General features: G+C 34.3%; 1 long non-coding RNA gene and 1 pseudogene across 1 annotated transcript; both read right to left on the bottom strand.

Annotated features, from left to right (window-relative positions):
* Nucleotides 1-16,178: 16,178 nt before the first annotated feature.
* On the bottom strand, nucleotides 16,179-16,588 carry LOC150056875 (mitochondrial import receptor subunit TOM22 homolog pseudogene; annotated as a pseudogene).
* A 23,319-nt stretch (nucleotides 16,589-39,907) lies between these two features.
* On the bottom strand, nucleotides 39,908-59,554 carry LOC150056874 (uncharacterized). The gene is made up of 3 exons (XR_016537000.1): nucleotides 59,451-59,554; nucleotides 40,227-40,343; nucleotides 39,908-40,057 (listed from the first exon to the last, which is right to left on the bottom strand). It is a non-coding gene; the product is annotated as an uncharacterized LOC150056874 (long non-coding RNA).
* Between the last annotated feature and the right edge of the window lie 12,535 nt (nucleotides 59,555-72,089).

Raw genomic sequence — 72,089 nt, 5'->3', positions numbered from 1 at the left:
GATCCATACTTAGAAATGGTACCAATTTTAAAGACAAAACTGGACAAGAAAAAATATGTAACACGAACAAGACAGAGAAACGGAGACTTTTAAATAATCAGACATTGACATATAACAAGAAAATTGGACTCAATCAGATACACTTAACACAAAAAACATGAGCTCAAATGAATGTTTTCACCAAACAGTTATTTTTAGATTTAGACATGTCTTGCTGGTGGGACTCTCAGGTATGCCTTGTTATCGACAAGAAACTCAGAAGGGGAGGGGGGGGGTCAAGGCGTCCCTTGACCACCCAGGCCTCTGTTTTAGGCCCACAGTGCACTTTTTCAAACAAACAAACAAAAATAAAATAAAATAAAACGCAGACATACAAGGGGGTCGGCCGACTTCTACTTACCTCTGGAGGCCTTTGCTTTTCACCTGGGCATCTTTTACAAAAAAGGTTATTAAGAAGAGGGCTGATAAAGACAAAATAATGTCACATATTAAATTGTGTAGAGTCAATGAATATGTTAAAAGATCCCTACATAATAGTAAAAGGAGGAGAAACACAGCTCATATGAATGTGTGGAACAAGTGGATCAGTAGCAGTCCCGATTGACATGCACAAATAACTCAGGTCCTTCCCACGTCGCAGGATGCACCACTGGAGGGTTGGGGGTGTAGGCCCAGTGAGTCGCTGCTTGGATGGCCACTGTCACTCTCCACGATCCAAACGCAGCGTTCAGGCAGCCAGCGGGCGTCATTTTCTCCTTGTGAAAAAACACATACATGCCCTCGACCCCAGATTAGAACAGGATCGGGTCCATGCCAAGCACCAGTTAGGGGATCCTTCCACTTTACTAAGGCAAAAGGATGCTGCGCTCTTTTTTCCCAGAATCGCTGAGCAGCAGGTAAATTATTTGAATCCAAATTCAAAAAATTTAGAACAAATAAGGCATGATTAAGTATATTCACAGGGGTAGCAGGATATGACTCTCCTTTCTGTATTTTAACAATTTGATGTTTTAATAATCCATTAGCTCTCTCCACGATGCCTTGACCTTGAGGATTGTAAGGAATGCCTGTAATATGAGTGATATTATAGGAATGGCAGAAGGATTGAAATGCTCGGCTTGCATAGCCAGGGCCATTATCTGTTTTTATTTGCGAGGGAATCCCCATCTCAGCAAAGCATCGAATGCAGTGAGAAATACAATGTTTAGTGGCTTCCCCAGCAAGGGGGGTAGCCAAGATAAAATTAGAATAAGTATCTACAGTAACATGAACATATTTTAATCGGCCAAATGATGGAACATGTGTGACATCCATCTGCCAAATGTGATTAGAAAGCAGTCCTCGTGGATTTATACCTAAATGGGGGGCTGGTGAAAAAGGGACACAGTTGGAGCAAGTCTTAACTATTTGTCGTGCTGCTTCTCTAGATAATTTAAACTGTCAGCGCAAGGCTCGACTGTTTTGATGGTGGATGGCATGTGAATGCTTAGCAAGTTCAACCTGAGTTAAGTAAACTCTGGTAGCGGAGTCAATAACCGCATTGCCCTCACTTAAAGGGCCAGGAAGATTAGTGTGAGCTCGAACAAAGCCAAAAAAACAGGGGTGGTTGCGAGAACAAAGCAAAGTTTGTACTTGGCGAAATTGGGTCTGAATATTGGAGTTAGTAGTTCCAATAAAGGGAACAGTTTCTATGACTTGAAGAGCACGAATTACATATTGACTGTCTGAGTATAAGTTAAAGGGCTCGTCTTGTAACAGGACGAGTGCTTGTAAAACAGCCTCTAATTCCACCTCTTGGGCGGAGGAAAAACCCGTAACCCAAGATTGAGTTTTCCCATTAATGGTCAAAGCAGCCGTTCCATTAGAGGATCCATCTGTAAATACCAAAGCAGCAGAAGATAAAGGCGAGGCCTGTACTATGGAAGGAAATAGAAACGTATGACACGCAGCAAATTGGAGAAGTTTGTTAGACGGGTAGTGATGCAAAATTTTCCCCGTATAATTGGCCCACGCAATGGCCCAAGAATCGCAATGGGCGAATAGCCAATCTTGTTGTTGTAGATTATATGGGACACAGATAAAATGAGGTTCCTGACCTAAATATTTACGGGAATCCACTCGGCACATATGTATCAGATTAGCTACCAATTCGTAGTAGGGGGTCAGCACTTTGCCGGGTGTTGATGGTAGATAAAGCCATAAAAGTGGGCCATCCTGCCACAATACAGCAGTTGGGGAGTGAGAAGTAGCTAAAATGTAAACTCCCCATGGTTTAGAATAGTCACAATAGGTCACTTGTTGCTGGGAAATTGCCTTTTCTACAATTTGGATGGCCCTCCTGGCGTCAGGATTTAATTCACGCAAGGATGTAGGGTTGGTATCTCCTTTTAAGAGATCAAAGAGGGGTTTTAACTCTCCTGTGGAGAGCTTTAGATAAGGCCGAAGCCAATTTATATCTCCTAAGAATTGCTGAAAATCATGAAGAGTTCTTAAGTGTGAAGTTTTTAATTGTATTTTTTGGCTTTTAAAATAGTGTGGGCCTAATATATGGCCTAGATATGTAAAAAGGGGGTGTTCCTGAACCTTTTCAGCTGCTATTATAAGGCCAAAAAGGCTCAGATCTTGCTTTAGTTGTCCAAAGGCTTGTCGTACGACGATAGGGTCAGAACAAGCCAACAAGATGTCATCCATATAATGAACAATATAAACAGAAGAAAATTTTTCACGAGTGGAAGAAATGGCTCTAGCTACAAAACTTTGACATAAAGTTGGGCTATTTGCCATGCCCTGTGGAAGCACAAGCCAGTGATATCGCTTCATGGGTTCTTTAAAATTAACAGAGGGGACGCTGAAGGCAAAGCGCTTACAGTCTTGAGGCGCCAGGGGTATAGTATAGAAACAATCCTTCAAATCTATAATAATCTTATAAGTATCCTTTGGGATTGCCATGGGTGAAGGCAAGCCAGGCTGTAGGGCCCCCATCAGTTCCATTGTCGCGTTAACCTTTCTCAAATCCTGTAACAGCCTCCATTTACCTGACTTTTTCTTTATAACAAAAATTGGAGAATTCCATGGAGAGTTAGAAGGGGCCACATGTCCCAAGTCCAGCTGTTCCTGTACCAGCTGCTGAACTGCAATGATCTTTTCTAGAGAAAGAGGCCACTGTTCAACCCATACCGGTTCTTCAGAGAGCCAATTTATGGGATCAGCATGAGGGGCAGGACAAACTACAGCCCCCGTTAAAGAATACCCTAATCCTTGTCTCGTAGGGTGAGACTGGGGTTGGAGTGGCTCTATCTCCCCCTGTGCTGCTCGGCCTAGTCCCCTAAAGGGGAAGAGGCCTTGATCAAGTAACTGCTTAGTGACCGCAGCACTAGGACTAAACATATACACTCCCATTTTTTCCATGATATCACGACCCCATAAATTAATTGGCAGATGATCCAAGACAAATGGCTGAAAATGACCAGAGTGCCCCTCCTCATCTCTCCAAACATTCAACAACTGCACAAACCATCCTTGGCCACAACAGCGCAGCCTACCTAGCACCCATTTGCAAAGGCTTTTTCTTGATTGTCTGGGGAACTAAATTTCTGCAACCTTAACAATGCTTCAGTTGTCAGATCTAAACAGATTAATAGAGACACAAGCCTCAGATCCACAAACTTTTCCTGAATTTGTGGCTGGTGTCAAAAATAAAAAATAAAAATTTTACTCAATTAGGACTTTAAACTACCCGCTATCACAGAAGATTGACAAGTTCCTGCCCAGTTATGAAAGGCACGGGCATTAGTAAGGCATGCTTACAAACTATTCTATGACCTCCCGGCTCTGATTAATTTGATTGGCCAAGCACAAGTGACTAAGATCTGACACCATCTCTGCCATCCAAGCAGAGGCTTTCGTGTCCCAGTAGTGTCTCTCCACACAGGGATAAACATGCCATTGGCATTTCACTTTGTTGGTTGCTGTACTTGAACTCGGGGCCTGGGTACTGTCTCTCAGCTCTCCAAACAAGGATCGCACTGCTCTGCTGTGGGTCAGTTGCTTGCCCAACCCCCTGTAGGGAAGTCATAGAGGTTGTCAGGGGCCATTGGGCTGGCCAATGTTTTTTAGATATAACAGACACATCTGCTCCAGTGTCTAATATTCCTTTAAAGGGCTTTTCTTGTATAAATATAGTCATCTCAGGCCTCTCTTGTTTTATGCTTTGTACCCAATATATATCAGAAGATCTAAATCCTCTCTGTCCACATGGGGAATTAGCAGTCTCCCCGGGAGGTAAAGGCACAAGTATTAATTGTGCTAATTTTTGACCGGCTGGGATCGATACCACGTGTTTCGGGGCAGAGGCCATAACTTTGATTTCTCCAGTAAAATCCTGGTCAGTTTTGCCAGGTGTAATCTGTATCCCTTTAAGGGCTGAGCTACTTCGCCCTAACAGCAATCCAGCCACTCCCGGGGGAAGGGGGCCGAAGACCCCCGTGGGGAGAGCTTGTGTCCCCATCTCTGGGGTCAATACTGAGCAGGTGGAGGAACAGAGGTCCAATCCTGCACTGCCTGGGGTGGCATGGAGGAGGCCGGAGACTGATCTTGGGGGGTTGTTAGAAGATGCACTTGTGGCCGAGAAGAGGGAGGGACTGCCCCATGGTTTTGCGGGGCCAGGGGCTGGCCCCTTCTCCAGTTTCCCAAATACGGGCGGCCATTGCGATTTGTTGCTGACTTGCAATCTTTAGCCCAGTGCTTCCCTTTACCACAGCGTGGACATGTGCCAGGTGATTTTTCTCTCTTTTGCCTGGCCTGGAGTGGGCATTGCGTCATCCAATGTCCTATTTGTCCACAAGAAAAGCAACGCCCTGGGGGTCTAGCATCCCGAGAATGCCGCTGACCTCTATATTTTAGAAACTCACTAACAGTCTTTCCTTGAGGAGCGGTGGCTAAAGTAAGGCCTTGTACATGGGAGGGTCCAATATCAGCACACAGTGAAATAAAGTCCGTGATTCCTCCCTTATTCCTATGGGGTCTGATAGCCGCCTGACAGGCGGCGTTGGCATTTTCATAGGTTATGTGTCTAACTATAATCTTCCTTGCACTCTCATCTTGTACTAGGCGGTCTGCAGTCTCCATTAATCGAGACAAAAATTCTAGATAAGGTTCATTCGGTCCCTGTTTAACTTCTACTAGATTTTTTGTACGATTGGAATTGCGTAACCTTTTCCAAGCCTCTCTCGCCGCAGCATTTATTTGTAAATAGGCCTCCTTTGCATAACCCAATTGATCTTTGGTATTTTTATAGGTTCCCTCTCCTAACAACTGATCAACAGTGTAAGGCAGGTTCTTAGACCTATTTGTTTCAATTTTAGCCCGACACTGTGCAGTGAACTCTGTCTCCCATAATAAGTACTCTCCTGCACTAAGGCATGCTCTGGCAAGCCGGTTCCAGTCATTTGGGCATGCAATACCAGCACACGCGGCCTCCAATATTACTTGAGTAAAAGGGGCAGTTGGCCCATATTGGGAGCAGGCACTCTTTAAATCCTGTAATAGTTTAACAGGAACAGGTTGATGGTATACTTGTTCATCATGATCAACTAAACTAGGGAAGCATCGAGGCCCTGAAATATCTTCCCTCTCTCTAGCAGCCTGAGTCAGGTTTAATTGCGATGCACTGTGCCTGGTTGTAGTGCCTGTTAAAAGGGACTTGTTGCTAGGGCCTTTAGGCTTGCCTAAAGGTTGAAAAAGGGATTGAGGCCGTAAGGCTGCAGCCGGAGGCAGTGGGTGTGAGGGGTAAGGTTTAGAATCAGACACCATAGTGGCCTGAGGGTCATATTTCTTTCCTACTTCTGGGGGGGCTCTCTGCTCCATCCCCATTTTCGATAGAAAATGTAGCATTTCTTCTAACTTCTTCTCTATCGTAGCCACCCGGCCCTCCACTGACTCATCATAACTTTCCTCCTTGATATTCAAACCTGAAATCTGATACTCAATATCTACTGGTTGTTGTTCCCTTTTCAAGATCTCACTTAGACTCTCTTGGGCTGCGGCGTATGGCTCAGCCTCAGGTTTTTCAGAAGGGTCCTTTAACTCATAAAGTTCCCTTAATTCAAGATTAAGTTCAGCATTTTCATGTAGAGGATCTATGCATTCACTTACTATATTCCATACATCAATAGCCTCTACTGGGGTCTTTTCGGGGCCATATACATTATAATATGCTTGAATCCTTTTTCCCATCCGCTGCCAGGTTTTTTGGAATTCCTCCTCTATAAACCTCGGGCATGCCTCCTCGACAAACTATAGGAAGCTCTGAAGCACCCCTTTTTCCACCCACGTTCCGTGGGCTTCAAGTAGGCCTGTTAAGATCGGTACATATGACCTATGGCTATTAACTTGACCCATAATTTTTACTCCTGACTATACACTCTCTTAATAGTCCTACGATGTATTACTCACCACAGGGAGGGGTCCTTCACCTTCGTCCCAGATTTTCAGGGTCCCTGTTCGGGCGCCAGATGCCGGGGCCAACCGGCAGCAAACCAGGGTTCGCAGATTGGGGTTCCTGAAATCGGGGGCAAGGACTAGCAAGAAATAGAAGAGAGACAGACACACCGGGTCCGGGATGTCCGCAGTCCAGGCAAAGACTGCCAAGACTGCCGCGTTTATTTTCCACTCCCCCTTCTTCCCTCCTCCAGACCCAGGGACCCTCCAGGTGTTACATTCATATGGTAATTCTCAGGTCATTTACATAGAATAGGGCCAGAAAGCAATAAGACAATAAAGCCATCGTCTGATGCAAGTCAAGGTACAGTTTGATTCCACTCTGGCTCCCAACACTATCAGTCAGGAATTCTGTATTAGGAACAAGGAATGGAATGAGCTCAATTTATAGATACCATCAGTTACTTGGTATTGAAATGAATGCTGTTTCAAATACTTGTTAGTTCCTGAATTGTCATTGTTTAGATTTGCATGCTTCTTTTCAGTTGAAGGCACTGTTGATAATCCACTCTAATAAAAAAAAAAACATTTTTAACTCTACTGGTATTTTATAGACATATATACAATTGTAAGGTTTTTTTGTCATTTTTGTGATTTAACATTTTGTACTTGTTGGCTGGGATAATATTCATAGCTTGGAGATAGACTGTGTTGTTTCAAATCTATAACTGATATTACTTTCTAAATGTAATACCATAGTCTCCTGTTCGGGCATCAGATTTCAATATTTTAAAATAAGATAATATTTTGTTTATAGCTGGACTGATGCAAAATCCAATAAACCTCCAACAACAAATATTTTATTAATAAGTGCTCAATCTTCCCACTTTACTTTTCCTTGTTTTCAACTTTCTTATTACAAATTTATTCTATTACTGGTTACTTGTTATTTAGTTTTATATTAATATGTAAAGTTAGATAATAGAAGACATTTTAAAGTGGAGTCCCATTGAATAGACTAATAAATAATGCTAACAGCAAATGAAGTATAGCTAATAGGGTATGATCATTAGCTTATAATTTAATATTAAAAATCACTTGTTTCACAGTTACTACCAGCTACTATTTTAAACATAATAGTTAATTCAATGTATCATAAAGACTAAAACAATAAGTGTTGATAAGGTGATCTTCGTTCATATAACTGAACTTTTAAAATATATTCTACTTGAGTCCATATTATTATTTATTAATATCTCATTTGATACCTTCTTTGGAATATCAAGTACGTTTCTGTGTATATGCAAATATACAGGGACTCAGCCCCATTTGGGAATAGTTCAGATTTAAATTTTAAAATGTAGCTTTTATATATTTCATATAAATATACTCTAAATTCCACTAATGAACCCAGATAAAGGTGAGAGACGGTTTTCTAATTCTATGTTGGTACTGCATTAAATTTAATATAATTAAATTCAAAACAACATGTTTGCAATTATAACACAATGATGAACAGAGAAATGTCAAACTACATGTTGACAAGCACTTTTTACACTAATGATAAGAAATCTCAGAATTTTATTTTAACATAACATCATTGTAATTGCACTTTAGTTTGTAAGAAATAATTATCTGGTAATTGCTTAACAAATGTTTAGATTTCATAGTGTTGCAATGAGTATTTCATCACAGGATGTTAATGGAGAACTAGAGGAGCAATTATCAATTGAATCTAGCATAGTAAATGTGACCAACATTTTGATAACTTCAGTTTACTATTACAAATACTAGGAAAACTCACACAAATCTGGTACCTTTCTAAGTGTCCTACTTTCAGTTTATTTGAAAACAAATGTAAATAATAATAAGGAATGAATATACACTACTTGGATACTACTCTAGTATATAATAGAAAAATGTAATTGCTAGGGTAATTGCTAGCTAGTGTATTGTGAAAAATATAGGCTTTACATTATTTTATTTTCATTTTATTTTTTATTATCAAGGTACTGTATAGAGGGGTTACAATTAAATCCTCCAGATAGTAAGTGAATTACTTCTCACACATTGATACCCCTTCTTATGTACTCCATCTCACCCCATCTCAATCATCTTGTTTTCCTCCCTTCTCTTCCCTATTTCAAATAATCAAATAGAAGTCCATACAATATACCAGATAACAAAGTCAGATACATTAACAAATGGGGACCAAGACATGAGAAAGGGAATCAATATTTATGAAGGAATGTACCTTTCTCTGGTGAATGTAATATACCCTTCTATTAATTATAACAAAAATATATGAAAAAAATTATGTGAGATTAGCCAAAGGTCAACAAAGCAGAAGAGAAATAACATAGTACATTAAGAACAACTGTCACGAGATAAAGCTCATGATTCCAAATCATGATTCCAATGTGTACTAATTATTTTCCATATATTTATATTGTAATTAATAGAAGGGTTACATTATGTAACCAGATAGAAGGTGCATTAATTCACCATTCATACATTGATACCCTTTTTCATGTCTTGGTCCCCATTTTCCTCTCCTCCTCCCCCCCCTGCTCATCTTGATTTCCCCCCTTCCCTATTGTCTTTCAAATAACCAATTGAGCCTATATAAAATATATCAGACAACAAGGTGAAATATTGTAACAATACGAGATAACCAAGGGATAGCAAAAGGGATGAGAGATAACAGTACATTAAGAACAACAGTCATTCATTATATGGCTTGTTTCCTTATCCTGGAGGTCCTTACATTTAGTGTCATACTATATATATGGCCTTATGTTTCTAGGTTTTGTTCTATTGTAAATCTCTGCTAGGAGAGCCCAAGGTTTCTACTGATTATGACAAATGAGGGAGACCATTGAGCCTATGTTCCTTTGAGTCTGGCTTATTTCATTTAATATTATTTTTTTTCTAAGCCATTGCATTTCCTTACAAATGGGGCAATGTCATTCTTTCTGACTGCAGCATAGAATTCCATTGAGGGGCAGGGGTGGGACAGGAAGTGGGGACCAAGACATAAGAAAGGGGATCAATGTTTGTGAAGTAATGCAACTTCTATCTTGTGAATATAATGAAACCTTTCTATTAATTACATTAAAAATATATAAAAAGAATTCCATTGTGGATAAATACCACATCTTGTTGATCCACTCATCAACTGAGGGGCTTCTGGGTTGGTTCCAATTCTTTCCTATGGTAAATAGTGCTGCAATGAACATCACTGTGCTAGTGGATTTAGTATGTCCTTGTTTCTGGACTTTTGTGTAAATGCCAAGGAGTGAGATTGCTGGGTCATAGTGGAGCTCTATGTTTAGTCCTTTGAGAAACCGCCATACTACTTTCCATAGTGGTTGAACAAGTTTGCACTCCCACCAAGAATGTAGTAGTGATCCTTCCTGGCCACATCCTCGCCAGCATCCATTGTTATTAGATTGCTTGATCATGGCCATTCTAAATGGAGTGACATGGAATCTTAGAGTTGTTTTTATTTGCATTTCCTTTATGGACAGAGATGTCGAGCGTTTCTTCATATGTCTATAGGCCATTCTTATTTCTTCTTCAGAGAAGTCACTCTTTAAGTCATTGGCCTATCTTTTAATGAGATGGTTCTTTCTTTGGAGATTTGTTTTGGAGAGATTCATTTTTTTAAGTTGTAGACTTACTTTAGATATGAGGCCTTTGTTTGTTTTATGGCTAGTGAAAATCTTCTCCTATTCTGTGGGCATTTTTTTTTTTTTTTGCCAGTCCTGGGCTTCAGCTCAGGGCCTGAGCACTGTCCTTGGACTTTCTCAAGGCTAGAGCTCTACCACTTGAGCCTCAGCACCACTTCTGGCTTTTTTCTATGTATGTGGTACCGAGGAATCGAACCCGGGTCTTCATGCATGCTAGGCAAGCACTTTAACCACTAGGCCAAACTCCCGGCTTCTGTGGGCTTTTTGTTTAACTTATGAACTATGTCCTTTGCCATACAGAAGCTCTGCAGTTTAATGCAATCCCTTTTGTCCAAACATTCTTTAATATTCCTGGATTTTATTAAGAATTTTTCAACCTGTGCCAAGGAGACCTGGAGTATTTACTATTCCTTTTTTTTTAAGTTTTCATTGTATCTGCTTTTACCTTGAGATTTCTGATCCATTTTGAATTAATCCTGGTGTTGGGTTACAAAGAAGGATCCAACTTTAGTTTTCTGCAGGTTCTTAAACAGTATTGCCAACACCACTTGTTGAAGAGGCTTTCTTCCATTCTATTTTTTGGGGGCTCCATTATCAAATATTAGGCATCTTCAGTTCTTGGTCCTTGGGACTGTTCTTGTGCCAGTAGCAAGCTGTTTTAGTTACTATAGCTCTGTAATAGAGTGTAAACTTTGGTATTGGTAATCCTTCTGCGCTGTTCTTTCTGCTAAGAATTGTTTTTGGTATATGGTATCTTTTCTTATTCCATATGAAATTTTGGATAACTTCTATTTTCTTAAAGAATAACATTGGGACATTCATGGTGATTGCATTAAATTTGTAGATAGTTCTTGGCAGGATTGCCATTTTCACGATATTAATTATTCCATTCATTCCTCAGTTCTGCTTTAATTTCCTTTTTTAGGTTATTAAATTTTTTATCATAAAGGTCCTTTACATTCTTAGTTAATTCCTAAGTAATTTATTTTTTGAGACTATTGCAAAAGGAGTTGCTTTCTAAATTTTTACCTCACTCCTGTAGTTATTGGCATATAGGAAAGAATTGATTTTTGAGAGTTATTTTTATACCCTGATACCTTGCCAAAATTCTGATTCACCTCAAGCAACTTGGGAGTGGGGTATACAAGGTTTATAAAATACAGAATCATGTCATCTGCAAAGAGGGAAAGTTACACTTCTTCTTTCCCTATTTGGATCCCCTTTATGTTTGCTTCTTGCCTCATTTAATACTATATTAAAGAGGAGTGTAGAGAGTGGGCATCTTTGTGTCATTCCTGATTTTAGCAGAAATAGCTTTAGCATTTTGCCATTAGTTGTAATGCTAGGTGCAGGTTTTTCATACACTGCCTTTATTATACTGAGGATTTTCCATGGATTCCTAATTTCTCCAGAGCTTTTACCATAAGGGTTGTTGGATCTTGTCAAATGCTTTTTCTTCATCTATTGAGAGAATCATGTGATTCTTGTCCTTGCTCCTGTTATGTGATGAATTACATTTATTGCCTTGCATATATTGGATCAGCTTTACATCCCTGTGGTGAATCCTGCTTGATATTTGAAATGTGAGAACTGAAGTGACATTTTCTGTACATTGAGAATGAAGACACATACCTTTTATAACCATATGACAATAATAAATGGCATTTAAAAAAATAAAGTGAAAGGAGTTAAAAGAGTGTTTGGTAAACAAACCACTGGCATCATGAGACCTTTTCTTCTCCAGCTGCTCTGCTGGTCTGTTGGCCCTTTCTGGGCAGTGAGAAGCCATTAGAACAGGTGGCTGCTCATTTTATTTTGATATGGAAGATTAACCTCAGAGCTATTTCTGCATTTAGTAGAAAACACTGAGTCATGACAATTGTAAAAACTATCTCTACCAATGTGCAATGAACTTCTTTTATACCAGTGCTTACTGTCACAAGAGACACATGGTAGTGAAGAATGTAAATTATTTAAGATGTCTAAATTATTTTTTTCCATCTAGTATTCTCAGATGTGTCTGCCACTTGTGTATGAAAACAAAAGTGGAAGGCTTGTCATTAACTATACAAAAATGATATCAGTTTCATTTTCTAAATTGTGAAGACAGAGCTGTAACTAGTGAAAATGTGTTGAAGTGAAATAATAATTTGTCTATAATTCAGGAGAGGGAATATTTATCTGTGTTTCCTTTTATTAAAATTAATCTAAAATAAGTCTGTCCATATGTACTTACTCCTTTCTGCTTTGAGTTGCAGCTCTTTTCTATTCCCCTAGGTTTCTTTTGTTAATTAAGTCCCAACACATTTTAGATTAATATTAGGACTGGGGCTATTTTGACCTTGTAGTTGAAATAGCCTCCTATTCCAAAGATGAGACAAGCAAGATAAATTTAAAGGAAGAAAATAATTGACATTTAGTGTGCATTATTTGGTAGGTTCAAAGAATTAGCTTTGGAGAATTTTGCTAGAACACTGATAACATCACTCTACAATCAACAATTGTCAATTCCCATAAAAAATATCATTTACTTCATTGGAATATCTTTGTGTTTTCAGAGCTTATAATGAAAACGAATTGACAATGGTGAAAGAAAAATTGCAATTAAAAATTGTACAGCATTTGGGAAGTTTGCAATAGATATTTGAGATCAGAATAAATTTAATGTGTGCTAAAATATATTCAATTGATCCTTCAAGGCCACAAGTTTATAATTTAGGCTGCACTAACAATTACCTTATTGTTAAAAGTAATCTAAACCATGTACTTTAGAATATGAAATAGTGACAATTTAACGTTTCCTAATTGACAAAATAATCTGTTAAACTTTTTATTACAATGACTTAGCAAGGCACTACAATTTAATGTTGTAGCTTATGGGTAATGATGGGAGGAGGAAGAAAGTTAAGTAGAATGGTGGAAGGGCTGAAATTAAGTTTCATTGAGATCAAACCTGACTTATGTAATTGAAACATGTTTTTACTACTTAATAATATTATAATAAATTAAACAAAATTAATACTATGGTAATTAATACTCAACTCTTTGAGTAAATATTTAATTTCAAATATTTATCTATGTTTTTGTTCTTTTGGTATTATCAGGGTTTCATTTCTGGGCCTCACTCTTGCATGGCTTATAGCTCATGATTGACACTCTGCCACTTGAATCACACCTCCAGTGTGACATTTTATAGCTGCTGAAGATGAAGTCCCAATCTTTCTGAAAATAAAATTAGCCTAAATTTTTAATTCAGCTATTTCAGGTGGCAACATTTTAAATGTATATGGACTTTGAAGACATTTCTGGATATATTACTAGAAATTTCTTAGTACAGGTTAATAATATTAGGCAAGTTGTTATCTAAGTGATACCCCAACTGATTTGAAAAAAATGTATAAGCAGATGGTGATGACAGATCTAGAATTAGCCTGAGCATGTGATAGTCCCTATGGGTCAGACCTGGTTTCAGTTTTCAAAAATACCTTCTTGATTTTATCTTTTTGAAGTAGTTTGAAGCATAATTTTGTTTTAAAATGCAATATTTAATTAAACTCATTGTGTGTATTTGCTTATCAAATGAATATCATTTAGAAAACAGAATTTGTATACACTGAATATTTTATAAAAATTATGTACCAGAAGTAAAACCCTCAGAAATGACTGAATACTATAGTAAGAACAAATTAGTGAGACATTCATAAATATATACTTTTATAATTAAGTTTAAAAATTATTTCATAAAGGACTCTCACTTTTATGTTGCTTGTCCAAAAATTAGGGGAAGCCTTAGGCAATGCAGTGAATATTTGAATCGGATTGCTCAACATCACCACATGCTGGAGACTGCTCAGTTGTAACGAGGTTGCAAAATCATAAAAGATGTTCTTACCTTAAATGATTAAACTCTGTACCTTACCTTACAATTACTTCTATGACAAAATTTGATGACTATTTCCAAAGTAAGCCTGGTGATTCAAATCTAACTTTAAATGAAAAGCTTCAAAACATTCACATATTTTAAAAACAACTTCTCAATGAGTAATGATCTAAATTTGGCTAAACAGAGTTTTGCAAAATAATTTTAAGTGTAATTTTTATAATACCTAAGGAAAGTACTATTTTCATAATACTTGAGGAAGATAACTTTAAGGTATAATTTGAGCTTCCTGCCTGAATGAAAATAAGAAAGTTTGAGAAAACTGGTCATTCACATCTATACTTAAAACTACTAAATATATCAATAAAATTGCTATCCTAAAAGAATGAAGATGATTAAATATAAGTCACACAGAAGCAGATAAGGTTATTGTGCACAAAAGCATTCTAACTATTTTAATAAGAAAAACTAATCATGGGGTGATAATGTATGAAAAATAACTAGCTAGTTTGCATTGTATTCTATATATTTATGCACATGAACCAAACAGAAAATTCTTACTCAATATACTCAAAAAGAAAAAATATCCTCCAATCTAGTGATTTGTTGTGGGAAATAATTGTTCCTGGAATCAAAAAGAATGAAAGAAAATAAATAGAAATCATTAGTGCAGTTTGGAATGAATAGAATTGACCAATGCAGTCAAAAGAATGTTATGTTTTAACTTTTGATTTCAAAATACTATAATTTGTTGTAAAAATCTAATAAGTTTTCTGTCATCAATAATAGATTCATATTGCCTTGATAAAACACTTGACTTTTGTGGATAAAATATAAAGTTTAATAGATTCTTAAAATGAAAGTATTGTATTGAAGCTGTACTTGATACTATAGCTGAGTTTTATGAAATATGTTTTGCTTTGTAAGACTTTAATATTTTTTCAAAAACGTGAATGTGTCCATTGTGGCTAAGTGTAGGAAAATGCCAATATTTTCATTATTTAAGGTATGTTCACTAGACTTATTAAAGTTCTGATGCCAATTTATTTTTTACTAGAAATCATTGAACAGCTAAAGATTACTCTCCTATGGCCAATAAAAAAGTGAGGTGTATTATATGTAAAAGGATTTGTTCAGTAACTGTGATCATTTCACAATTAAATACTATATTTTCAAATGTTCTAATGGTAGCATTAAAGGTAGCTAACTTGAAGGAACATATAGGAAATTTACATATCTTTCATCCTTTTCGACTCCAGAAACAAATGGTAACCAAGTTAAGTTTTATATGTTCTAATTAAAACTTCGTGTATATAATAATTCCTGTTATCAGTAATGTGTATAACTGGTATAGATGATTGAGTTACATATGTTTAAAGATAGTGTAAGTTTGGGGCTGTAATGACAACTGAATATATGTCATCTTGAAACTATCAAATGCTATGTCCTTATAGTAGGAGAGATCAAGAAACATAAGGTATGAGCAATTAATTTAAATATAAAACCTTTAGCAGGTATTTTAGCTTGAATAATACCTTTTACTTGATTATAAGAGTTTTTTCTCATTTTTTAAAAAATATTTAAATACAAAAAGTGCGCACTGACTTTTTTTTAACATACAGGCACCACACACATACACATAAGTCTAACAGCCAAAAGGTACACAGGAAATGAGCTCCTTCTCTGTCCTCCACAGCCCCTATCATCCCCATCTATGGCTAAGGCTTCAGCAAGCCTTGCTCCTGTGACAAATCCCAGGTGGCCGTTATACACGACTATATACTATATATGCTATATACTACTGCTCCAATGCATTTTGTCAGTTTTGTATTGTGTGAAGCATCATCCCCAACATCTCTATCTTAAAAAAAAAAAAAAAGCCAGGGGTGCTGCTCTTCCACTGGCATTCGTTTCTACCCTAGAATGGGTAAGTGAGAAGAGCAATTTACTGAAAGGGCTGAGAGCCAGTGCTGGAATAACCATCCATATTGCCGCACTGCGGTATCAGAGTGAGGACCACGTTGCAAGTTGGTTCTTTCGTTGAGACAATGAAGTCTGGAGAATTTCCACCCACAGGTTTGGATAGATCATCATGTCAAAATTGAAGAAAGAAAACGAAATCCAAATAATCATCTGTTCACACACAACTAAATCTCAAAGTTCTCCCACCTAGACTTCTCAAACAGAGCAGAGCAATCTAGATCTTTCCAGGAAGGGTAGGGGGGCTCCTGGCATTCCTCCTGACAGGCCTGTGTTGGGCCCTAGATGTATCTGCTGCAGCTGTTGCTCCATTTGCAACGTTTCAGTCTCAAAGACAACAGGAAGAACCAGGATCATGAAGTGGTCCCAATCCACAAGGATACCCTGGAAAATCTGTACATTTTCTGAGCCACGAAGATGGAGAGATCAAAGGTGGCTCAACCGCGCTCCTGAAACATCTCCATCATACTACAGAGTTGCTACGAAAGGGTCTTCTCCAGCTCGTTGTCCTCCTTCTCCAGCTCCTCCTCGGTCTTCTGCTGCCTTTTGGGAGCAGTTCTTTGGAAGACACAGGCTCCCTAGCGCTGGCAGCAGCCATGGCTGGAAGGGACATATAAGAGATTTTTTATTGTAAAAAAAAAAATCTTAGCTCCCTCTTCATTTGTAACGTTTACTAATTTTTTAATTAAAAAAAAAAAGAGAGCTTGCCAAAGTTATTAGTGAGCTCTAGGAACTGAGTAAGAACATCTTGAAGGAAACCTGTTTTAGAGATAAAAAGAAACATATTGTGGGAAAATGAATTCTTTGGACACCAAAAGTGTTTAATATACACGATCTCAGGAAAGACATTTGTCTTGAAGAAAGTGTATGGTAGAACTCATTCTTTGTTTAAGGAATATTCAGACATCAGTGACTTAAGTTTAGTGAGAAGATCACTAAAGTGTAAATCCAAGAATGATGGAATGTTCTGATGTGAGATAAAGGGAAGCACTCATCTTAAGGTCAATGTTTTTCAAGTCCTATTCACGACATTAGAGCATGCATTGCATCCATTACTTGATATGCTCAATCCCATATCTGGATTGTGTTCTTTCTTTCTATCATTCCTATTGTTGTTGCTTGGTTTTGTTTTGTGTTCTTTGGTTTTAATTTGCTTTACTTAAAAACGTCCTCAGATTCTACCTCAATGTGTCCTAAGAGACTTTGTTGCAATAATATCAATCCCAGGAAAAAGGCTTTACTCCTTCTGATAACCTACTTTCTGATGCATCATCATTTACAATAGAATCATTACTTACAATAACTTACAATAGAATCTGTAGGAATATAGTGTGATCCTGATGCTGGTGGCTCCTTCCCGGTATTCAGAGAATGAGATCTGAGGATGTTAGTTCAAAACCAGTTAGGACAGGAAAGTTCATGAGACGTATCTCTAGTGAACCACTCAGAAAAATTCAAAAGTAGTGCTGTGGCTCAAGTGGAATAGCTCCAACCTTGAGCACAGAGATGCTAAGCGGCCTTCTCTAGGCTTTGAGTTCAAGCCTCAGAACTGAGAAAAGAAGAAGGAGGAGGAGAAGGGGAGGAGGAAGAGGAGGAGGAGGAGGAGGAAGAGAAGGAGGAGGAGGAAAATTTGTTTACTGGGGGACCCAAGTGTGTGTGTGTGTGTGTGTGTGTGTGTGTGTGTGTGTGTGTGTCATTGAGAAAGAGAAAGGCCAAATGCTAGGATGGTGGAAAAATGAATAGGACACAGGAAGGACTCTACACACATTCCTTGTATAGAATACATTTATTTGTCAGTGAACAGAAGGCTGTGTCCACTGGGTACTGGTTTTGGAATTAAGATCAGCTCCTGGATTAGGAACAGTCTATAGAAAGCAAGAACATTTCACTTAGAAGAGATTTTAGGAATATGTAAGATTCCAAGTTAGAAATCCCAAGAAAAGGACAAATTTGGAATTAAAATTTCAAAACCATAAAAAGAGAGAGACTTTAGATTACATTACCATGCTAAACCTAGTTAAATTCTCTCTTCAAATCCTTTTCCCTGAAGTTTGGATAAAGGTAAGTTACAATAGTACAATGATAGTTCCATCATAAGTTATAATTAAGAGAAAATTTCCAATTCTCTCAAAAATAAAATTAATTAAAAAAAGCATGGATGTTGATACATTCACACTTTTAACTGATAAGTAAATTGTTAAAAATATACTATTCATTGACACTGTATTAGTCCAATTAAACAAATTGTGATGTTGTTTATCAAACTATTTCCTCCGTATATATGTTGAAGAAATCAAAAGCTAAGGTTTAGATTACCTACTATCAGAATAGTCTCCAACTGGCTCAAAATGGTAACTCATAGAAGCACATAACATAGTGAAACTTCATGTTATATTATTATTATTATTATTATCTGTGCTTTAAATTCTTTATTTGCGTCCTTGTGTTGGTGGGAAATTTGCTCTGGAATTACATACTGATATTATAAATTAAATGCGCATGTGCAACTAAATTCCAATAAATTATAGAGATGAAATAATGCTAATAAAATTAGTATTATTATATGTATATGAGCTTAAGTAAAATAAAATAAAAAATACTTGGATTATAATAAACTATCATGATTTACTAGTTTTTATGTGTATTCCATGCATTTGGGTGGCACTTCAGGGAAATGTAGTTGTAATGCAGTTAATAAGATAATTCCCTATACCTGGGAAATAATCATTTAGAAACAGGAAGAAATGAAAATTTGTCTCTACAGTAAAGATGAGATAGCGCAAAAGGCCCTGATAGCAAATGCCCAAATTATATTTGAAAATTACTTATGTATCTTCTATATATTTCACTTGAACTCAAGCCTCACTGTAGTGTTTCAAAAGACTAAAATGAATAAAATTGATTATTTGAATTCCTATTCCAATTTGGTTCCCCCTACAATCTCAATCAATAAATTATACTGACAATAAGGAATACATGATTTTGGACAAAGTTCATGAATTCTATGGAGAGAAATATTAATAATAGATCAAATTTTCAACCTTATGTCTAGGAGAAATTAAGTTATTTCTCTAAAGTGTATTAAAGGTAACCCTCACGGAATTAATACTACTATGTTAAAGGAATGAAATGAATAAATTGAAGAATTGGGTATCTGATCACTTTGGCTTCTTAACCTTCACTAAAACCAGAGTCACTGCTCTCATTAATTCTTAATTTCCTCAAGTTAATTCATTAGTATATAGTTCATTGTCCTCATTAAAAAAATGAATAATAGTATCTTGTTAATATAAGGTGTCAAGATGGTTGGCTACATTTTCATAATTCTACAGGATTAGTGAAAGCAATAATACCAAACTTAAAACATGCATTTAAACCTAATTACAGTTGTAAAATTTCTAATTAAAATATAATTATAGTAGGTCCATGATGCAATCTGTAGTCTCATATTACCTTTTTGTGTAGTGAGTATCTCAATTAGGTTTGTTTTACAATTTTAAGTATTAACTAAAAGTAATGTTGGTTAAAGTGAAACATCTAAAAGTTATTTTTTTTCTTTTTTTTTATTGTAATTAGTAAAAGGGTTACATGATATTTGCCAGATAGAAGGTGCATTAATTCACATACATTGATACCCTTTCACATGTCTTGGTACCCTTATTTTAAATGCAAGAATTTATTTTATTTTATTTTAGTTTGTGGGTCATGGGGCTTGAACTCGGCCTGGGCACTGTCCCTTCAGCCCAGGTCTACCACCTTACCCTTAAGCCAAGCCCTACTTCCCATTTTATAGAGCTTAATTGGAGATGAGTCTCATGTTGTTTTGTGCCTGGAGTCTCTTTGAATGTTGATCCTCAGATCTCAGGCTCCTGAGTAGCTAGGATTACAGGCATGAGTCACTGTGCCTGGTAGATGCAATAAATTTTAATTGGCTTTCAAAACCTGGAAACTATCCATTTTTTTGTTTTGCTTTTCTGTATGTTGGAATACTCCCACCTGAACCACATCTCTTCCTCTAGCTTCTTTTTCTAGTTAAGCAGAAATAAGCTTTCTACCTTGACCTTCAGATCTCAGCCTCCTGGTTAGCAAGAATTACAAGTTTAACAAACCAGAATTCAGAATTCCTATTTTTCACTTCACTGTAACAAAAACGTAGAAAATTTCCCTAATCAAATCTTCAGCATGGCTCTGATTAAAATACAGATTTCTAAAAATGTCAAATGATGCAATTAGAACATTGCAAGATTAAAAAGTACTGAAGCCGGGCATGGTGGCTCATTCCTGTAATCCTAGCTACTCAGGGGGCTGAGATCTGAGGATCACAGTTCAAAGCCAGACCAGGCACTAGAGTCCCTGAGACTCTTATGTCCAATTAAACACTAGAAAACCAGAAGTGGCACTGTGACTCTAGGGGTAGGGCAAGTAGCCTTGAGCTGAAACGCTCAGGGGAAAACCCCAGGTGCAAAGTCCAAGCCCCACCACCACCAAAAAAAAAAAAAAATTCTTGATAGCAGCACAATTATTTAGGTCTGCTTAAACAATAGACAATGGATTCAATAGAAGAGACAGTTGAAGTATGCACATTTGAAAAATTGCATCTATTCCCTAAGAAGATCCTTCTTATTAGAATGAAACATTTCAATTATTTGTAGAATTAGCAGATAACAGGTCTCACAAATGTTTCCTAATTTCATGATAATAGGAAGTACATACATATATATGCATATATATGTATATATATATATATATTGTGCAATCAGCCTGGTAAATAAAAGGAAATATCTTTTATTCTACAAATTATAATTTCTTAAAAAATGGATGTGAAATTTTTATTTTTCATATTCAATTCCATTTAAATATTCTATCAAGATTTTAGTTTTTTATTAAAAGATTTTATTAACATCCTATTTCAAAAATCAAGTTTAACAAACAAGTATTTAAAGATGGACTCTATAGGCAATCACTGGTACATAACTTTAAGAACAAAATTAAAATTAAACTAAGAGTTTATATGTCTTAGATACAAATCAATCTATGTAATATATCAATATGTCTATAGAATATATATCCAATCATTGATTTATATGTCTATATATTTATATTTGTATCTCTAAGTTCACATCAATGACTTTGAGTACCCAAATACTGAGTCATTGCTCTTCCACAGTTTGGATCTAATATCCACATACTAGGGAGACCGTACACTTTTTGTTGCCTTGATTTTGAGTTATCTCACTCAACATGATTTGCTCTACTTTCATCCACTTTCCAGAGGATGCCATTATTTTACCAGATTTCATTTCTAATGTCATACACCCTTCCTTAAAATTCATATAAAACAACTCATTGCTGTGTGTATAGTATATATATATATATATATATATATATATATATATATGGCATATCACTATTGGGAGCATCAATAAACATACCAAATTATCTCCTGGGTACACTAGTTGAAAGATCCTGGACAAAAAAGAAACAGGACACGCAAAGTTGAGGAAATTACCTTTTGCAAAAAGATGTTCTCTTTTTCTCTTTCATTTTTTTTTGTTTAAGATGTTCTCTTTCTTAATGCACATTTAAACCATTTCTATAGTTGGACAAGTAATACACTTAGCACCATCTTACTATTCCTTCCCTTTGCCTTTGAAAATCTAAGCTGTGATTTTCATTACATTTTTTCAATTGTTTTCCACTTTTTCCATCTTTCCACCTCTTATTTTCCAGCTCTAGAAGCAATTACTGATGTAGATTGTCCTATCCTATACAGGGTTTTACTACATTTATGCAACTAAAATAAATTCATAAGATGAACCAACATGACTTTCCTCTACTAGACTTTTACTGGAACATTACTTTGCACATAGCAGGTCAAAGGTTCTTCACTGTGATAAATATTCTGTTCTTTAATATATAAAATTTCATTCATGACCTGTTTTTAGTCATAGCCTCAGTCACTTCTTCCTCTCATTCTAAAAATTTAAAAAGTGGATCAATTTTCTGAATATAGCAATATTTTTCTCTACAGTTAACAAATATTTTAAAGAGAAAACCCTTGAATGTTTTGGATTATTTGTGATTTAACAACAAATCATGAAATAACTTGCCTTTACTCATTTCTTACCATCTTTACCATCTCAATCCATTACAATTCCTTGTCCAACTCCAAAGACCTAAAGCTATTCTTTTTTTTTTTTTTTTTTTTTTTTTTTTTTTTTTTTTTGTCTACGTCAGTCATCAGTCATGGGGCTTGGAGTCTGGGCCTGGGTGCTGTTAATGAGCTCTTTAGCTCAAGGCTACTACCCTACCCGCTTGAGCCACAGCATCATTTCCGGTTTTCTAGTGGTTAATTGGGGATGAGTCTCATGTTCTTTAGTGTCCAGGCTGGCTTTCATCTTCTGTCCTCAGATCTCAGCCTCCTGAGTAGCTAGGAATACAGGCTAAAAACTATTATAAAGAACTTCAGTTCCTAAATCGCAGATGAAGTGTGTGTGAACACAAGGACTACAACTTAAGCCACAGTTCCACCTCTACTCTGCTACTTATTTTGGCAATGCAGATTCATTTTCCACCTTGGCTTGCTTCAAATCTCAATCTTCAAGATCTTCCTGAGTAGCTAATTTATCAGCTGTGAGACTTTAGCACTTGGTTTAGTTTTATTTTCTTATTAGATTTTGGCTCATACACAATAAATATTTTTAATCTCCCATTCTTGGAAAATAACTGTATTCTTAGTTTTTTGTAATAAACTTTTCATTACTTTCCTGTTAATTAGTTCCACTTATTGTTCTGTGTATTGATGAGCCACAGATAAGTCCACACTTTATTTCTGGACCTTGAACTATATAATCATAGTATCTCATTTTTTTGCCATCACTTTAACGGCTATCTGATTTGATAAGATAAAAATTACATCTCTTAATTTCAACTGAACTTTATATCCATTTACTTAATCATGAGTAATACCTAGCCTACAGGCTTTATAAAGTCTAAGAAACTATTTCATTTGGTCTTCCCAAGGAGGCAGCAGAGAGGACTTGAAATTCAATTAATTTGAATTTTTTCATAGCAATAATAATTTATATGAAGTGAATTACAGTAATAAAAAATTGGAAGGGAAATCTATCACCAAATAGGCGGGTGATATACAAGCACATGACAGAGAAAATGTTAATATTTTCAATCAGCTTCCCAGTGCTTGTCTGCCTGTATTTCTGGTAACAAGGAGTGTTAAGGGATCTGTGAGTGCACACTGTGTGTGGTAAAAGTATTACATTTCAGTGATGAACCTTGTTTCTGATCACTGGTGTTGGTGGTACCAATGTCTTTGTCCATTCAGATGGTACTTTATCCAACTTTATCTACCCATTTGATCAATAATCTTTGCAAAAACTGATTATCAGGTTAAAATTAAAGAAGTTACACTGCACAGAAAAGACCTCAATATTCAATGATATAATGGGTGGATATGAGCCAAATGCAGAATGTAGACCTAGAACATTGTCTAAAGCAAATAATCATCTCTAAGTCAACACAAAGACTGAATAGTTATTCACACAAACGTATGTAACATCTTAAAAATGATGACTGCAAAGTATAAAAGTTAATGGTTCCCAGAGAAATGAACAAATAATCGTTATTTTGTGGAAATCAAAAAGCCAATCTGGAATATCATTATAGTTCAAAACATGACATTCTCAATTAATTGGCAGGCAAATGCATCTGGATAATACCAATGCACTTCAATGGAATCACAGCAAGCTACTTTTTCTAAAATTCCTTATGTAGAAAAAAAGAAAACAAACAAAAAAAACATTTCAAGGGGTATGATGCGTTTGGACAGTTTGTGAAAGAATACAAGATTGTGTGGTGTCTGTCATAAAATTTTTTTAAGCTTTGATTTGTCTTGGAAAAATCATCTCACTTAGCACAAAGCACTGAATAAACATTGAAGTGTTCTGGGCTTGTGATAAGACAATGTCCATAACAAGTAATTCACAACTGGCCTTTTCTATTCATGGAATAACTGGAATATTTGACACATGAGATGAAGAATTGTCCCTGGAAGCTAGGCATGGAACTGTAAGGATGACCTGTTTGGGTGACTTGGTTTTATCAATGAAATAAGCTTCGGTTAACATTTAAAATTTAAGTGATCTTTACTACAGATGGAGTGCCAGTAAAGGTTGCCTTGTAATCAAAACCAATTGTATTTGTCAAGAAGAACTGCATTATCTTTGACTTGGTCCAAGTGATTTAATTTCATGCTACTGCATAATACACCAAGACAGTGTTTGAACAAAGTCATTGTATCACCAAAATACAATGTCAACAGTAGTGTCATACATAACTTTTGTGAAAAACAAGGGAAGACACTAGTTACTGGTCATAACATTCTTACCAGCTAACATCACAGGCTTCATTTGAAGTTCTACCTATTACAATTAAGTGATCGAATTTTCATTACATTTAAGAAGTGAATTGCAGCAATTATTTTATATGGCCTATGAATGATATTGTAAACATACAATACTTGGCAGTAAACAACAAGAAGTAAACATTCCAGTTAGGTGCACCCATTTGTCTGTTTGGAGTTTCAGTTAATTCATGTTGATTTATTGACCCTACTAATTTCTTTTTGAATTATATATGCAGTTTATAAACATTCTAAATGTAACAATTGTGTGTTTAAATATGATTCAGTGTGATTTCTATGTGTGTATCTGTCATGCATTGTTGTCAAATATCTTAAAATGGTGCTTAAGATAAATCATATTATTTGATTCTATTTTCTTCTAAACCCTTTATATGAACATATTAACCCTTTTCTAAGCTCTCTATCCATACATAGTATATCTCTGCTGAAATCAATTCTGAGGTAAACAATATTTTCCATATTATATATTTTAGTGTTATTAGAGGTGTAGTCTTTACAAAATTGACAATTTCATCTCTGTCATAATTATGGTTCAACAACTATTTATTAAAACATACAGGTAAACTAATAAACATGTAACTTCTGTAAGTTTCATAGAAGTGCAAGTGTTATATTCTATACTACACATACATGTATGACATAATATGCCTGGCTCTTCATCATTTCTTAATGTAATGTTTTCAGATGTGTATTATCTCTACACATGAGAAAGGTCCATGAAAGAAAAAAAAATGACTGTGAATTTTGTTTACTCTGACACACTGTGATCAGAGTCACTTCTTGGAAGATGGGCAGCATTTTGGGACCTTATTAAATTATTTAATTATCGTGAAGCAATTATCCAGTTGCCAACATTATATGAATATAATATATGTTATTTACTCTCTATGTTGCCTTTTTGTTATCATTATATAGTTATAGAAAGTGATTACAATTCCATAAACTATGTTATGGGTACAAAGCTTCAGGGTCAGTATCACCCCTTCTTTTATTTTCCCCCATAATATACATTGACTATAATGAGTACACTTTTGCTCTGTTTTTGTGTCTCCCCTGTGCAACACAATACATATTTCCACTTCCTAGTGTGCATTTTGAGAAACAGTATTTTAATTGTTCAGAGGAGTTAAATGTTTGGATCCCAGTGTCACATAGCATACTGATTATCAGTGTTCTGTGTTGTCATTTTTTCAGAATCTTTTGCCAAATGGTGATTTTTGTACATTAATAAGTAATTACAAATGTTTTTTAGTGAAATAATCCAATGTTATACTGACAAAAAGAAGTCATTAAATTAACACAGTTTTCAGAATTACTAAACTGGAAAACGGGGATTAGAACCTAAATCTTTTAAATATTAAAGCTGATGTAGTACTTTATTCCTTGGTCCCTCTGAGAAAAAAATCTGAAAGAATTAATATAGATGGTTCCTTATGGCTGATCTGAAAAGAAATATTAACAATTATATATGATTGGTTTCTTTTTCCTTCTTGCATCTATTTAAATTACAGCTGAATAAATTTCTTAGGAAGACTAATTCTATTTTTTTCTGTTCAAATAGTCAGATTTGGGGCTGAGAATATGGCTTGGTGGTAGAATGCTTGCATAGAATACATGAAGCTCTGAATTCAATTCCTCAGTACTGCATAAAAAGAAAAGACCAGCTTTGGCTGGTCTTTGGAGCTTTGGTTCAAGTGCTAGCCTTGAGGAAAAAAAAAAAAAAAGAAGCTCAGGGACAATACCCAGGCCCTGGGTTCAAGCCCCATGACTGGCAAAAAACATTGTCAGCTTTTAATCACAACTGAATCCACAATAAATTAGTGCTAATGTTCTTTTACTTATTGTGAAACAGTGTTATAAAATTGATTTGGTACTGTTGTCAGTTACTTCAGTTAATGTTTAAGTTCAAAGTTTAGAATATAGGTTGATATTAGTTTAGTAAATATGTATTTTATAATAGGACCAGGTATAATTAATTTTAATGTGACCAGGTGTGATTAATTTCAGTTGTCATTTATCTTGTGTATTAGTAATGATGTACATTTAAGGATTATCATATTATTCTTGTTTATTTAGTGTTTGATAATCTTACAAAATCAGATCTTTTTATCATTATTTTCTTCTACATGTTTGATACATCATGAAATGGTAGAATTAGACATCTTCTCATGATTTTTTAAGCCAGATATTACATAATATTAGTGAATACTGAATGCTAATTAGTAGAAATAAGAGAAAAAAATCTTACTTTTTCACATTATTTCAACAATGTTATAAACTACTGCTTGTAGTTGAAAAGGAAATAGGATATCAGTGTTTTTATTTTCTGTTATTAGGAAAGTCATACATAGATATTTATAGTGGTAGTTTCTTCAGATCATGTGAACAAATTGTACTAAATTACATTGAATTAAAAGAACATACTCTTCTAGCCTTTGTCATTTTCTTAAATATACTGGAAAACAGTTAACTCTGAATCTTGTGTGATATGCAGTTGTTTCAGGAAAAAGGAGTAATTTATGTTTCCTCACCTCATGGATTTCACATCAGTCAGAAACACATGGAGAGGCTTTCAATGAGGCATCCAGAAGAATGCTCAGTGTGATGTCTGACAGTTGAAAGTGAAGCTGGAGGAGGATCCAGAATTTATAAGGTTGACTTACAAAAGACAAAAAAAAAAGTTAAATAAATGACTTTCTGGTTTTATGTTTTGTTGTGTTAATAAAAAATGAAAGTACTCATCTATATTATAATAATTGTTCTGGTTTGGGCAATTTCTTTTTTTTTTTTTTGCCAGTCCTGGGCTTGAGCTCAGGGCCTGAGCACTGTCCTTGGACTTTCTCAAGGCTAGAGGTCTACCACTTGAGCCTCAGCACCACTTCCAGCTTTTTTTCTATGTATGTGGTACCAGGGAATCGAACCCGGGTCTTCGCGCCTGCTAGGCAAGCACTTTAACCATTAGGCCAAACTCCCGGCCCCTGGGGCAATTTCTTATAAACCATTTTTTAATGTTTCCTACCTCATTTTAATGACATTTTGCATTTTCTAATCCATTTGAGGCTATTAATTTTTGTCAGGTTTTCCAAATATATTTTCAAGTTTCTAATAATATCTTATGATTTCATTTTTTAATTTTATATCATATTTTGGTGAATTATGGGGCTTCCTTCAGGTCACTTCCAGATTTCAGGTGTTTAAATGAAGTTAAAAGTCTTAGGGACTTTGCTGCCTTGAGCTGACTTTGAACAGTGATCCTCAGATCTCAGCCTCCTAAATAGCTAGAATACAGGTGCTAGCCACCAGCACTCAGATTGGCATCATCTTTTAACTTCAGTTTCCATTGTTTATTCTTTATTTCTTCCTTCCATTCTTTCTTTTCTTCCTTTTTTCTTTTTCTTTCTTTTCTTTCCTTTACTCATTTCTTCCTCCTCCTTTTCCTTCTCCCTCTCTTCCCCCTCCCCTCCTTCCTGCTCTTCTTCTTCCTCTTCTTCTTCTTCTTCTTCTTCTTCTTCTTCTTCTTCTTCTTCTTCTTCTTCTTCTTCTTCCTTTCCTCCTCCTCCTCCTTCCTTCCTCTTCTGAATGTTTTTATTATACTTAATTAGTTGTACAAAGGAGTTTTCATGCATTACCAAACTTTACTGATTCAGTGCATCTTGATTATTGTCACCACTTAACATTCTCACTCCAACACTTCCATGTCACCCTTCCACTTACTTGTCTTAATTTCAAGTTATGTGTTGAATTTTTTTGCACTTTAACCAAGCAGCTTATGTGTACAGGTTTTAGATCATAACAACAGTTTCAACTTTCATGCAAGTTTTCACCAATATACAGAAAGCATTTTATTTTCAGTACCATATTTGGACCCACTTTATGGCTTTGATAGTTGTTCATCTATGAAAAAAAACTATCTTATTTTTTGTCTCTCCAGGGAAATTATGATGATCAAAGTGAAGGAAGCTATTGTGGATATACTTATGCATGTATTGAAATAATATGCTAAATGCTATTATCACATAAAATGAATGCAAGAAAATGAAAATGCACAATAAAAGAGGTATTTGTTTTATTAAATTCATTGAGGCAAATAGAAACTTAAAAAGTTGTATATCAGGCAAGGAGGATCTTCAAACAACCGGGAATGAAGATCAGAATGTGAACTCATCCTTAACAAATGCATGAATATATAATCTAATAGGATTAATTTTAATCATAGAGATTAAAAAAAGCAAATTTACCTGATCTTGAAAGTGAGAACACACATTTGGAGTCCAAAGGTTAATACATTACCTTCAAAGAGCAAAATTCAGGGGAAGGAGTATAATACAAATAGTGATAACTAATGAAATCAGATAGTCAATTCAAATTTATTATTTTCTCCAGTGACTGATGATTGGTTTAATTAAATATGCTTATTCACAGAAGACAGCTTTCTAGGCACTAAAAAAGAAGTTGAATAATTTGAAGGGATTTTGGAGATAGAAGAAATAGTAGGGAATGTGATATAAGAGGGAAAGATTGTGAGAAAGCGAAATAATACTGAAAAAAAGAAGGAAACTAATAATGAAATGTTAGAGATAGAAAATATACATATAAATGAAGCTGAGATTTGAATTCGCAATGACATGTATTTTAATTTATTCTGTACCAAGCTCTCTTGTAGGAAGATTACAATGCCTTTAAATCGAATAAATCTTCTAATCCCCATTTTAATGAGATCTTAATTCTCATATTTTAGATGAGGAAAATTTAGATTAAATATATTGGTAGTAGATCACAGAGTGCTTGAATGTAGATCTGGCATGAGTCTGGAAACAGTATATCCTTTTAAATTTTCAGACTTCGATAAAGAAAAGAAAAGAATAAAAGAAAAGACAGGATAAACAGTGAAAGCAGAAAAGTCAGCGTGAAGAAGCACATGAGCTGGGCATGGCTCTCACCTGTGATCCTAGCTACTCAGGAGGCTGAGATTTGATGATCAAGGTTCAAAGCAAGCAGGGGCACTAAAGTCCCTGAGACTCATCTCCAATTCACCACTTGAAAACTGGAAGTGGCGCTGAAGATCCAGGGGTAAGAAAATATCCTCGAGCTGTAGAGCTCAAGGACAGCACCCAGGCCCAGAGTTCAAGCCCCATGACCACCACCAACAACAACAACAAAAAGTGGCTGGGAGAGGTAGTAAAATCAGCCGTCACTTAAGAACAGATATTGCACATAAATATGCTATATAAATTTGGCATTGACAGTAAGAGAGAAGTAAAACTCAAGACGGATTAAGACAAAATTTTTCGATCCATTGTTGCCGATATATTTTCCATCTCAATATTGTTAAACAATATATAGGCAAAAAATCGTAACTGTATTTGTTAAATAAAATTTAACATTATTTTATTAGTATTTTATTACATAAGAAGTACTTAAAGAATTATTTTTTCTTCATTTTTTTCATATATTTTTTTATTGTAATTAAAAGAAGGGTTACATGATATTTGCCAGATAGAAGGTGCATTAATTCACATACATTTATACCCTTTCACATGTCTTGGCCCCCATTTCCCTCCCCCCAACCTGCATCCCTCATCTTGTTTTCCCCCCTTCCATAACCAATATATCCGATATATCAGGTAACAAAGTGAGATATTGTAAAATATGAGATAACCAAGGGATAGCAAAAGAGATGAGAGATAACATAGAACCCTAAGAACAACAACCATTCATTATATGGTTTATGTTTCTATATCCTAGAGATCTTTGCATTTAGAGTCCTACTATATGACCTTTTGTATCAAGGTTTTGCTGTATTGCAAATCTCTGCTAGGAGACCCCAAGGTTAATACTGATTATGACAAATGAGGGAAACCATTGAGCCTAAGTTCCTTTGAGTCTGGCTTACTTCACTTCATATGATCTTTTCTAAGTCTTTCCATTTCCTAACAAATGGGGCAATGTCATGTCATTCTTTCTGACAGCATCATTGAATTACATTGTGTACAAATACCACATCTTACTGATCCACTCATCAACTGAGGGACATCTAGGTTGGTTCCATATCTTTGCTATGGTAAATAGTGCTGCAGTGAACATTGTTGTGCTGGTGGATTTAGTATGCCCTAGATTCTGGATGGTTGGGTAAATGCCAAGTAGTGGAATTGCTGGGTCATAGGGGAGCTCTATGTTTAGTCTTTTGAGGAACAGCCATACTGCTTTCCATAGTGGTTGAACGAGTTTGTACTCCCACCAACAGTGTAGTAGTGATCCCTCCTGGCCACATCCCCTCCAGCATCTGTTGTTATTCGTTTTCTTGATCCTGGCCATTCTAACTGGAGTGAGGTGGAATCTTAGAGTTGTTTTGATTTGCATTTCTTTTATGACCAGAGATGTTGAGCATTTCTTCATGTGTCTATAGGCCATTTTTGTTTCTTCTTCAGAGAAGACTCTCTTTAAGTCTTTGGATCACTTTTAATGGGATGGTTGTTTCTTTGGAGATTAGTTTTGGAGTGATTCAATTTTTTGAGTTGTTGATATATTTTAGATATGAGGCCTTTGTCTGTTGTATGGTTGGTGAAGATCTTCTCCCAATCTGTAGGCTTCCTAATTAGTTTACTAGCTATGCCTTTTGCCATACAAAAGCTCTGGAGTTTAATGCAGTCCCACTTATCCAGCCTTTCTCTGATTTGTTGTGATTCTTGGTTCTTATTAAGAAAGTTTCGACCTGTGCCAAGGAGGCCTACTGTATCTCCTACTGCTTATTGTAAAGTTTTCAGAGTGTTGGCTTTTACCTCGTGGTCTTTGATCCATTTGGAGTTAATTCTAGTGCAGGGTTACCAAGACGGATCCAACTTTAGTTGTCTACATGTGCTTAACCAGTTCTGCCAGCACCACTTGTTGAAGAGGCTGTCTTTCTTCCATTTTATTTTTTTTGGCTCCCTTGTCAAAGATTAGGTGGCCAGAGGTCTGTGGTTTAGGATATGGGTCTTAAGTTCTATTCCATTGGTCTTCAGGCCAACACCAAGCTGTTTTGATAATTATTGTTCTGTAATAGAGTCTAATGTTTGGTATTGAAATTTCTCCAGCGCTGTTCTTTCTGCTAAGAAGTGTTTTTGCTATATGGTATCTTTTATTATTCCATATGAAATTTTGGATTGCCTCTTCTATTTCTTTAAAGAATGAGATTGGGATATTGATGGGTATTGCGTTGAATTTTTAGATAGCCCTTGACAAGATTGTCATTTTCGCAATATTTATTCTTCCAATCCAGGAGCATGGGAGGTTTTTCCATTTCCTCAGTTCTGCTTTAATATCATTTTTCAGAGTTATAAAGTTTTCATGAAAAAGGTCCTTAACATTCTTAGTTAAGGTAATTCCTAGGTACTTTATTTTCTTTGAGGCTATTGCAAAAGGAGTTGCTTTCCTGATTGTTGCCTCATTCCTCTCACTGTTGGCGTAGAGGAAGGCAGTTGATTATTGAGGGTTAATTTTATAGCCTGATACCCTTCCAAAGTTTTGAATCAGCTCAGTGAGCTTGGGAGTAGAGTCTATAGCATTCTTTAAATACAGGATCATGTCATCTGCAAAGAGGGAAAGTTTTACTTCCTCTTTCCCTATTTGGATCCCCTTCATGCTTGCTTCTTGCTTTATTGCACTGGCCAGGAATTCTAATACTATGTTAAACAGGAGTGGAGAGAGAGGGCATCCTTGTCTTGTTCCTGATTTTAGAGGAAATGGTTTTAGCCTTTCGCTTTTAAGTATAATACCAGCTGTGGGTTTGTCATACACAGCCTTTATTATATTGAGGAATGTTCCATTGATTTCTAGTTTCTCCAGAGCTTTTAACATAAAGGGGTGTTGGATCTTGTCAAATGCCTTTTCTGCATCTATTGAGACAATCATGTGATTTTGTCCTTGCTCCTGTTGATGTTTTGAATTCTATTATTTGAGTTGCCTATGTTGAACCAGCTTTGCCTCGTTGTGATGAATCCTGTTTGATCACAGTGTATAAGTTTTTTTCATGAGTTGTTGTAGACGGTTGGCCAGTATTTTGTTGAGAAGTTTTGCATCGATGTTCATCAAAGAAATAGGTTTATAGTTCTCCTTCTTTGATGAATCTCTGTCTGGTTTGGGGATGAGGGTTATATTGGCTTCATAGAATGAGTTTGGTAAAGAACCTTCATTTTCAATTTCATTGAAGAGCTTGAGGTGTGATGGTGTGAGCTCTGCTTTGAAGACCTTATAGTTTTCAGCTGTGAATCCATCTGGCCCTGGGCTTTTCTTAGGTGGAAGTTCTCTAATTGCCATTTCTATTTCAGTGCTTGAAATAGGCCTGTTGAGTTGGCTTAGTTTTTCTTGCTTCAGTGTGGGTATGTTAATATGGGCTAGGAATTCATCCATTTCATCTAGATTCTCAAATTTGTTGGCGTAAAGATTTGAGAAGTATTCCCTCATGATATTCTGTATCTTGGTAATTTCTGTCGTGATTTTACCATTTTCGTCTGTTATTTTGTTTATTTCTGTATGCTGCCTTCTTTTTTTGGTAAGATTTGCTAAGGGTTTGTCAAGTTTGTTAATTCTTTCAAAGAACCAACTCCTTGTTTTGTTGATTCTTTCTATAGTTTTTTTGGATTCCAATTCATTTAATTCTGCTTTGATTTTAATAATTTGCTTTCTAATGGGATTAGGGTTGGTTGGTTGCTCTTTTTCCAAGAGCACATATTAAATTGTTGGTTTGCGATTTTTCCAATTTGTTATTGTAGGCACTCAGAGCTATAAATTTTCCTCTGAGTACTGCCTTTGCTGTGTCCCAAAGGAGCTGGTATTTTGTGTGCTCCTTTTTGTTAAATTTCATGAACTGTTGGATTTCTTTTCTGATCTCTTCAATGACCCATTGGTGATTCAACAATGTGTTGTTCAGTATCCATGAGTTACAGGGTTTTTGTTGGTGGAGCTGTGTGTTCAGTTCCAATTTGATGCCCTTGTGGTCTGAGAGAGTGCAGGGAAAAATTTCAGTGTTTCTGAATCTGTCCAGGTTTGTTTTATGGCCTAAGATGTGGTCTATTTTGGAAAATGTTCCATGTGCTGCTGAGAAAAACATATATTGTGTTGTTGCTGGATGGAATAATCTGCAGATGTCTGTTAGATCTAGTTGGTCTATATAGTTGTTCAGTTCTAAGGTTTTTCTTTTGAGTTTTTGCCTTGTTGATCTGTTCAAAGGTGAGAGTGGTGTGTTAAAGTCACCAACAATCACTGTTTTGATCTATGTATGGTTTCAGTGAAAGTAAAGTTTTCTTGATGAAGTTCGGAGCTCTGGGATTCAGTGTGTAGATATTTAGGGTGGTTAGGCCTCCTGGAAGAAATATCCCTTTAGTAGTATGTAGTAACCTTCTTTGTCTTTTCTCAGTAATTTTAGCTTGAAATCTATTTTATCTGATATGGGGATGGCAACTCCAGCCTGTTTATGGGGTCCGTTAGCTTGATAGAGTTTAATCCAACCTATCATTTTCAAAAGGTGTTTGTTTTTTTGGATAAGTTGTGTCTCTTGAAGGCAGCAGAATTGTGGATGTTGTTTTTTGATCCAACTAGATAATCTATGCCATTTAATTGGAGAGTTAAGTCCATTGATATTGAGAGTCAGGATTGAGAAATATTTATTAGTTCCTGCCGTTTTTACAAGCTTTCATTAGGGCCTGTGTCTTGATAGTTTTTGTGGCACTTAGATGTTATGAGTTTTATGTGGCATGTTTTCTCTGTATTGGATTTGTGTTGGTTTTCCATCTTTGAGAATTTTCTGTATTGTTGGTTTTGTTGCTACATAATATTGAAGCTTTTCCTTGGAATGGAATGTTTTTATTTTTCCCTCAGTTATGAATGAGAGCTTAGCTGGGTACAATATTCTTGGCTGGTAGTTATTTGACTTTAGGGCATGGCATATATTGTTCCAATCTCTTCTTGCTTGCATGGTCTCTGCTGAGAAATCTGAGGTTATTCTGATTGGTTTGCCTTTATAGGTGATTGTTCTCTTCTCCCTGACTGTTTTTAGGATCCTATCTTTGGCCTCTATTGATCCAGTTCGGATTATATTGTGGCAGTGGGATGTCCTTTTCTGGTCAGGTCTGTTTGGGGTTCTAAAAGCTTCTTGTATCTGGATGGGCCTGCCCTTCTGGATATTTGGAAAGTTCTCTGAGATGATTCCCTGAAGCATATTTCCAATAGTATTGACTTCTTTCTCTAGACCCTCCTCAATACCAATTAGCCTTAAATTAGGCTTTCTAATTGAATATTGGACCTCCTGTAGCATTTTCTCATATTTCCTAGATTTAAATTGACTCATTTTCTGTTCTTTTTCTATAACAACTAAATTATCTTCAACCCTGGAAATTCTCTCTTCTGCATTGTCTAACCTGCTATCAAAGCTATCTAGCCTATTCTTCATCTCCCTTGCTTCTAATTGCTCATTTTTGATGCCTTGCCTCTCTTGTTTTAGATCATGTATGGATTTCTTTAGCTCCTTGATTTCCATTTGAGTAGTTAGCTTTATTCTCTTTGGACACTTGCTGGAGTTCACTGATCTTATTGTTTGTGGATTCTATGAATTCATCCATTTTTCTTTGAAAAACCTTTATTATGGCCTCCTTTATGGCTTCCCCTTTTTTACATATCACCTTTTATATGGTTTCCTCTTGTTTAGCTGTGGCTTCCTCCCTTATCTCTTTCTTTATGTTTTCACACTTTTTGTTAATGATGTTTATCAATTGCAATTGAATAGGACTTGGAAGGCTCTACCCTAGATTTGCCACTGACTGCTCCATTGCCTGTTTATGTTGGGTGGGAGATGCTATTCCTTGATTTGACATTTTTCTTGAGTTTCTTGTTCTTTCCGTTTGAGGATGGGAGCAAGATTAATACTAAACAAGATTATAATTTTTCAGATATAACCAACCTAGACCTTTTTAGTTGGCTGGTAATAGATATTAGCTCTTTTAGATTGGTAGTAACACTCTCTCTTTCTTTTTGTTCACTTACATATAAATCTAATACAATCACAGATGACCAATTTATGACCAAAACAATAAGTCCCTCAATCCAATCTCTATTGTATAAGTCCCCCTGGACCTATAGTATAATTGAACACCTAGATACACAGCATTGCTCAACAACCATCAAATGTGGATCCATGCATTATAAGAGTTGAAGGATGAACAGAGGACCAGAGATAGAAAAATAATATGAAAGATGACAAGGAAGGTAGGAAAAGAATAATACAGGAGTGTAAGAATATTATAGTAATGAAGAAAGGGTATCATGTATGGATAACTGCCCTAAGGGGATAGACTGGTAGAGTATTTGTGTAGAAAGTTTAGATGAACTTAGATTAAACTTATCAAAATAAGAAGAGTATTAAGAAGAATATATAGAGAAAAGAGAGAGGTTGATATAGGAGATTTCAATGATACCAATTTAAGAAAGAAAAGAAAAAAAAAGAAACAAATCAGCAACAAAATAAAAAATACAGAACACACACACACACACACACACACACACACACACAAACAAAATGAAAACAAAAACAAAAAAAAGAAAAAAGAAAAAAAAAGAAAAAAATTGGGGGAGATTCCTCACTGTTCTGGGTTCTTACCCACGAGATACTAGGGTTGAGAACCCGGAGTTTAAAAAGCAGTTGACTGTATCAATATGGATATCGTTTTTGTTAAACATTACCCAGAGCTGTCACTGTGTTTCTCGGAACGACCACAGTGACAGCAAGATTGCGGGAAAAGAGAGGAGAAAAAAAGAAAAAAAGAGAAAAAAAGGAATGAATCATAACATTAGAAAAAAAGGTGTAGGTTAAATGGCAAAGAGAAAAATAAGAACATTTAAAAATGCAAATGAAATGGGGTAAAAAAATAAAAAAAGGATATTCTTCAGTTTTGTTTGTTTTTTTTTTTTTTTGGTGGGGGAGAGGTTAGGAAACTTGTGTCTCCACTAAATTTGGATTCTAAACACTTCACAAAATCTTTTTCTCTTATAATTTGGCTTTGCGGTTTTTTGGATGAGATTGGTTGGTTGGTAAAACAAAGCTGAAAGATCTGCGGGAGGCTTTGTTTACCAGGTCTATGAGCAGCGCTTGGGGATGGACTTCAGCAGCACTGGGACAGGATTTCTAGCTAAGGGATCTCTGGGATATCCTTTGCCAGTTAGAAAGATGGCGCTGTCAGCAACACCTCTCAGGCTCCAATTGCTTTGTCCTGGGTCGTTGCCAGCAGTCAAGATGGTACTGCTCTCAGCTGGTGGGGGAGGGGCTCCCTCTCAATGCTGTTCCTTGAGCAGAAGTGGAAACTTCTTGGAGGTACTCACAAATTGCTGGATTCTCTGGTTCCATGAAGCTGGGAGGTCCATACAAGGCCAGGAGTCGGCTCTGGGCTCGAACAGGCTCTGTGTGGCTGTGTCTCAGCTGGCGGGTCTGCGCTGATGTGGAGTGCTTTCTCTGCTCTGATTCAGAAGAGCCTTTGTCTCCCAGGGGCTCCACGGCGGAACTCCACGCTCTCTTTTTGTGCTGGTATTCTTCCTTTTTTTCCTCTCTGCTTCAGTTCTCTGTGGTCCTAAAGCTTACTTGGGATCAATTTCTGTTAGAGGACTGTCTCCTGCACTGCCAGTACATGAATTTGGCAGGAGCTCAGTATGTCTCACCCTGAACTGCCGCCATCTTCCGCCGAACCTCTCTTAAGGAATTATTTAAACCAAGAGATATATGCATGAGAATGTAACCCCTCTATACAGTATCCCAACAATAAAATACAAAAGAAAAGAAGAAAGAAAGAGAAAGAGAGAGAAAGAAAGGAAGTAGGAATGAAAGAAAAGAATGTAGTAACAAGCTGTACTCCCATGGCTCACAAATGTAATCCTAGCTAATCAGGAGACTGTGATATTAGGATCACAGTTCAAAGCCAACCCTGGCACATAAGTCCATGAGAAACATCTCCAATTCAACACCAGAACACTGGAAGTGGCGCTGTGGCTCCCAGGCCCAACATTCAAGCCCCAGGACGGACAAAAAAAAAATCACTGCCTGGAATTTTTTTTTAATATTTTTTATTGTAATTAATAAAAGGGTTACATGATATTTGCCAGATAGAAGGTGCATTAATTCATGTACATTGATACCCTTTCACATGTCTTGGTCCCCATTACTCTCCCCCCAACCCCCATCCAATATATCAGAGAACAAACTTAGTTAATGAGTGCATCAACAAGATGTGGTATTTGTACACAATGGAATTCTATGCTGCTGTCAGAAAGAATAACATCACCCCATTTGTTAGGAAATGGAAAGACTTAGAAAAAATCATATTAAGTGAAGTAAGCCAGACTCAAAGGAACATAGGCTCAATGATTTCCCTCATTTGTCATAATCAGTAGAAACCTTGGGCTCTCCTAGCAGAGTTTTGTAATAGAGCAAAACCTAGATACATAAGGCCATACAGTATGAGTGATTGTTGTCCTTAATGTACTATGTTATCTCTCATCTCTTTTGCTATCCCTTGGTTATCTCATATTGTTACAGTATCTCACTTTGTTATATGATATATTGGATATATTTGTATTTGGTTATTTGAAATTGGATAGGGAAGGGGGAAAAAGAAGATGAGGGATGGGGGTGGGAGGAGGGAAATGGGGACCAAAACATGAAAAAGAGTATGAGTGTATGTGAATTAATGCACCTTCTATCTGGTGAATATAATGTAACCCTTCTATTAATTACAATAAAAATATATGAAAAAAAGAATTCAAAACTTAATTAAGTAATGAAATATCCCAGTGAAAAAGCAAGTGAGCAAACGTTTTTTTTACATACTTATTAATTTACTAGGTCTTTGCCTGAGACTATAACATTGTTTCAAAACTCAAGAAATCCATGAACAATGTGTGAGTACTCTCATTTGCCATGCTAAAATGATAAAATTGTATGGTAAATTCCACCTGCTGCTCTTTAAACAGTATAATATTAAAATAAAAATGCAAAGTATTATTTTTTTCACTGTTTAAGTACACTGCACTATTGCAGTCTTCCTCAAGCTCTCAAGATTACCTCACATTTAATCCAAAAAGACTCTCCTCACTCCATAACAATTGTCTCAGTCGTTTAGCTTGTGCTTTTCATTCTCTCTGCCTTATCACACTTCACTACCCATGATGTAGTTCGTCATTTATATTTAAGTGCCCTGTGCTTTGCAATATGTTATACAGAATGGAACATTTCTGTAGCTCTTTCCTTCTTCCAAAACATCATTCTGTGAGAAGAAAGTCAGTAGATTGTCAATGTGTTTAAAGATAACTACATATTGTTATATTTATCTTATCCCCTCTCAGTTTCTTATTTTTCTCTCTTCTGAACCCAATTTCCCTTTCTCTATCCACGTTTTGACTTATTTAATCCATTTAACCCATATGTATATAAATGCATATACATATACCCTCACCAAACATCTATCAAAGAACAAATTGGCTAACATTGCTGTAAATATAAATATTTAATGTGCATGAATGACCATATTCTATTGAGGAAAGCTCAATGATGCTGAAAGAAAATAAATACAAAAATATTTACTTGACTATATAATAATGATATGATCTACAAACATATACAAACTTTAAGAGTCAATTCTAGATAGCTGTATGAAAATTGAAATTTGTTTTTACATTTTTATATGTGAAAAACATATGTCTATGCATACTTCCAAGATCTTAAAATTGTGTTCAGTGAATTCAACAAGAAACGTATGAAAATGGACTTCATATTGAAATTAAGTATACTATACTGCAGAATATCAAATTAAGTTAATATCAAAGAATAATAGATAAATTCTGAGATATATTTTTTAATTGGTCAGAATTACCTTTAGTTTTCATACATTAATATTTATAACAAGAGCTTAGATGGGGTATAGTTGTATATTATCCATGTTTCATCCTACAATTTCAGTGTTTTAAAATAATAAGGCACCTTAGAATAAACTTATTTTTCTGCTTTGCAATAAACTCAAGCCATCCCAGCAGAATTAACAAATAGTACTATATATGTATATATAGCTTATTATTATAAATTATATGTATAATTTATATAGCTTATTATTATAAATTAAATGTACACTTTATAAACAAGTATTGTTTTATTGATTAATATTAATTGACATTTATTTGAATACACTTGCAATTTTAAGTTTCTGTGTTTTTCCAAACATATGGAAATTTGGTCACATTTTTCCTTTTCTCATGCCTGTAGAATTCCTTATACTCCTCTCAGAAAACAGTTGTTACTTTCTGAATATTCAGTCTTTCCATGTGGCACATTTCCATCATTTTAAAGATGATATGCTGCATCCATTTTGTGATCTTATGGTCCTGACCTTAAAGAAGTTAATCTGTACTGCCCAGTCTTTGTTTTTGGGATCTGGGGCATTGTAATCCCTCAACTTATGGCTCCATTGAAAGGAGAATATTTAAAACCATGCCACCAAATTATTCTTACATGTCCCACTCCTCTAGCTACAGGGTGGGTTTGGGTGTATAAATGGTTTATCTTCCTTATGTTCATCTCCTTTTACATTCTCTTCAACTGTTCCATATGCACAGAACCTGAAATAGAGTTAGTCTGCTCTGCAAGTACTTATCAGGGCATCAACCCAACTTTACATTTCCAAGTAGATTGACACCCCAATCCATTACTATGTAGATAGTCAGGAATTGGAATTTTAAGAAATATATCACTTACTTACACCCAAAACTAGCCAAGGTCTAAACTTACTTTTTCATTTGGATTTGCTTCATGTTCTGCACACTTGTGTAGTTCTAGTGTCTCCATTCTCGATTTTAGTAAATCTCTTCTTTATCTCTTTCATTTTTTTTCCAAAAGAAATGAAAACTAGAAAACAGGAAACAGGAAACACAATGTATAAAACAAGTGGAATATTATACTATTGTATCTTCATATATTTTAATCAAGAATTTTGCGCTGTTACTATTGTTTGCAGATAGAAAATAGAAATTCAAAACTACCTGAAATCACATTTTCAAGATTTCCAATGAAAACATTGTGAAATAATTTGAAGCAGCAAATAAAATGTGAAATGTAAGACAGAAAAACAGCTAATAATGACAAAAGGATAAAAACAAAATGGCCACAGCCATGTTCTTAGAATGCTGGGGACATATGACAAAAGTCAATTCTCCTGTCAACCAGGGAAATCTCTCATTAAGTCTTAAAATATATTATTATTATATAAATATTAAACCAAAATATTATTTGCATTCCAGAAATCTACTATAATTTTGAAAAGGATGAAATAAATCCTATCTGTATATTCTGGTCCTCCAAGATTAACCAGCTGAAAAAGAAAATCTTATTGAACAATCTATGTGCTAAGTTATTTTCATATACAAATAAGAGTATGATAGAGCTTGGTTAATAAATTAGGTACAGAAATAGATTACCAATAATTAATAATAGAATGAGGCCATTATAGTAATGTTTTGTAATGAAGGTTAAAAATCAAGTTATGATATGTCATTTCTGGAAATTACTTACTTAGAATTGACATTAGACTAGAAGCATTACACTCATAATCTGAATTTTCACTTATTAATTTTTGTTGGTTGTGGGGCTTGAACTCTGGGACTGGGTGTTGTCCCTGAGCTGGTCAGCTCAAGGCTATCGCCCTACCACTGGAACCACTGGGCCACTTCCAGTTTTCTAGTGGTTAATTGGAAATAAGAGTCTCTCAGTCTTTAGTTCCCGGGATAGTTTTGAAGCCTGATTATTAGATCTCAGCCTCCTGAGTAGCTAGGGCCATTAGCCCTACTTATCTGCCTTATTTTTGTACAACTAATTTTATAAATATATAAATTAAGAATGAAATACCACAGGTATCTCAGTTCTTACCCTATGGTCTTTATTTGCAACTATTTGCAAATATTTTTGCTAGATTGCAGGAGTAGCTCATAAATAAATTATGATTGATCAGTGCTAGTGAAAATACCACATAGATTTAGGGAGACAGTGTAGCTACATTAAAATTTTGGGAACAAAAAATGTACTCATTTATGTGTGTCTAGTGCAACTAAACCAAAAGGAGACATACCACCTATGTTAGAAGATCCATTTATTCCACAGAAGAGATCTTAAAAAAAAACAGCAAGAACATGACTGATATGCAGAATCCTTTCAACACTTAATTTGTTCTCCAGCTGCTTGTAAATACTCTAGATGCAAATAAACTTCCCCGTAGACCATTTTCCCTCTGAAAATTTCCTACGTAGTCCACTTCATTTTTAATCACAATAATTTCTCCCATAGACATTTGACAGTTGGGGTTGGCAGCTCTTTAGTTTCTATCTAGAAAGGTTTCATTACTATTTTTTTTCTCTTCTAGACTCCCTGCCTGAATCCTGCTGTTAGCACATTTGGTTATTAGGCAATTACTCCGGATTGACTGTTTATTCCCAGATTTGCCTTTCTAACTTCCATGAAAAATTTCCCACCATAACTTATAACTTTCTCCCAAAGTTTATCCAGAAATTCAACTCATTTTCTTTATTTTGTCTTGTATTTCAATACTATAGCTCATTGAGTATTAACATTATAAATTATCAACAATATCTTAAATAACATTTATTTTTATAGTAGAAAAAAGATATTAAAACTAGTATATAATGATATAGTGATAAACATCTTGACAGAAAGCAGATGATGGGAAATATTTTTATCCTGGGCTTACTGTCTATACCCATCATTTCACAGGATGAGTAATCACTGCTTCAAGACTGAGTTATGGCGAGAGAGGTGAGGAAAAAAACATTTTCAGTGAATATGAAGTATGGTAAACTGAGAGAATAAACCTTAACAACCTGTCAAACAGAGTTCTTTGAAGTATAATTTAAAAATGTTATTTTACAATCATCCTTCTTTGAACAATAAAATAACAGACCATGAGTATTTTAGAATATTACAATATAGTAAAGAATCTACACTTGGGAATCAACTTAATATTTTAATTGGAATTAATGTGAACTTCAATATGTAACCTAGTCTTATTTGTAAAAGTTGTAACTAATCTCACCATATATTTGATTATATATGAAATGAAATACAGGAAACATGAAATATTTCAAATTATGCATTTGAATACAACTAAATGAGTAAACTATTCCAACAAGTATGTATATGTTTTTAGAATAAATAAAAGTTTGCATATTTCTAATATCTAAATTTTTGTTTTTAGCTCTTCATAATGCTAACAGTTATCACTTTTATCAACTTCCAAATGTCCACTCATTACTTTGAGTACTTATGGACAGATACCATACCAACATACAATTTATTTCTATCAAGTTGAGCACATTTTTATATTCTGAGATGACCCAGGAAGTTTAAAGCAACACTATACAAAATGATAAATGAAGTTGAAGATATGTAAAATTAACACTGTTCATGTAAACTGCCATTAACAACAACAACAAATGTTATCTCCTTAATGTAGTCATAAAATTTAGCTTCCACAAGTATATAAAGAAGAGATACCATGTTATTCAGATTTCTATACAAGTTTTTCCTACCCCATAACATTTTTCTAAAACTTTGAATAAAATGAAAGTAATTACAATCTATGATAAAATAGATATGTAAACATTTTATAAATCTATTAAACTAAAAAAAAAACCAAGAGAATGGACTGTTATTTGCTTTTAATAAACCTAGCCAAATATTAGTGCATTTGATTTAATAGAGTTTCTGGCTTCTGTTGATACTGAGTAAGCCAGAGCCCTAAGCTTCAAAATAGTTATTGACTGTCAGGAAGGCAGAAGTAATAGGACTGTGTTTGATTCAAAGATGGTCAGATAAGTCCTCAGATTTATGAATTCACAGGACCAGAAAACTATAGCAAGGTCATAAATCATGTTAAATTCTTTATATCTTTTATCACTTATTTATAGGAGTCATTAATATCTAAATTTAGTCATAAAGGTAACCCATGAAACCTCAGAAAATTCATAAATTGAAGTTATGCTGTGGTAATCCATGAAACCTCAGAAAATTCATAAATTGAAGTTATGCTGTCAAATATTTTTCTGAGCAATTTTTAGTGTGTTCTGTGGCTATAAGGAGTGGAAATTATCATGCATTTCAAGTTTCAATTTGTGGATAAGTATAGTGGGCATTGAACCTAGGCCCTCAACCTAAGAAATGCCACAGTGCCTTTGTTTTATTATGTGTTGAGGTAGGATGTTAGTAATGCTGATTTCTCTTTGGCAGGCTATGGAGTCAGTTGCCCCTGCTTATCATCTCCCTGGGACTAAAGCTTGGCCCACTATTTTTTCAGAAGTTTTAAAATTATAATAATAAAATAAAGCTTTCACAAAGGAACAGTACAATAACAATATTTTTTTTTAAAAAGACAGATGCTGTCAAGGAACAGGACCTTGTATTCCATTGGAGTGAATAAGCTCACTATTCTTGGCTTACTTATTCATAGACGCTGAAGAGATTTAGTGAATTAGGGCTCTTGTTAACTATGAATACAGAACTAGTACATTAAATGTTACGTGTGTAAATTTTACACTTATGCGAATTTGCTAAGATATTTATAGCTTAAAATTCTGCCAATTTTAGATAAATATTGGGTGGCAACGTTTTAGCTTATTGATTCGGGATTTTTACTCAATTGCCTCTGATTTTGTATCATAAATCTGATATATACTACTTAAGCTGGTCTCATAGAATAATTGTATGAACCATACTGGATTTTTTGTGTTTATTAAAAATATTATTTCTTGTTTTGGGCTTGTTCATTTGTATATGCATGTGTACACGTGTGTGTGTGTGTGTGTGTGTGTATGTGTGTGTGTGTGTGTGTACTTTGTTTTGTGTTTTACTTGCTTTGATTTTTGGTAAGTGGATGACTTAAAAGCGCTATGATTTAACGCCAGTTTACTGAGTTCTGATAGTACCAAAAGAGAACATCACTTAAACTGAACCTGGTATTTGCATATCTTACGAGAGTTAAAAGTTTAAAATGTTCACTTTTTAAAGCACACACACATACTTTCTCATTTTGGATGATATGCCACATACTGCTTGTTAGAAAAGGTTATTTATAAGATTTTTTAGACACCTGCAAAGCAATCTGCTTGAGCATTATTACAATAGCCTGATTTAAATATCAATTTTGTCAGTTTGAAGAATTAGATTTCTGCAGTATATCAGAATTGACTTCTGGTTCTTAATAAGATGACAAACTAATGTGGGCTGCCAACTCCCTCTCCCAATTGTAACCCTAGAGATGCTGTAGGAGGAAAACTGACACGATTGAGTTACTTATTTAACATTTTTTTGAAACAGTCCTAAAGAAAAAAGAAATTTCTTATGTTTCTAAAGACTGGAAAATGCCATCTCAGAGCAGAAAAGGGTGATGGTGTCTTATGTTGTGTTTGGGGAGATATTCTGTATTCTTAAATATAGAAAGACATTACACATAAAGCTCTCATTTCTAAATCCATTGCCAACGAAAGGTGGAAGTACACAATCAGGAAATCTCTTAAAGCTCAATTCAGTGAAAACAATCTCACTGTCTTCATAGTGAGTGTAGTTGGTCTGCTCTTCAAAGGGGACCATCAATACACCATAATAATATCAGAATAAACATGTGGACAGTCAGAAAAACTTGGCAACTGTGGCTCAAGTGGTAGGGCCGTAGCCTTAGCTGAACAGCTCAGGGATAGTACCTGAGTTCAAGACCCAAGACAGGAAAAAAAAAAAAAGCAAGAAATCCTGGGCAACATCCTGAAGCTCTCAGAACTAAGTTTAATCCAGTCTACCTCTGCTATATTCATACAATGTTACTAGAAAACAGGTTAATTTTATATAACAGAAGTGATTATTTTGAAAAAGTGATTTTCTCTAAAACTTATAATGACTGTGAACATATTTCAGAAGAAAAACTATAAATTATGAAAGGCTGTTTGCAGAATAAAGTACACAGTTCTCAAAATATTATACTTTTGGGAGATACAAAAGATGAAAAGATATTGAATACATGAATAACTTAATATTTCCAAACTTATCTAAATAAAGTATACACATGCTTACTGACCACCATAGAAATTTGTCAACATTAATCAACTACTGGGATACAATATTATACCAAATTATACCAATGAAGACTCGAACAATGTAAAAAAAATGAACAGTATGGCATAGTGTCTTATAATAAAATATAAGAATATCTGAATTGAAAATGTAAAATTATAAAACTCTGTACTTGTCTATAGAAATGCAATCTATTGAAATGCTTCTGGATGAATACTTAGTCTTGTTAATATAATTTCACAATATCTTTCTGTGAATCGAGCTTGAGAGATTTTTCTTATTTGAGACCTGAGATTTTTCTTATTTTCTTATTTACTGTTCTTGGTCATTTCCAATTTTCTAACATACAACTCAGTTGTTCTATTGATGCCAAGATGACTGCTCAATTTTTACAATATTCCTCAATTTCCTTTTAAACTAATCTTCATCAATCCTCCCTTTCATGGTATTAGTTTTCAGGATGTCCAAGATATTATTATTTAATTTAGGGTATGAAAAACAGTCATCCACCTGCCTTGAATAATCAGAGGTTCATAAATTATTTATCTCTTTCTACTTGTATACCACAGAATTCTTCTGAGTGTTAGACTCCAATACCTAACAAACTATTTGACAACTCTGCTTGATTATCAAATGACAGATTACACTCAAAACTCAATATCATAAGGCTTTTATTTCTTAACCAGATACCCCATCAGTCTTCTACCATTCATATTATCTAATGCATTAGTATCTGTACTAATCAAAATAGATATTCAAAGTGATATTAAATATATTATTTATATGTTCTTGAGAATGCTGCATGCAATTTATTTAAAGGATTGTTCAGTATTCTCTTTAACTGCTCTACAATGTGAATATTAACTGTAATCTCAATAAAAAGTCTTTAAAACAATGTGAAGAGAATATCATGTTTTGCTTGTGGCAAAATAATTAGGGAATTTTTAAGAAGTATGAACATATCTAATTTACTTCCAGAACCCTTATCACATTTTGTTTAGTTATATATTACTCAACCTATAAAAATATGAAATTAACCAACTATTAACTAAATATCTGTTTACTGGGATTATTTAGATTATTGTAAGAAATAATCCCATAACATCTAATGTGAATAGCATCATCATACTTCAGCAGCTACTGCATTTACTAGCCATCTGGAAAAATATCCTAAGTAGAGGGGTCTGCATTGGGGTCTGCATTGTCATGTAATTTGTCATTCCCTATGACAATTTCTACATCTGCCAAAGGATATGTAAAAGAGAATAAACATACTGAATCATTTGTGTTTCCAATTTTGTGACTCAGTTTTGGAACAGGGTCATATTAGCTTTGATATAGACCTTAGTTAAAACCCATTATAATGAGTCATACCTAACAAAAAAAATCAGAAAATTAGTTTTACCTATAAGCCTTCCTAAATCTGCCTATTGCTATCCTTTTATGGTAACCTGTTGTTTTTACATTGTTCATTTGCTTAAATTCCCAAATAGCCAGCTAAAATATTATCTTGACTTATTGGTTTATTTTTTCTTCATAGCCTAACATGTTTAGGTCAAACTCTCACTCAGCCTCTTTGAATCTTTCAAATAAGGGCTGACTTAAAAGAAGGCCTTTGTTTCCATTTGAACTTTCAGTCTTATCTCCTTTTACACTGTTTTTCCTTTGACCCTGAAACACTACCTGTAAATTTGTAAACACATTTTGCTTCATCTACCCACAGACCTTTGTGCTTTCTGCATCTTCTCCCTGGTTTGCTGTGTGTCCATTCTTCCTGGATTAATTCTAACTCATGGTGCAGAGACAGAAATAACCTCTCTTACTGGGAAAAAAAAATTCATGACCTTTGTGTTCAAAGTATATCCAAATGTTGAAGACTGCTTTTCTCATACTGCCGATGAGCATTATATATTCTTCTCCTGACTTGTCAAGGGATAGTAAAATATATTGATATATTTTTAATTATTATGTTATGAAAAAATTAGAATATGGTTAACTATGTGAGAATCACAACCCCGTGGGACAGCCAGAAGTCTATATTTCTCTGTAGAAGCTTGCTGTGATAATAACTGTGGAAGCACATATCCCCCTTTAGCTGTATAAACATCTGATTCAGCTTTTGGGACCAAACATAAGTGAAATCATTGGAATAATATCCATCACTCAAATTTCTAAAGAAATCTTTTACAGTGAATACAGTCTTTTCATTCTCTAACTTAGTACAGTGTAAGAGTAAGGTATACTACTGATGTTAGTTGGTTGGGGCTTAGAAACTAGGAAAATTAACCAGGAAGCAAATTTTGTGTCTACATGACAGCAATATCATATTTTCCTAGTAGTTCATTTATGATCAGATGCTTCCAGAACACTGTTTCATACACTATACAAGGATTCTTACATTTATTTCGTGCATGCCGATTTTTTTATTGCATTTTTGTGTTGATATGTGTTCTTATTGACTTAGACTAGACTGGTCTTTAACTCATGATCCTTCTGCTTCCATCTCCCATAAGCCCATAACAGGCTGAGAATCCAGATGGTTCTCTTTTCTTTGTACATTTCATTCTTATTTAACCAAAGTAACACATGTCCTTGGGACCAGAAGTACAAGAACAGTCTGAGAGGACCTTTATTAAAAACACATGTTATTTTTCTAACTTTAAGTGGTAAAAGCCAAGGTAATTTCAGAGTTAGTCTCATTATAGGTATTTACTTTCATATAGAATATATTTGAGCCTTTATAAATAGATAAAAGGGTTGATTTGTGGGGCTAAGAAGCAGCTGTAGAAATGCCCCCCACATTTTTTAAGAAAAAAAAAGTGAAAAATTCCCAAAGAGAATCAATGAAATTTAGTGTTTGTGTGCCAAGGTTCTCAACTTTATTGGTATGCGAAAGTGATATTTATGGGATTCAAGAAGAAAAATTCCAGCAAAGCTCATTGTCATTATGTCCTAACTTTTAAATCATCAATAAGCACACAAAGAATTAATGCATTCTGTAGGTGCTGCTTACATTCTACCCTTTCATAAGAACAGTATGCATTTAAGAAAGAAAAGTACATTTTAGGAGAAAACTGTGCTCGTCCTTCATACATAAAATAGAGAATTTCTTTTTGTCAAACTTTGGGACTGAACGCCTGATCACTGTCCTTGGGCTTTCCTTAAGGCTAGTGTTCTACCACTTGAGCCACAGCACCAGTCCCAGCTTTTCCATGTGTGTGGTACTGAGGAATCGGACCCTGGTCTTCATATATGCTAGGCAAGCACTCTACCACTAGGCCAAACTCCAGGCCCACCAAATCGAGAATTTCTTTAAGTACACCAAACATACGTTTGTGCCAATTTTTTTGTGCAAAGTTTTCACTTCGACAAGAAGAAGAGAGTATAAAGTAAAAAACAGCACATCAATAGAAAGCAAGGTAAGTTCTATGCCCTTCAGCTGAGTGATTTAGCAAGCAGGATTACAGGAAAGAATCTGCAAACAGTGGGGATTTTTCTTCCATGGAAAGGTGGCGATGATTGTAGGAGACAGACTCAAACAGCTGGTTGAAGGATGAGACGAAATAAGAAAGCCACAGGCATTTGGACAGAAGGTGCTCCTAACACAACAAAAAACAATTTCACATAGTCACGGATGTTTGGAAAGTGAAAGCAGCAGACAGACCACCCTGTGTGTGATCATCTGAGATGGCTCCATTTCTGTAAAACTGTCATGCAGCCTCAAGGAGAGATCCATTAAAGCGAAAGCTGAAATTGGACTGTAGCTTCGCAAATCCTGATACAGAGGCAAGGGAAGAGACCCGAAGAAACTTTATGCATGAATGGGCATCAAACATGGACTCCACAAATGTGTACTAAAAAGGACGGAGACAATAATTTCTAGAAAAAAAAAATAAAGATGAAATCAGTTCTCCACACAGAAAAGCACTGGTCATTTGCCTGTTCAATATCCTTACAGTTGATGGGTATTTTTGTTGTTGTTCATTTTTTGGTATTTTTAAAATATTTTTATATTGCTCTTCTTTGAATATTGAATATAGAGAACTGAGATTAGTCTTGGATAGATTTGAATTATCTCCTTAATTTTCTCAAAACAAATTGCTACCTTTTGTTCATCATAGACCAGTGAGAAAGACCATGAAATACGTATTTTAGTATGAGAGACATTTTAAAAACTGGTTGTTAAGTCATACCAATTTTAATACTGTAATTATCCTAAAAAATCCTTCTAAATGTATTTAGAAATTATTTTTATCTTTAAAATTCAAAACAGTGTTGCAAAAACTTGATAGTCTATATTGATAATGTATATTCTTGAATATGTATATACACGTGCGTCAATATTAATGATAAATAGGTATCAAATAAACAGAATTGATCTTCATGAAAGAGTTCTATCTTTGAATTCATATATATGTATATGTTTGTATAAATATATATATATATATATAATATCTTCTCCCAAATAACATGAACATAGCTCAACCCTGTTTAAGGGAAATAGAAAACAATGAAGAATAAGTCCAAGTAAGGGGTGAAAATATAATTATAGAAGTGAAAGAGGTATGTGTTTTAAAAATGGAGCATTAAATTACAATTCACTGATAATTACAGCATAAATGTGATTTTAGGCAGATCCAGAATAACAAAGATTGCATAGTTTTGTTGGCTACAATGTCATAAATCTACAAGTACACACATTGGGCTGGTATGCACTGGTGACATATATTAATATTTACCTATGACATATAAACGGTCAGCTTAATTTTAGTTATATTCTAAAATCTAAGTGCCAGGGATTGTATATAGAGATTTCCTTCTTGAATACTTGTTTGTTAAACATGACATTTGAAATATGATGTAAAAATCAATGTTAATAAATGTTTAATTAATAATGTAAAAAAGAAAAAGAAAAGTATTTAAGGGCAAACTAAAGAATTAGCTGAAGTATAAATAGCATCTATGGATATATATGGATATACAGAGAGAGAGATGGGGAAATACACACACACACACACACACACACACACACACACACACACACACATATATATACTCATTCATGTGTGCACTTGCATGTACACACACACACACACACACACACTCACAATATCTAGGTCAATGCCTAACAAGAGTAAGAAATTGATACAAGGGAAAGTGGTAGACAAAGTAGACAGTCAGGGGAGAATATAATCAAGAACTATATTTTGTACATGCCACATACTCAGGAAAAGCTGGAAGGGGTGCTGTAGCTCAAGTGATAGACTGCTAGCATTGAGAAGGCTATTACCTTACAGACCTAATTAATTAACGATATTGTTCCATTTTATTTTCTTTTGTGTTTAAAAGTGGTAAATGCTTCAGCTGATTTTCTTTTATTAGTTTTATTTTATTGCCTTTTTCCTCTGCTAGTTTTAACAATTGTCATGTAATATGTTTTGTATAGGCTTCTTCAATTTGCTGTTGATTGTGTTTCATTGAGCAGGTACAAAATAGATGTACTCATCAAAAACTTTAAGCAGCTATAATAAACTTAAATATGTCTTTTAATTTTTTCTTCGTGTTCTTCTTTTGGGAATACCATTTTGATATATATTAGGCTTCTAAATTTTGTCTAATGCTTATGGTTTGGCCCTCTTTTCTAAAAAAAAACACATTTTTTCCCTTCTAGGTCTATAAACTTTATTTTAAACTGTTACTATGTTTTGAAATAAAGTATGTTTATTTGTAACAGTTACTTAAAAAATAATTCTTAGTCCTTGTATTTCAGCATTTCAAATTCTCATGAACATTTTAGTGATTCAATGTTCCAATCATCTGTTTTAAATATTTTGTTCATCTTTAAAAGATTTAACAAGGGTAGTTAGAATTTAACTTGCACATAGGTATATACAGCATATTTTTAAAACAGAGTCACACTTAACATTTCCATAAACATCTACTTAAATATTATTTCTTTCTCCTAATTTTTTAGAATTCTTTGGAATACTTTAAAATTCTTAAGAAAATCTATTAATGTCCTAAAAGTACCTTTTGAATTTTCATTTTTAGCCTGTAATTCTAGCTCCCTATGAGACTGAGATCCCAGGATAGAAGTTGAAAGCCAGCTTAGACAGAGAAGCATACGAAACTTTATTTCTAATTTATCACCAAAACAAGGCTAGTACTGGAGGTATGGCTCATGTGGTAAAGTCCTAGCCTTGAGCAAATGGATCTTGGGGTTCACAGTGCCCAGGAACAGAGATTAAGCCCCAGGTCAGAAAAATAAACAAAGGGGAAAAAAACAACAAAAATACCTTTTTGTTGTCTTAGTTGATTTCTAAAGAATGCATTGTTCTATGTATTGTCTGATTCCTGTTATGACTTGGCCTGTTAAAATACTTACACTGAAATTGTCTCAAGATTATACTCATTTGGGAGTGAGCTTATTGGTAAGTAGTTATTGAGAATGGAGCATTCCTGTAAGGCATCCATATGTTTTCTCATATGTGGAAATTAGGAAAAATGAAGATTGGCAAGTTTAATACTACTTGATAGATATGTGAAAGGGAAATGATGAAGGGAGGGATAAAAAAAGATTTCTAGAAAAGGTAAATATAATCATGTGAGAACCTATGAAACCAAAATTGATTATTTTCACCCAATATACAAAAAGTAAAAGTGGCTAGAACCATGAATGATGATCTATACATCTGGAATCCAAGTTAGCTACTCTGGAAGCAGGGAAAGGATGTGAGAGAATTAGAGAATAGAGTAGTAAACTTTTCAGTTAGGTGGATCCTACTTCAAAAACACAATTCTTCGTTTCAAAACACTTATTGTTGAATGGTGAGTGGCAGAAAAGGGTAGACTATATCTGGGATAGGAAGCCTGATCTATAATATTATCAATGCAAAATAATTGAGAATTAAGTAGTGGAATTAGCAACATGGTGGTCCTCAATATTATCAGTTAAAGGAATTTCATTGAAATTTTGACTGGAAAGAAAAAGTCTTATGGAAGTAAATTCAGACAAAAAACTGAAATAAAGGTATCAAGATATCAAAATAAAATCAAAGACTGAATAGATTCCTCGCAGTTGAGAGAAAAGTAAACTAAAAAACATGCACATTTTAATGCATTTGGGAGTTGATGCAGAACCAAAATCATATAAATTTAGAATTTATGCATATTTAACAGACAAAGAAATACCAACTAAGGTTGTTTTTTTTTTTTTTTTTTTTTTTTGAGGATGGCAAAGGAAGGGATGGGACTGGATGTACAGGAGTTCCTAAATACAAGAAGAAATATGTTCATAGACAAAATAAACAATGTCTGAAAATATTACTTTTTATTGTATTTTATTGTCAGGGTAATATATACAGGGGTTACAGTTATATTCATCAGGTAGTGGGTACATTACTAATTGATACCCCTTCTCAAGTTTTTCTCCCACTTCCCCTCCCACATTCCCTCAAATCATCTTTTTTGCATTTAAATTTCCCTGAATAATGATTTGAAAAAACAGTAATAAGAAATCAGGATGAGGAAGTAACAGGCGAAGAGTAGAAAAAAAATTGTTGTATTGTAAAAGGTGAAAGATGTACACAATCTGAAGATAAACCATAGTGTGGAAACAAGAGGTTTATCTTTGTGATTGTTGTTCGTAATGAAGTATGTGAAGTTATTTCTTTTCTCTATTGTCCACTTTTGGTTAACCTCATGTGGTTACTGTATTTAAATTTGATACATGGTAAATACATTTATGTGTTTATTTGAACTAGGGAAGGGAAGGGGGATAAAATATGAATAGGGCTTGGGGAGAAGAAAAGGGGGACAAAAACATGAGAAGGGGTATCAAAGTTCCAGAAGTAATGCATCCTTTACTGAAGAATGTAACTGTAAACCCTCTATATGTTATCCCAAAAAATAAATTACAGTAGACAATGAGGGAGAGGTTACAATGGTCAATAACAAATGTATGCATTACCTTATTTACTTAAGTACATCACCTTTATAATGAAATAAAATTAAATTAAGAAATAGTTGTTAAATATTCCTATTGCCTTTTCAACAGGTTAAAAAATCATCATCTTACTGAATTTGTTAAATATTCACCTAGGAAAATAGCTAAGCCATATTATTGAGAGAAGTAGTCAAGGTTTGGGAGACATTGATAGCAACCCCTGAATTTTATGGTCAAGAAACAAAAGTTGAATACAGAAAACAAGATGATTGGAAGGGAGTCGGGGAGGGAAATGGGAACAAAATCATGAGAAGGGGTATAAACGTTCCTGAAGTAATGCACTCTTTACCTGACCAATGTAACTCTAAACACGCTATGCATTACCCCGACAATAAAATTCAATAAAAAAATTAAAAAAAGTTGAATCACTAAGGTATTTTTTCCCTCCAGAAATGATCAGACACATAAGAACAGATGAAAAAGAGTCATGAATTAAATGTGACCACTTTCAGTTATTTGAAACAATTTTTAGCAAATGGAATTAAGGAAAATCCAAGATGATTAATAATCATGGAGTGTAAATTTAATGTGAATACTATGTTGGTCAGTTTCAATGATTCATGAAGTTGACACAAAGTATCAACTTCTTATGTTGCTTACAGTTGGCACAGTTTATCATAATGAATGAACACAAAATAATATTATCCCAGGGAATGGCAAAATAGACAAAATGCAGGTAAAGCATCCTGACGTTTTCAAAGGCCTTTTCCTGACAAAAGTGTATAAAATGGGACTCATTTTGCAAAACATTTTGTGAGACACAGAAATGATTCAGTGTTCAAGGCTGCTATTAAAATTCAGATTATAAATATCATTTTGTGTTGGAGAAATACTAGCACATCAGAAAGGAAACAAATATAACTGCCACAAACAGCTCAAGAAAGGAGATGCAGTGTTATCAACTGTATTGGTAAAAATTGTGAAAATATTTTTTTCCATCTGTCACTCAGAGCTAGTTTTATAAAAAAAAAAGGTCTCTTGCAGTATAAATGCCTTGAGGCTTGACATTGCTAATGTTTTTCTTCATATATAGGAAAAAGAAAGGATACTTCGATGTTAAGAGTATTAAAAAGTTACTAGAAACATAAATCGTAATATTTATGAGGGAGCAAGAAATTGACAGGCAAAATAATCTGAAGGTCAAGATCATTTTGGGCCAATGATTAGAGGCTTAAAATGAAGATTATTGAGGAATTGAAGTCAGCAATTATTGCCCGATGCAAGGTATGTGTTTGAGATGGGGTAAAGGATTTAAACAATGAAAGATAATGCTTTATGGAACACAAAGATTATGATATTATAATTTAATATCTTAATATGGTGTTCATACACAGATAGAAACTATCATTTATGAGAAAGGAATCCAGATAGAATTGAAGAAAAATATGACGGAGTGAAGGGAAGATACAATGAGCATAGTCTAAAAGTTATACATTTTATATCCAATGTCCACTTTAAGACTTTTATTTAAACCTAAAGCTAGAATAATGAAATAGTGTAAGAAGGAATCTTCCATAAACTCTCTCTTCTTGTGCCAGTACCAAGCTGTTTTGATAATTATGGAATAAAACTGAGGACCCAGATATTAAACCACAGACCTATGGCCACCTAATCTTTGACAAGGGAACCAAAAAAATAAAATGGAAGAAAGACAGCCTCTTCAACAAGTGGTGCTGGCAGAACTGGTTAAGAACATGCAGAAAACTAAAGTTGGATCTCTCTTGGTCACCCTGCAGTAGAATTAACTCCAAACGGATCAAAGACCTCGAGGTAAAAGCCGACCCTCTGAAAACTTTACAAGAAGCAATAGGAGATACACTAGGCCTCCTTGGCACAGGTCGAAACTTCCTTAATAAGGACCAAGAATCACAACAAATCAGAGAAAGGCTGGATAAGTGGGACTGCATTAAACTGCAGAGCTTTTCTATGGCAAAGGACATAGCTAGTAAATTAATTAGGAAGCCTACAGAGTGGGAGAAGATCTTCACCAACTGTACAACAGACAAAGGCCTCATATCTAAAAATATATCAACAGCTCAAAAAATTGAATCAATCCAAATCTAATCTCCAAAGTAACAACCATCCCATTAAAAGATGGGCCAAAGACTTAAAGAGAGTCTTCTCTGAAGAAGAAACAAAAATGGCCTATAGACACATGAAGAAATGCTCAACATCTCTGGTCATAAAAGAAATGCAAATCAAAACAACTCTAGGATTCCACCTCACTCCATTTAGAATGGCCAGTATCAGGAAAATGAATAACAACAGATGCTGGAGGGGATGTGGCCAGGAGGGATCACTACTACACTGTTGGTGGGAGTGCAAACTCGTTCAACCACTATGGAAAGTAGTATGGCAGTTCCTCAAAAGACTAAACATAGAGCTCCCCTATGACCCAGCAATTCCACTACTTGGCTTTTACCCAATCATCCAGAAACAAGGACATACTAAATCCACTAGCACAACAATGTTCATTGCAGCACTATTCACCATAGCAAAGATATGGAACGAACCTAGATGTCCCTCAGTTGATGAATGGATCAACAAGATGTGGTATTTGTACACAATGGAATTCTATGCTGCTGTCAGAAACAACGAGATCGCCCCATTTGTTAGGAAATGGAAAGACTTAGAAAAGATCATATGAAGTGAAGTAAGCCAGACTCAAAGGAACTTAGGCTCAATGGTTTCCCTCATTTGTCATTATCAGTAGAAACCTTGGGCTCTCCTAGAGCAAAACTTTGATACATAGGACATATAGTATGATGCTAAATGAAAGGACCTCTAGGATATATTTGGTTATTTGAAATTGTTTAGGGAAGGGGGGAAAACAAGATGAGGGGTGGTGGTGGGAGGAGGGAAATGGGGACCAAAACATGTGAAAGGGTATCAATGTATGTGCATTAATGTATTTTCCATCTGGCAAATATCATGTAACCCTTCTATTAATTACAATAAAAATATATGAAAAAAAGAAAAAAAAACTATCTCATCAGGTGCTAGTGATCTCATGTTAATTTTTATTATACCATATAGCTTCTGTTTCTAATGAAATAGAAAAAAATGACTTAAAGCAAGGAAAAGCAGTGATCAATAGATGTCTTTATTGCCTAAGAAGTATAAAATTTTTAAGACTATAGAACAAAACTATTATGCAAACTCTTAGGAGAAAGAAGTCTAAAAATCCTATTTTTTATTTACAATTTTCCATGATACTAGACTGAAATTATTGAAGACTCTGATATGCACTTCCTACCCATTATAATTAAATCAACTATTCCTTTGTTGATATCCCCAGTCTGTCTTGAAAATCTCATACCTCTATAGTCTGAAGTTTGAATTTCACCCTGAAATGGAGTTCTGTCATTTTAATTAAATTCAGTACAAAATAGAGATGATAAGATCAAATCTTTGATGGCATTCTTGAATTCTCTCATACATACTCCATAGTCTCCTCTCAAGTGCAATACAGTATTATTAGCCTCTGTTTCTAAACCTAGCACATCTGCTCATAGCAGATCAACATTTTTCATAAAATCTAGATAAAATATCTGCAACAGTCAAAAATTCTTGAAAGTAAAAGGAGGTTTTTGATTATTTAGTTAGATCTTGACAAGGAAACAGATATACTAAATATCAATAGGTCATTCCAGTAATCAGGATTCTGAGGTCCTAATGATTGTTCTTCAATACCATCCCAGAAAGAAATGTATGTGAGACTCCCTTTCCAAAGTAACCAATAAAAATCTGGATTGGAAACTTGATTTAAGTTGAAGTACAAGAGATGAACAACAAAAAACAAGTCAACAAGCTAATTACTGAATTCATACCCCCATTTCATCTAAAAAAAATAGAAAAAAAGAGAGAGAATTCCTACTGTAACTTCACCTGCTTTAGATCTCCACTTATCTTCAGATTTCAGTCTATCAGTGTTTGAATTAACTTTGACTTACCTATCAATAGAAGATTGTGATAAAGTAATCATGCACTCAGAATGATTTCCCAAGCTCTATCTGAGTAAATACTACCTTTCTTCTTACAATATATCTGTTCTTAGTATTTTGGATATAATATTGGCCCAGGGGACAATCCAGTTTAAAATAATTTTAGTAGTTAAATATTCTCCTTGTAACAAAATATCCTTTATGATTTCAGTAGAGAATTTAGAAGAAATACTGGAATATCACCAATACCAGGGGAGTTAGATCAATATTTAACTTCAATTTTGAATGATGGCACATTATGCTTGATATTCTTGCTCAATGTATTCACTTCAACCTACTGTGTATTTGATCTTTAGAAATGACCTGACAATTTTTATCTTTGCTTTGAGAGCAGAATTGAGCCATTACCATAGATGTCTGGTGTCTAATGGACTCCAATGAACAAAATGACTCAAGTTATTGGGTCAATGATCTGTGACCAGAAAAATCATCTAAATCTATGCTGACAATATGGATGCACTGAATAATTTGCTTTAAAATTATTTTTCAAGTGTTAAATAATATAAGGAAGAAAAACATTTTGAACAACTTCCTAACATTGCAATTACTGAGTAGGCAGTACAATAAACAATTTCTCACTTTATTGAAAGTCACTAGGTAATAATTATTTGATGATACAGAAATTAATTCCAGGTCAAGAACTAAACCAAACTGTTAATTTTCTAGGTTTTCAGAAGGGATAAAAATACAATATGCTTGCCTTTGACTACATGAAAAGGACATTTATTATTCAAGAACTGAGAAAATGTCATACAAATCAACCCAACTGTTAATTGAATAATTTAATATTAGTCTTGTCTTTTTAACAAAATGGATTAGTTGAAAAAATGCATTGTTACATGAGTCTGCGATATCACTGAAAGGATCTCCTTAGTCTCTAAAATAGACAAAAGTCAATTAACTACCAATAAATGTCATTTCTGATATAATCACTGATAATTTATCTGTAAAGTAAATGCATTTTTTCTTTTTTACCTTTCATATAATGTAAATGTGGCAGAAAATGTTTACATTGAATTGCATTTATTTAAATAACTTATTCACTATTTTCATAATTTACTATTATTACCTCAAATTATGTAGATAATTCTCAAACAACTAAATGCTTAATTTTATGAAAATGAGAATAATAGACAATTAGTACATTTTGTAAAATTTCAGTCATTTACAATGTGATTTTTGCTAAGTGAATACAGTTTATTGATACTTTATTTTTATTCAATGATAACATATTATCAAACAAGATATATATGTCTACCTTCTTTCATACTGTTCAGCTCTTTCTTTAGGAAACCCAATGATTAAAATGCATAAATAAAATAACAGGAACTGGAAAATAAAGCATTGGAATTGTATTCCAATTGTATTCACAAGTTAATGATATTGTGAATATGAGAATGTGTTAATTACATAGTAAATGCAACTGTATTAATGTAGTTAAATAAACTAATCAGGAGTTTGGCCTTAGTGGTACAGTGCTTGCCTAGCATGCACGAAGACCTGGGTTGGATTCCTCCGTACCACATACATAGAAAAAGCCAGAAGAGGTGCGGTGGCTCAGGGTTGAACATTACCCTTGAGGAAAGTCCAAGGACAGTGTTCAGGCCCTGAGCTCAAGCCCAGGTCTGGTAAAAAGAGAAAAAAAAAAGAAACTAATTATCAATCTTTATGTAGGGAGACAGTAAAGAGAGGAATAGGTTACATTACTGGGCCCAATTAATCACATAAGCCTTTAAGACCAATTTACAAAGTCAAAGAAATTCAGAAGTAAATAGGATCCATCGTACTGATACTGGTTTTATAATCAAAGCCTACATGGGGCATGGAATTTCTACTCCCCTAGCGTGGAAACTAAACCCAGACTAAGAGCCAACTCACATTTCAGGCTTGCGGGATTTGCCGAATATCTGCATTGAAACTGGAAGCGGAATCTTTCCCTTCACCTTCCACGTTATGTTCAGACAACTCTTCTGATCATATTTGTACCAACAAAGCTCTGAGAAAAATAAATAGCTAACCACAATAGACTCATGATTAATAGAAATATGCGGTGAAAAATTTGAGTTTTCATGGAGCAGGAAGTGTGCTTTAAATGTCAAATAACAAGCCCTGGGTGGCGAAAGGAAGAAAAAAAAAGATAGTGAGGCTTGAGTTGATGCTCCAGTATTAATATACAACAAAATAGATTTGTATGTGATCATAGACATATATACATATGTAATATGTTTATATTTATATACATATATAATATATTGAAAACATATATATGTAAATACAATATACTTATATAAATGTATATACTGTATATGTACACATATACCTATATATATGGAATATAGCCACTAACTTTTTGGTAAATTATTACAGTAGTTTTGATACATAGTATCATCCAGATGGATTTGAATAATTTTATACAATGTTACACATTTGTGAAACCACATGGAATTTGGAACCAAGTAATAAAAATAATACAGTTTACTTTAAATCAATTTAAATATTAATTTTGTAATGTTAAATTGTAATCATGATCCAAAATAAAGAAATTTCTGTCTCAGTCTAGAAGCTACTAGTTGATCTCCAGATTTTTAGTCTGGCAACTACACTCTAAGCAACTGTTCACATTCACAAAGCAAATGGTTAAACACTGAATTCCTCATTCATAAAATTCAACTAAAAATAGTGGTTTTCATATTAATGATGAAATTTATAGTACATGTATCTATCTATGAATTAATATTTTGGAACAAATGTATATTTTGTTCATTTGTGTTCTTTGTTCTACATTTTCTCTTCCTCAATCCTAATTTTTATGACTACTGTGAACAAATAGCTTGAAATATTGCACTTGTGTTCGTTTCCACAAAGTGATATAATGTCATACATTTTCTTTGTCTAAGAATTATGTTCTCTATTAATAACATGCTTTCTCAAAATAAAGAAATAAGATGTCATTAAAATGATCCTTCTTTTACTTTCCCTTGTATTTGGAGTTGGTCAAATTTAATTTCCTCTATGGTTATTGACAATAAGAATGTCTGGATAATGGATTTTTTAAAATTCTAGTCTACAATTTCCTGGAGAGATGTAGGAAGTGAGGACAAAGGATAATCCATAATGAATATTACAGAAATTCATGAATTATGTATAGTAAACACTGAATTTCAAAGAGATCCTGATAAACATTTAGGAGGAAACAAACACACATACACACATGTTAAATGTTATTTTCTTCTGGTTTATTTCACTTATTCTTTGATTTGTTACATATTTTGTAATCTTCAGAGTGAACACTCATTCCTCAATCTCATCTTTCCAAGTTAGGCGTATGGTAAGTTTCTTGAAGATAGTTTTTACTAAAATTAACATGGCCAATGGCAGAGACAAAATATATCAGTGAAATCATCTTAAGAAATCAATTCTTAACAAAAGTTGTCACTGCCCCCCAAAATAAGTAGGATTTAAAAGTATGAGGTGTGTTTACTTATTATTCTTTAATCTGCCCAATTCAGACATATTGAATGAAATGTATAAATTATGGTTGTTATTACTTTGAGCTGGTCTTTGCTTTAAAATCCCAGACTTCTTGTTTGGCTAGAAAGTCAAGTTTCTAGGCTATAATAAATAAGTTTATCTTTAGCCATACTGCAGTGGCTCATGTCTATTATCCTAGATAATCAGGAGGCTAATATCTGAAGATTGAGGTTCTCAGGAACAAAAGTCCTGTGAGAATCTTATCTCCACATAACCACCAGAAAACTGGAAGTGTCAGCTTGGCTCAAAGTGGTACAATGCCTTTAGCTGAAGAACCCTGACCCACAGTTTAAGGCCCATGACCAACAACACAACAACAAATACATAAATAAAAAAGAAAAGAAAAAAAGTATATCTTCTGTAACTTAGCAAAATTTCTCAGCATAATTTTTTTTTTTTTTTTTTTTTTTTTGCCAGTCCTGGGCTTGAGCTCAGGGCCTGATCACTGTCCTTGGACTTTCTCAAGGCTAGAGCTCTACCACTTGAGTCTCAGCACCACTTCTAACTTTTTTTTTTTGCCAGTCCTGGGCTTGAGCTCAGGGCCTGAGCACTGTCCTTGGACTTTCTCAAGGCTAGAGCTCTACCACTTGAGCCTCAGCACGACTTCCAGCTTTTTTCTATGTATGTGGTACCAAGGAATTGAACCCTGGTCTTCGTGCATGCTAGGCAAGCACTTTAATCACTAGGCCAAACTCCCGGCCCCTCAGCATAATTTTATTGCTTTTATTCTCTACTTCAAACTAATGTTTCCTACAGCTATTGCAATTAATTTTGTCCAATTTAGAAAAAGACTATTCATTCATTCCACATTTTCATGATCAAAGGTCCTGAACAATGAACGAAATTCTGATTCTCTAATTGATCATTAGCAGTTCCACATGACTAGTTTTCATTGATGTAATATTGAATGAGTCTGACAAAATCATAAATTTATGTCACAGAAAATGGGTGAAATTATTTAATGAAATAGTCTTCAAATATTTTTGACAATTTAGAAACTTCAATTCATTAATCAGAACCTTTATAAAAATGAAAATAGGGACTCAAATGCTGACTCCTGATTTGGTCTTGGAAAGTAATTTAACAATTGTAAAAATATAATTTCACAAATCCTTAACTATGAATCTTGCTCCTATAATTCAGCTATAGTTGAAAATGCACATATGAATAATAAGTATAGCATATATGTCAATTATATATTCTTTATCATTCTTTCCAAATATGTTAACAAGGGGAATATGATGATTACACATTCCAAATTTCTATTTCATTAACTAAAAAAAAGACTATGATAGCAGTGGTGCTATGGCTTAAAGTAGTGTGGTTTTAATTTTGAGCAAAAAAGCTCAGATCCTGGAACAGAAATCTTGCTTAAAACAAACAAGAAAAATTATAACGGGAAGGAAGGCAATGTGTGAATCAGAATCTTCCACAACTTTAGCCTTTTTATTACATTAATTTTTAATATATTATATATGTTGTGTTTGGTATATACGTTTTTTGATATATAGATATCTCCCAAGTATAAGTATGTCATTTGTAAAACAAAAATGCATTTTGATTAGTAATTTGTAGGTAATAGCCATTATTATAAAATAATACCAATTAGCATGCTAATTTTGACTCAAATAGACTTCTGTTAAGTTCGAATTTGTTGCAAGTTTAATGTATTAATTAGGGCAATAAAACATATTTACTGTTTGTCTTGTTGCAATACTTATTTGACAGTTGAATTAACTCATTGTTACTCATTTAAATTTATTACAATATTATGTATTTAGTTTGCAAAAATATGCAATCTAAAGACTAAAAACTTCTAATTCTTGTGTAATTGTAGACTGTTTTAGGATAGTGTAATAAAAATATTTCTAAAAATAGGATGTAAATAATGCTTAGGGAAATTAATTATTTTAATTTTTATGATGCATGAGTATCTCTGAATGTTAATACATATACATCACTATTTCACACAAATAGTCTCTGGTAAAGCTGTTTATCTACAAAAATAAAAGCATCTATAATTTTAACCAGTCAAAATCTTTAGAGAACTATCTATGAAATAGTTTGGAAAAGGGGTCGGAAGTTTGGCCTAGTGGTAGAGTGCTTGCCCAGCATGCACGAAGACCCGGGTTCGATTCCTCGTTACCACATACATAGAAAAAAGCTGGAAGTGGTGCTGAGGCTCAAGTGGTAGAGCTCTAGCCTTGAGGAAAGCCTGAGTTCAAGGCCCATGTCTGGCAAAAAAAAAAAAAATAGAAAAAGAAAAAAAAAAAGAAGAAATACTTTGGAAAGTATTTAGGAATCATAAAAACATGGGCATGTATTATGTTTACTTATTTTTTTATTGTATTTTATTGTTGGGGTAATGTATGGAGGGGTTATAGTTTCATTTGTCAGGCAGTGGGTACATTACTCCTCTAACCTTGATGCCCCTTATCATGTTTTTTTCCCCTTTCCCCCGATTCCCTTCCAATCATCTTGTTTTCCCCCCTTTTTTTTCCTATTTCAAATAAACCTTTACTTATTCTTTTAAGTATTTTTATGAAGAATTTTCATTTCCACAAATCATTTCATAAGCATGATGCTTCTTACTTACTCAAGTTGCTGTGGAGAACTAAGAAATACATAAAAGGCTGTCAGGGTGTTCTCAGGTTTACATCTTTAGAGATAGTTTGCATTGTGATCTGTCCTTTTTCAGACGTCTCACCATAATTAAGAACTTTTTTCCATTCCAAAACACAGATCCATTCTTTCTGAGAAATGGCAACTTTTTGAATAATTTATCTTTTATGTTTAATCAGCAGGTTGACGGACTATATTTATATTAGTTGTTAATGCAACAGGTATAGATATCTGAGTGTAGGTGTATGCTATATGGTACATGAAAATATCTCCTGCACCTTTATCTGTGGGTGTAATCCAAATGTACAATCAGCTTTTGTGCAAAACAGATTATACATCATCTGCTTAACACTTCACAGAAAAGGAAACATGAAAAAAAGAAGTCATTTATGAAACCTGATTTCACATGCACAAAACCAAATTAATTAATATTATGTCATCTCTAATTGGAGATGTTAAATGTGCATTAGAAACAGAAAGCTAAAAAAAGGATAAGTAGAAATCAAACAAAATTGCTTAATGGCTGGGGAAGCTACAGTGAATACATCCAAGAAAATTTCCATTCGCTATAAAGCATTGTGCCAAGAGATTATAAAATATTCTAGAAAAAAATCAAATCAGTTATAATTAAATAAGATAGGAAACTAAATTCTCAGAAAATTTGGTTAGCAACTCCAAACTCTCCACTATGCTGGAATTAGATTGACTGTCAAAACAGGACCTACTATCTTAACGCATAGTACACAAATATTTTTATGTATCATAGTTTCCACATCATAATCTAATAAATTTTGTCTGCATTCTTTCCTTTATGTCACCATGAAGCAACTAAATTCAACACCAAATATTCTCCAAATTTCAACTGAAATAGAAAATCTGAAAAATACTAATATAATGCTACATATACTTATTCACGTTTGATTTTTGACTTCTAGGAAATCTTGCACCAAATTGAGTAAATAATGAAAAAAAATCAGCTTGATCAGAGACAATGTAATAGCATATATTTATATATATATAAATGTTGTAGAGAAAAAAGTAATAAATCTTTCATTTTATATTCAGGGAATTGTTTTGGGTAGACCATGCTATAGTTAGTAAGCTTGTTAATTAGTTATTTTTCTGTTCAGAAGGAATAAAAGCTATATCAGCAATTTTCATGTGTGCTTTGCAACTAAAACTTACAGAAAATACATTTCTTAACATAAAATGTTTCACCTTCAACTGTTATAGTGTAAAGTTGAAGAAAATTCCATCCTATTTCTTTTTTTTGGTTATTAAAGAAATCAATTCTGCTGGTAAATTTACTTTTCATCAGCAAGATCTTGAGAAATTACTGTATATATTATCAAATTGATAGTGACAGGTTACTCTTCTTAAGACACTGATCTTGGCAGCTTTCTCAGTGACAAAGCTTTTCTTCATAAGAACATAGAGATCATTTATTGTCAAAATAACAATGACATTGCATGTTTTTAATTGGTTATGATGGTACTCAAATTTTATTTATAAAAATCAGTGTATAAAATACTTCCTTTTTTGTTTATCTGAAATAGAGAAGAGAAGGGAAAAAACAAGATGACTCAGAGTGGGTGGAGCAGAGAAAAGCAAGGGAAGGCTTATCAATGTTCAAAAAGTAATATACACACTACTTGACAAATGTAACTATAATCCCTCCATACAACACCCAAGAATAAAGTAAAATTAAAAATATTTCTCTAAAACAAGCTTGTTTCATTTACAACAGATAAAATATGATACTATCTGATTAATGATTTGTCATTAGTTCTTTTTCTAAGACGTAGTTTCTTGAATCTGTTCTGAAGGAAAATGAGGCTTAACAGAGATGAAAGCCTTTCTTAAGAGCAGAGAATTCTCAGATACCATTGTCTTTGTTAGCAGAGATATCTTCTTTTGTCTCTATTTATATGTCTGCCACTGGATGTATAACATACCTGCTTGTCTATATCAACATTTTTCCTACACACAAATACAACAAAGTTTGAGACAAAGGGACAACATTAGAAATCTCACATCATTTTGTGAGTCAGGGTTTCACTATGAAGCTTAGGCCAGCTTCAGACTCACTGTCTTCTAGTATTATAACACCCAATTTGGAAGAGATCGTATTTTCCAAGTTGATGATATCCCAGAGAAGTATAATATACATTTTTAACTTATGAAAAATGTCAGTTTCAAAAAGCTAAGCTTAAAGGTCATAGGGGAAAAATACAGACTGTTAGATAATAAATTTGTGCTAATCTTTATTATTCCCCTGAGATCTTAAATGAAAATTACAATTCAAATCACTTGTTAAAATACTTTGCCAATATTAAATATTTTAAACTAATTTTCTCCATTATATTTGACTCTGGATTGGTAAGTCTGACATATTGCTAATGTTTTTCCAATCACTTGCTGGAGAATTGGGCAAATAAACTATGTTTTCAAAAAATGATGTAATGAAATTGATTCAGTTTCTTAAGAGTTACAATATATATATTTTCAACTATAGTCAAGAATATGCTATAATTTTATCTACTGTGTAAAATGTGTCTGGCAAGCCAGGTACTGGGGTCTCAAGCCAATAATCTTCGCTACTAAAAAGGCTGAGAGCACAGAATTCAGGTTTGAAGCCACTAGGGATAGACAATTCATTAATAAAAAGCTGGAACTAGAGGCACATTTCTAGCTTCTAGTTCATATAAATCTGTCAGAGTAACACATGTATATGAGAATTGTGTCAGGGAGGTCTCTTGATGATGCAAAATATATGCAATTCATTAAGGGGGTTACAAATAATGATCTTAAAATTCTTTCATCAAATGCATGCAATATATAGTTTAACCAATAATCAAATAGATATTAACTATGAAATCTCCAATAGTTATCTCTTTTTATAAAAAAAGTGTTTGAATGTCAAGATGTTCATTTGCTATTTCGATTTTTTTATGTTTTGTTTTGATTTGGTTTGGTTTGGTTTGGTTCTGGGGCTTGAACTCAAGGCCTAGGCACTGTTCTGAGCTCTTCAGCTCAAGGCTAGACCTCTACCACTTGAGTAACAGCACCACTTCCTGATTTCTGGTGGGTTTTTTTGGACTTTTATTCCCTGTCTGGAATTAAACCATGATCCTCAGCCACCATTGCCTGACATGATTTTTATATCAAATTATTATTTTTAAAAATCTTATTTAGAAAGTTTTAAATAACTACATTTTCTATTTAAAAATTATTAGCCAGGTGTGGTGGCTTATACCTATAATCCTAGCTATTCAGGAGGCTGAAATCTAAGGATGGCGATTCAAAGCCAGCCCCGGCACTAAAGATCATGAGACCCTTGTCTCCAATTAAACACTAGAAAACAGGAAGTGATGCTGTGGCTCAAGGGGTAGGGTGGTAGCTTTGAGCTGAAGAGCTCAGGGAAAGCACCCAGGCTCAGAGTTCAAGTCCCATGACCTACAAAATATATACATGAATGAATAAATAAATAAGTATATATGTATATATTATTAAACATATATAATATAAAACACAGTATGTAACTTAGTTTGCTTAAAATTTATCATTTTCCTATTTATTTTGTAATGTTAAGTGTTCTTTTCACTGTTAAGAAAGGTTTACATTTAAAAAGGATAATATTTGGCTTCAATTGATCTCTACTGCTAGTGAAACTTTGGCCATTTCATCTTTATTTTAAAATCTGACAGCTCTTATTCAATTTATACCACTTTTAGCATTCCCGTTCATTTAGGGACAAACGAGCTTGAATAACTTTCTAAGACATATTGATTTTTTTTACTTATTTAAATATTGTAAAAAAATTGTTATTATCTAAAGATGTTCTGATGGACTACTCACCTTCGTAGGCTTCTTCATTTTCAGGATCTTCATAACTAAAGGCGTGAGGGGTGAATTCATGCAAGAGAGCTAAATTACATCAGAGTTATGCTTACTGTCTGTCCTTGGAATTCTTTGTGTTTGGCAGTGGTTTGCATATTTTTCACCAGACTTGTCCTGTACTCTTGTACAACATGTTATTTAAATATACAACCACTGTATATTACCACATCCAGCTTTGTATCTATGACATCGTTTTCTGTTCTAGTTTTTATCTGACTTCATTTTTTTTTCCCACTGAAAGGGCATTCATTCCTTTGCAGAGGAAGCTAATGAGACCCTGCGACCAAAGCCCTGCCTCTTTCCTCTGTGCCAAAGAGAGCATCTTGCAAAGCTGCAAGATATCTGACCTTGGGGAGGCAGTCTTACTAAGTAAAATTTTCGTTTCAAGTATCTTCATGCGTTGTCTCACATTAAACTTTTTTCAAAAATCTGAAATTGATGTGGATAAGAATATGTCTATTGATTTTTTTTTATTTTTAAGGCAAAAACACAAAAGCTATTTTCTCTATTTCCAACTCACAATTATTGAATATCAGTATGGTGCAGAATCAATTATGGTGATAACTGGCATCTCTAGTGATGAGAATATCTTTTTCTATAATATATAATCTAATGGTCTTTTTACATTGACACATTTAATATTCAGCTATATAATAAATATCATAAATAAGATATATAATAACATAGTCTTTATTAAAGTTGACACATTTAATACTTAGCAAAACAAAATAAAATAAATTTTAAAATTTTGCTACTAAAAATATGTGAGTTCCCAATTCAGATAGTAAATATATCCAATCTTTCACAAATAATACATGAAAACAAATGATATAAAGACAAAGCATAACATATTGGCTTCTTTACCATGATAGATATCTGCATCTGAAAATTGTTCAGCTCATGAATCTATGCAGAAAATGAGATAAAATTTAAGGCCAGATTTTTTTTCTTTTTTAAATTTTTCTAAAAGTTTGTAAAATTAGTGCTAGCAGAATATCTACGTGTCTTTGGACCAGAAAATTAAAATACAATATTTTTAAAACTATACCAACCAAATTAGTAATACAATAACTTACCAATCATTCAAATTGTCTATCAATCAAATCATTTAGCCTACTTTAGTTAATGTTATTTCGCTTCTCTTTTGTTGCCCTTTGGATAATCTGTTACTGTTACAGTATCTGACTTAGTTACTTGGCATATTATACATGTTTATTTATTTATTTGAAATACAAAAGTGAAGGGGGGAAATAAGATGATTGGGAGGGGGTGGGGGAACTAAATGGGGACAAAAACACGAGAAGGAGGATCCGTGTGTGAGCAATAACGTACCTACTATCTGGCAAATATAACTGTAGCCCCTCTATACATTACAATAAAAAATGAAAAAGAAAATGATATCAGTTTTAAAACATACAAAGACACAAATATATGTAATATGTATTCAAAGCAAGAATTACAGTCTGTTGTATAATTTTTCTCATGGTCATGGTCATTCTTTCTCCCTTTTTTTTTTTTCTCCTAGTTCTGGGGCTTGAACTTAAAGGTTGAGCATTGTCTTTGGGATTTCCTCAAAGCTAGCACTGTACCACCTGAGCCACAGCATGACTTCTGGCTTTTGTTTGTATGTGATACCAAGGAATTGAACCCAGGTCTTGGTGCATGCTAAGCCAGTACTCCACTGCTAGGCCAAACCCCGGCCCAGCTCTTGATAATTCTTAAGAGACTTTCTTGACTGCATTTAAGGTATATATAACTTATTATTGCAACATTGTAATTGCATAATGACAAATTTATATACCCCAAACTATTGAATAATAGTTTGCTACTGGCATTCAGCAAGTGATAGAGTTGGAAATTTGAGAATGAATATCATTTCTGCAGCAATATTAAGAATAAAGCTTCTGTTTCCTAAAACATCTGCTAGAAAATAAAAACGTGTATAATACATATACATATATTTTAAAGGAATGTTCATATAGAATGTATGTCATGGATAAGACAAAGTTTTACAGCTCACAGTATTCATAATTAAATTCTTCTGCAGACTAAAAAAAAGTCTGCTCTTTATTTATGCAATCAAACCAATATTCAAACCAAGTTTAATTTTTGGAATCACCACCAAAAGATCAGAATATATCATAAAATTAATATTTTAGAATATATTCACAAGATTTTATGTTGGAAATGAACTTGAGAAGGAGTTGGGGAGAAAAACATGGGTAGGGGTAATACTGTTCAAGAAATAATGTTACTACCTGACAAATGTAACTGTAACTCCTCTATACATGACCTAGATCATAAAATAATTTTAAATGTAATTTTGATTTTAATGAATATAGAATTTTTTCCATAGAAAGGTTATTTGATAAGTCATAAGTTCATATTTTTATCAGATAGATGAAGGAAGGCAGCAGAAATGTCTTCTTCATAATTAGATTTTCCCAAATGTAATAAGTGGGTAATATCTTTAGCAGAATACATTTGAAAAGTATTTTTAAGCTAATTATACACTGAGGTATTAATGCTAACTAGCTACCTGAAAAAGAAAAATAATAGTGATAAAATGAGAAAAAGAAGCTTCTTAGACAGAATGTATGAAGGATTGAGTTTCTGGGATGTAGTTATTACAATCTTAGAAACAATACTTTATAAAATTTGGACAAAATTGGTAAAATTACAACTTTCAAAGTAATCACACATTCTGCAATTGTTAACACAGTTTCCTGAAGAAGAGATGTGACAAGACAGAAATTAATCTTCCTTTATTTCTTTTTTTCTAATTGTAAAACTGGCACAATTGTAAGAATTTTTAGGATGAATTTTTAACCCATTACATAAATCTACAAAGAAAGCATAGGCATTTACTCCTATCTTTCAAAACTGTTTATCTGTCCTCCTCCTTTCTGCTTTACCTGCAACTTTCATTAAATGTGTTCATAAAATTACTAGTTCATTTAAACTGGACATTGTTATATCACCCATAATAAAATGAAGATAAATAATTCCATCGTAGATCTCTCACTTCTTTCTTATCAAGTATAGATCTATTTGGATACCAATTTGTTTTATATTAGTGGTTAGTCTGAACAGCGTAACTAAATGTCTCTCTCTCTCTCTCTCTCTCTCTCTCTCTCTCTCTCTCTCTCTCTCTCTCTCTCTCTCTCTCTCTCTCTCTGTCTTTCTCAGTATGCACATTTTTATTTTTAAAAGATAAGCTATACATTCACCTGAAATAAAACCAGGTTGAAATAAAAAGTTGAAGACAAAAGAGCAGGCATGTATGGGGTCATTTTTAAAGTAAGAATGGAAGTCAAAATAAAGCAGCATTGAACCGCTGATTCTATTTAGTCCAGCATTTTTTATTGCCAGTTCTGGGGCTTAAACTCAGGGCCTGAGCACTGTCCTTGGGCTTCCTCAAGGATTGCGCTCTACCACTTGAACCACAGCACCATTTCCACTTTTTTTTTTTTTATGTATGTGGTACAGAGGACTCAAACCAGAGTCTTCGTGCATGCAAATATAGCACTCCACCACTAGGCCAAACTCCCAGCCTCTTTAACTTTTTTTTTTTTTTAAACAGGATAGTCTTTTTTGTTAACACTAAAATTTATAAAAATAAAATGAAATAAATTATTTTATTTATCTAGTTTCCTCAAATCGTGATTGGACATGAACATTAAATATAATAGAATAGGTTTTGTTGTTGTTGTTTTAAAGTCGTGGGGCTAGAATTCTAGGCCCCATTTTTAGTGACTAACCCAGTCCATGAAGAAGCTACCTCAGAAAGCCATAAAGGCTGGTATCCAATTCCCTGATAAGAGAGCTCAGATTACTGGGGTAGCCAGACTGGGTAGAAAAGCACCCAAGAATGAGAGCGCCTCCCCCTACCCCCTTCCCTTTGTCTGCCAGACTAAGTTAAGCCCCTTTTCCTTTCCTTTGACTGTGGGGGTAGCTTGCTAAAATCAACCTGAGATGATAGGTCAGTTCAAATAGCAAAGGTGTCAGTGGTGGCCTCAATGGTCACTCAAGTATGTTGAGATTCTATTGGCCACCTGTGTATGGGCAAGCCCAACCTCATTCTTGGTGACCTACAAAAGTAGCCTGTGAGATTAAATCTCTCTCTGTCTCTCTGTCTCTGTCTCTCCCTCTCCCTCTCCCTCTCTCTCTGTCTCATCTTAGAGATTGCCCTGACCAGTCAGTTTGATTCTCGTCACTAGGCACATGTGGAGTAAAACTCTGTTTAAGCCCCGCTTTTGTGTCAGACTCAATCATTTGATCAAGGACCCTTACAGGAGGGTGCTGTCCCTGAGCTCTTCAGGTTAAGGCTACTGCTCTACCACGTAAGACACAGAGCCACTTCTGGTTTTCTGGCTGTTAATTGGACATGAGTCTTATGAACTTTTGTGCCTGGGCTGGCTTTGAACTGCAATCCTGAAATCTCAGCCTCCTGAAAAGCTGGGA

The sequence above is a fragment of the Megascapheus bottae genome, chromosome 11 (assembly GCF_031878675.1).
Source record: "Megascapheus bottae isolate mThoBot1 chromosome 11, mThoBot2.hap1, whole genome shotgun sequence".
Lineage (NCBI taxonomy): Eukaryota > Metazoa > Chordata > Mammalia > Rodentia > Geomyidae > Megascapheus > Megascapheus bottae.
The sequence above is the reverse complement of the archived record's forward strand: the minus strand, read 5'-3'. Positions and strand labels throughout refer to the sequence as shown.